Source organism: Echinococcus granulosus (genome assembly GCF_000524195.1).
Source record: "Echinococcus granulosus chromosome Unknown EG_S00014, whole genome shotgun sequence".
Classification (NCBI taxonomy): domain Eukaryota; kingdom Metazoa; phylum Platyhelminthes; class Cestoda; order Cyclophyllidea; family Taeniidae; genus Echinococcus; species Echinococcus granulosus.
Window position 1 is genome coordinate 842,289 of NW_020170394.1, and position 60,948 is coordinate 903,236.

The 60,948-nt window shown below is 41.5% G+C and overlaps 5 protein-coding genes across 5 annotated transcripts in view; 1 reads left to right on the forward strand and 4 right to left on the reverse strand. All coding sequences in view use genetic code 11, as the record gives it.

Annotated features, from left to right (window-relative positions):
- EGR_02967 (hypothetical protein) overlaps window positions 1-1,578 on the reverse strand; it is a gene marked incomplete at both ends in the record, with an annotated part of 7,616 nt that extends 6,038 nt beyond the window's left edge. The window contains one exon of the mRNA XM_024492216.1: window positions 1,511-1,578. Coding sequence (XP_024353411.1) covers window positions 1,511-1,578 — 68 coding nt within the window. The remainder of the gene's footprint in view (window positions 1-1,510) is intronic.
- Window positions 1,579-7,024: 5,446 nt separating this feature from the next.
- On the reverse strand, window positions 7,025-8,717 carry EGR_02968 (Ubiquitin-conjugating enzyme E2; the record flags this gene model as incomplete). Its single annotated transcript, XM_024492217.1, has 5 exons — window positions 7,025-7,360; window positions 7,804-7,875; window positions 7,915-8,047; window positions 8,083-8,133; window positions 8,557-8,717. The coding sequence occupies 5 exons, from the start codon at window positions 8,715-8,717 to the stop codon at window positions 7,025-7,027; spliced, it is 753 nt and encodes a 250-aa protein (XP_024353412.1).
- Window positions 8,718-10,678: 1,961 nt separating this feature from the next.
- EGR_02969 (Leucine-rich repeat and WD repeat-containing protein) lies at window positions 10,679-19,892 on the reverse strand (the record flags this gene model as incomplete). Its single annotated transcript, XM_024492218.1, has 19 exons — window positions 10,679-10,861; window positions 10,945-11,175; window positions 11,432-11,564; window positions 11,735-11,952; window positions 12,182-12,391; window positions 12,625-12,840; window positions 12,934-13,235; window positions 13,380-13,687; window positions 13,775-14,123; window positions 14,210-14,735; window positions 14,969-15,121; window positions 15,396-15,527; window positions 15,740-16,036; window positions 16,373-16,467; window positions 16,780-18,343; window positions 18,416-18,523; window positions 18,589-19,038; window positions 19,138-19,379; window positions 19,808-19,892. 19 exons carry the CDS (start codon window positions 19,890-19,892, stop codon window positions 10,679-10,681), a joined length of 5,802 nt encoding a protein of 1,933 aa, XP_024353413.1.
- A 14,464-nt stretch (window positions 19,893-34,356) lies between these two features.
- Window positions 34,357-52,085, reverse strand: EGR_02970 (Myocyte-specific enhancer factor 2C; the record flags this gene model as incomplete). Its single annotated transcript, XM_024492219.1, has 4 exons — window positions 34,357-34,541; window positions 36,953-37,817; window positions 42,992-43,669; window positions 51,828-52,085. 4 exons carry the CDS (start codon window positions 52,083-52,085, stop codon window positions 34,357-34,359), a joined length of 1,986 nt encoding a protein of 661 aa, XP_024353414.1.
- Window positions 52,086-54,035: 1,950 nt separating this feature from the next.
- Window positions 54,036-58,935, forward strand: EGR_02971 (Kinesin-like protein KIF23; the record flags this gene model as incomplete). The annotated part of the gene is made up of 13 exons (XM_024492220.1): window positions 54,036-54,173; window positions 54,211-54,316; window positions 54,350-54,486; window positions 54,517-54,782; window positions 54,823-55,048; window positions 55,114-55,216; window positions 55,285-55,505; window positions 55,569-55,682; window positions 55,856-56,275; window positions 56,849-57,109; window positions 57,389-57,772; window positions 57,992-58,083; window positions 58,629-58,935. 13 exons carry the CDS (start codon window positions 54,036-54,038, stop codon window positions 58,933-58,935), a joined length of 2,775 nt encoding a protein of 924 aa, XP_024353415.1.
- Between the last annotated feature and the right edge of the window lie 2,013 nt (window positions 58,936-60,948).

Genomic DNA, 60,948 nt, shown 5'->3' on the forward strand with positions numbered 1-60,948 from the left:
GAGTGTTAATGTGATTTAATCTATTGCCTAATTGACGACAGAAAGAATGAAAAAACAAATGCATGAATGAAGGTATGGGTGAATGAATAAACGAACGAGAGGAGAGATTGAACGAAGGAATGCAGGTATGCGTGTCCATGATTGGGAATAAACATATTTATTTGCTTATTTATTCATAATAAAATAAATAAATAATTGAATGCAGGAATAAAAATCAAGAAATGCTTGAACGAACTATTAAATGGATGAATGAAGTAATGATTTAACTAATGGATTAATAAATAATAGTAAATACAATTGAACGAATAAATGAAGTGAATGATTGATTGAATAAATGAACGATTAGATGAGTTATTCAATAAATGTGTGAATGAATACATGATTAAGCGAATGAATGTAGGGGTGATTAAACAAATTTCTAATTGAAAGAATTAACAAATAAGTGAACAGATGTATGCATGAGTGAAAGAATAAATGAGTGGCTTAATCAATGAAGGGGGAATCAATGTACAAGTAAATGAATGCATAAATAAATGGGGAACGTATAATCTAAAAGCATGAATAAGGTAATGCCTAAATAAATTATTTAGAGATAGATTAATTAATAGACGATTGGATGAATGTATTAAGGAATGACTGAATGAACCACTAATGAACAAATGAATACATCAAGGAATTAGTGAATATACGGATGATTGAATAAAATAATGATTAAGAAAATGAATTAATGAATGGAAATAAAATTAATTTATGAGTGAAAGAATGGGTGAGCAAATGCATGGAATAGTCAATTGGTTGATGAATCTGGAGTGAAAAAATTAGTCTTTGGATGGCTATTTGAATATGTAGTGGAATGAATAAATGGACGTATACATGAATGTATGAATTAAGGAATAAATTAGTTGATTGATAACTAAATGACGGAATGAATTGTTAAAAGATTGATACGTTGGGTGAAATAATGAGTGAATAAATGGGGGAGTGAATTACTTAACTAATTGGTTAATTAACTAACAAATAAGTGGGTGATTATATGAGTGAGTGCATGAAATAATTAATTAACGTAGGAATTATTTAGTCAATGAGTCGTCCGAATAAACAATGATTAAATGAGTAAATGAATAAACGATTGATTGAAGCAATAAAATAACGAATTAGTTGGTTGTCGATTACATGAATAAATGAATATACGTCACTTGTGTTTCAAGCGTGGACGAGACATACTTGAAGTGTTACAATTTCAGTCAATTTTTTGTTGGGAGCGCTGTTTGTAAAAACACCAGCCTATTTGCCATTTATCAGATACACATGGCTTATATTCCATTTTACCCTTTTCGGAGGTTAGATGAAGATGCTTTTAAGTGACTAGGCCTTGCCTGTGGAAAATACACACTCCACTTCAATGCTTATGCACTTCCATCTTCATTTTTTAATGCAATCGCAGTTCATTGCTCGGTGGTACTTATTAGAGTAAATTGTTTTTTTTTTTAGTATTTTTAATTTTGCTTACTCTCTTGCGGCATCAACTCGAACACGATGCGCAATAAGCAATTGCCATGACCGCAGACCTTGTATCATACTTCTCTTTTTCATATCGGCAGATATAAATTAGCCCAAGAGACATCATTCGTGCTTGACTTTCTCACTACTGTCTTGCTTAGTAAACACATTCAGACTCCACTCACCGCACATGATACATACTTTTCTTCTGCAGCTGCTAACTTTTACTGCTATTATCCACTGACGGAAATTATCATCGTCTCTGAAGTGGTTGCAAGATCTATGCACAGTCGTCTATTAAATTACTTTCACCTTGATTAGATACTTATCACCTGTTCCAACACATTCTGATAAAAGGGCCTTTGGGGATACACCAAATAACCTTGCATACTTCTCTGGGATTTTAAGTTTGGCTCCTTCAGCATCCATTTTGACATACCATCATTTCTATTAAGATATAGGGCGTAAAAGTTGTATTTTTGGGTTTAAAATTAGGCTAGACTTTCATCACACCTACCTATTGTGGTGTCGGTCGCACTATTAACAAGTGACAAGCATACTCTCATATTTTACCGCAGTACGACTCAGAATTGTCAAGATGCAGAAGCATGGTTAGATTACGGTGCTTACGCTCATAAGTTATGGCATCATTGTCTAGCTGAAATGTTTGAGTCTCGTAATATGAACTTTCCGAAATGCCTGTCCTCCAATACCTTTTGGCAACCGCCAGCGATGGTCCAAATGCTCGACCTAAATGGCAAAACGGTTAATTTTTAAAAATTTGTTCGGCAAGTTGCACCGTCTGTATAAATTTTGAGCCTTAGCGGTAAATCTCACCTCCGCTGTGTGACTATAACCGTAAACATTTTAGTTTGATAAATAATGGCTTCTGGCATTACTAAGGTCCTTCCTGTAGGTTCTAAATGCATATTTTATGAGTTTTTATTCTTAAATAAACTCATGATACTTAAACCTTGTGCTGTGCCTACCTGCTATAAAATTTCTTCTCAAATGTTATTCTGTTTGCTTCTGTTACGCAAACATCACATGACTAGGTGTCTTTTAGAGCGGAATACTTAAGACCGTCTCCGGATATTTAAAACTCTTTATTTTAAGATGTTCCCACCTCAAGCAACACTTATGACTTCCAAATGCTAGTTGAAGCAGTAAGAATAAATTTGGCAAATGCTCCTGGACGCTGCGCTACCTTCGGAGAGCCTGGGAGATAAAGACTGGCGGGCGCATACGTAAAAATATGCTTCCGTTTGGCTTTGATCAACCACACAGCGAACTCGGGACAATCAAGCGGCTTAGAGTGGGAACAATTTTGTAGATTTGACTCCGCTCATAATTCATCGGCGTCTCGACTATGCTTATGCCGATGAGGAGGAATGTTTAACAATAGTGGGTTTAACTAAGCGTGTTAATTCCTACTGTTTGCGTGAAATCTGCAGTTTTGGCTTTACAGATACTAGAAAAGAGCCGCATTTTGGAAAACGTTTGAAGAATAAAATGAACTTGAGCAACTTCATCGCTCTAATGTCTTTTGAGAACGTTTATGAAACAGAAGTTCTTGACGTCAAACTGTGCATTGAGTCATCTTGAGCGACTCCTTGGACGAACGCCGATAACACCAAGTGAGGTGGTTTATCTCAATCCATCTTAAGATGGATGTTGGCTGCGCTCATTACCCACAAGAAGATTCACTAGTGACTTTATAACAGATTATAGCAATTTAACATATAAATTTTGTTATCAACTTAAATCACGCAGAACGCAAGAATCTGCCTTAACAACACCAAACCGGCAAGATTAGACGTCGAAAAATGCAGCCATGCTGGCATCAATTTGCAATGTATTCTGAAAGAAGTTACTATTCATGACATTGATTGGGCTTCGTAAGCCAGAATGGGTGCAGGTGCATGCCATTCTCTTTTGGTTTTTATTATATTCTGGAATAATATGAAACATCCCAAAACCCCTCGCAGAGTCCAATTCGTCGAAAGCTCAGTGTAAAATACTCTTCTTAAACGGAGTGTTATTTACTACGTTGTAAAATTAAAGAAAAGTCTGCTCAAACGGCTTATTGTCGATTTTTCGTTCGGATTATTTTCTTTTAACTCCTGAGCATGAATGCCATTAGAAAGTAGTTCTTGTATGATTCTCCTTTTGCGCTCTTATCGTAAACTAAGGCAGGCAAAACATCTTCATTAATTAGTATATTTAAAAAGTTAAGCTTATTGAAAATGCATTTCTTTTTATATTTGCATGTTGGTGAATTAGTCAAAATACTCACATCGGAATATCGCAAATGATGTGACTATGCTTATCTGGGGTGAAGTGGCACTTTTGTCAATTTAACAGATCATTATTCCTAATCCGGCAAAAACAGCTCCTCACTACACCACATAGACGCCTCCCAAACGCGATTGTGGCGTTGTTGTGTGCTTTATTTGAAGAGTGCTGATATACGTGTTAGAGCATGATTAAGGTATGAGATAGTTATGCTCTCTTCTTCTTATATCCGTAAAATCAAGGGCAATAGCAATGCTGCTGTCCGTGTTCGGTCAACTCCCTTCGGAAATTCAAGGTCTTGAGACATTTGCTGGATATCGAATCAGAAAAATCATGGAAATGCAAATGCTTTTATGCTTTTTAACGTGTGAAATACGGAAGCAATGTAAATCAGTGCGTTTTGTTAATTATCATACACTCATAGTCATTATGGTGCACTTTAGTGCGTAGGTTTACCAGCCAAAAGTTTCCATGGTCGATGCGTATGCGAAATGACCGAAAAAGAAGTGTTTCACTTGCTACAATCGCACACCAACGGCACAGACCTATCACCGCACGGCAAACACCGTCTTTCCTTTACTCCTCTCATGTCCACTCATTTTGGTGTCATTTTACCACCCTGGCTGCGTTACAGTTAACCGCATATCCCCCCTGCGTCCTTTCGGCATACATCTAAAATCTGCAAAACTGACACGCTAAAGCTGCAATCTGCCAAATGTAGCAGCATTAATTGGAATTAAACTTTATTTGGAGAAGTCGTAGTTACACTATAACTTTAAATCCACCAGTAGCTACAACAACTGATGCATGCATACTTTGTTTTTCCTCTTTACCTGTGCCTTTTGTTTTTGCAGCACAAAGTTGTCAATGCCAAACTCAAAGCTAATTGAAGCCTGCATGACGGGGTGTGTTTTCAAATAAAGACACGGTTGTATGTAATAGTGTTTATCCAAGAAACTTTTAAAATTTCCATCACACTCAGGTATTCTAGCCTCTACAACAGTTCCCAACTTGAGATCATGAAAGTGTTCTTTCAACGCAAGTCTTTGAACCGGGGTTTCACTGACAACTACCATCTATCCATCGTCAATTCTTTCAAAAATTAGCTCTTTTTGAAGTTACAAAGTGAGTTAAAATACTATGAATTGGTTTGGGATCAGTGATCTAACTGTGCTTTAATAGCAAAGTTTAATCAAATTCTTCCTCACGCATTAGACGTAAATTCAATCGACTCTGATTCAAGTTGATGAATGTCACGGTCATTTATGGAAAGCAAACTAATTGCTAAATGTCGTTCCTACATAAACCGATCAACAGCTGATTGACAGTCCACCTCCATCCCGTACTGTTACCCTGATCGACTTGACGCGGACGCCGCTTGTAGGTAAAAGTAGCTTTACGGTGATTCCAAAAATCTTTCAAGCAGAAACAGAAGTAAAGTGAGCCAAACTCACAAAAGCAATAATGTGATTAGGGATGCATAATTATCTCCACTTTCTTTACGACTAGGGGCCTGTGTGATGTTAGTGGGGCCGTTGGGCACAGCATAAATGTTCATAGGCTTCCAATGATATCACTCTTAAAGCTTTCAAATTCTCAAATTTTTCGAGATTCGTCATTACTGTTTCTTCTCCCAGTGGTTGAAGAAGTTATGATCACCATGGGAGCAGAAAAGTGCTTCTATGGCACCCAGTGTCAATGCTGCAGTGTCTATAGGTCTGAAAATGCATTTTGATCACATTGCACTCCGTTCATACTACCACAAAAAGGGAAAGAGCTTCAATAGAGACTGCTGAATTATCACTTTGTTCAAATTTTACATCACAAAATGCACTAAGCGTTAAATTACACTTAACAATAAGCAATCTAGAAGCGGCCGAAAAATTTCGTGATACCTAGATTTCAGCACGTTCGCGGGTAATATAGGCTCACAACAGCAGACGCAGCTACGAGAAACAAAACTGTTTACGGTGCACACCTTTGTGTAAATGACCCCCACTGATTTGTCATTGATAAACTAATTTGTTTTAATGCCTACGTTTTATTGTATATCCAAGAAAGAATTTACAAAATGCACTGATTCAGTTTTAATGGTTGGCAGATGTCACTTAAACTGTTTCATTGCGTTTATATAAGCCATTATCATGGCGTCTTCACAAAAGAAAGAATAATTCCCACCATATCATATTTCACCCTCTGACTACTTCGTTAAACATGATTTTGTGAACAATGGCGACCTGAAATCGGCTCTCATCACGCGTCGACATGAGCGAACGTAACGCAAAACTTCCAGCGAGTCAGACCCGGCCCAGCATGAGCGAAACCGTCTTGACGATTCTTATCGAACGATAGTTACAACTTCGCATACTTACTGACTCCCTTATCTCTTCACAAATCAGCCTGCAAAGAAATCGTGGATGCTCTCATGCTGCCTTTTTCGAGAACAATTTGCATAGTCTTACCCAGAAATACGATAGCTGTACCGCTTTAGTTCACGTAGAAGGCAAATTGTAAGGCAAACGACTGTTTTGAATGTGGGTCAAACGACTGGTCAGTAAAAGTAAACCATGTTTAAGAAGGTGCTTAAGTAGGGCTAAATTTACTCGGCACTTCACCTATTGCAATCTAAGAAACTGATGAAATATAAGTGGGAGCCACCCAACACGCTCACTATCAGCGCGTCCTCGAGACAGATGCACCTTTCCAGTACTTAAGAATCACATCTTTATCAAAACAATGAAGCACCCGCTGCGAAACCCCCAAACCCTGCTGCATATTTCGGAGGTTAGCTTTTCTAAAGTAGGGGTGGCACTCGCTCAAGTAAGTCGTTTAAGTCCCTGGATAATGCCCTATAAGTCAAGAATCCACCGGTAATCGCAGACTGCCAGTGCATTCCTTACAACAAATCCGATTCGGAGCGACACCTCACGCCCTCGCAACTCAATAATACAACCTCCGCTTTCCTCCTGAAAAAGTACGCCGCGCATCACTCACGGGTAAATCATTTAATTTTGCGTCACTTTGCCTTCTGCAAACACCTAGTGGTTTGGTACAGATACGTGGGTAAGCTCTTGACTGCCCTCCGATACTGAGTCCAATGCTTGTCGGATCGCTCCAGCCCAGGTTGCTGTCAACAAGTTATTAATGACTATAACAAGCAACATTTTTACATACAGGAAATGTATTTCAGTTATGTACAAAGAGAATAAACAGGGCAAAATAAACGGTTTCATTGGTTTCCATTCGAAGATTCAACTGAAGGAGATGTAGAGGAACTAGTATTTTCATCGTCAACTTCGGGACTGCTTTGAGCTGCTTCAGTGTCTTGAAGGGTGTCTGAGGCATCCCCATTGACCGGACGAGAAGAGGCACCAGAGTAGTTGTAAGTGATGGCATTGGCATACTTCTTGGTCCACAGCTTTGCAGTTCTGTCGTGTTCCGAGCGATTGTTGACATACTGACTAGCAATGGAGCCCACAAGAGGGTCGGCTGGATTGCAATCCGTGAGAAGAGAACAGATAGAGAGTAGCAACTTGCTTATTGTTAGGGCAGGTGACCAATTATCCTGTAAACAAATAGCGAATATTGTACTTTGATGGGCACTCAAACTTTGGATCTAATTTACTAACATGGAAGAATGAAGAAAGCAAGACCAAGAACTTGGTCCAGTGAAATTAGCCCCTCTAGTCTGGTTTACGCAGGCCACTTAACGAACCAATGCAGTTCATTGAAGTAACTGTGTAGTTATAAGGTGCGACTGCCTTTGGAAAGAGCCAACTGAGAAAACCAACAAGAGAGGATCGCTGACGGCACTGACTGTGCGAAACTACATTCAACGTGATAAAGACACGTACTTTCAAAGCCTACTAATATTTAGATAAAAATAAAACTCCCTGTGACTGTAATGCAAAACTGCAGCTACTGCAGCCAAAATCGAAACACCGAACATGTCCGCTAACAGGCACTTAATGCAGGCACAGAGACGTTATTCGAGAACATTCTACTTACCTTCAGAATGTCCAAGCAAATAACCCCATGACTGTTTATATTGCAATGATAAATGCGAGTTTTGAAGGTTACCTAGTAAAACTATAAGGTGGTGAAAAAAGTCCACCTCACCTTTGGTGGTTTAAATGGGTAATCTAATGGAAAATGGATGTCTAGATAGAAAATACCACCCTCGTAGACAGAACCAGGGGGGCCGAGGATGGTTGAAATCCACTCATAGAGATTGTCTCCACGAGGAAAAGCACTAGCAAAATGCTTCAATAATGAATTAAAACTTACGAGCAGTTTGGGGGAGGATCATTACTTATTTCGGATAGCTCCTTTTGAATCCTAAAATTGAAAAAGAAACGGACTCTGGTTGCAAACGCACATGTAAACAGTTCTTAGTTTGACTAGGCGAGTAAATAAAAATTAATTATTGAGAAGCGGGTAGGTTGGATGGTCAAATACGACCAATTCATAAGCACATCGAATAAGGGAACAGTAAATGATACAATTTTACAATGCCAAATCATGCAACTGTATGCCTTAATCTTACCTAAGCCAAAGACAGCATTCGAAGGGAGTTGTACACATAGATTTAATGCATGAATAGGAAGATAGTGGAAATATAACCTGATTTTGCCCTCGAGGTCATTATAGAGCAGTACTTCAATTCAACCGACATGAGTGACACTAAGGTCGGGCGCGGACAATGCGCAGACCAAAAAACATTACGATTCACGAAGCACCAACAATGGCACACAAACCTACCTCTTTAGACTAGTATTCATCGACTTATTCTTCAATACAGCAGCTACGGAGGACTTATGGGAAACCTCACTGTTCGAGGACGAGCTGTCCGTGATATCTCCACCGAACGCTTGGCTATGAGATCGCTTATTTGAAGGTCGAGTGCCTTGTTGCCGAGACATTATGCAGCACAACTCCTCAATGGAAGCGAAGTCAGAGACAAACGCCGAAGGCGCAGGACTGAACCCAGACTTCAAATTCTAGCCCATTTAAACACAGGGAAAGACAGTCCATGTGCTTTATACCCAATTGGGTTATTTCATTTTTCACGGCAAAATTAAAAGGTTTACTTTAAGGCATTATCATTCATTGCGCAAATTCCGCTCTACGACAAGAATCCTTCTTTTACTCCTTGTAGTCTAATTCAATTCATGTAGCATTCGATATGACAATTAAAATCGAATGAATTGTTAAAATTCTTAATAGGATTTCTGCTCTGTTTATTATTTTAATTGGATGCCTCAGACCTTGTTGCCCCTGTCTCCTCTACACTGTATTGATATGTCTATCGTTAATTTTTTGATCTATCTGAAAGGAAAAATGGAGACCTATCAGCTTTGTCAATACGACTCCCCGCTGTTGTTCATTGGCTTGTTTACAGCATCCTTTATCGACACCCTCAACGAATTTAATAGCTAGTAGAAAGACGAAAAATGACATACTACTCAGGCAGAATGTACATATTTGATATACGGTAGAAGTTGGGACTGCCGGCGTAGCCCATGGGCCAGCCCACCCGGAGAAGGTACAATAGCCAAGACACAAAGTAGCTCTTTTTTAAAACCGCGAGTTAAACAACCACCGTATTGCACACCTCCGCTCTTCTTTTGAGTGTCGTTTCCGGCGCACCCCTTGGCTAGTCTCCCGCGTCGGCCATCACAAAGTAATTGGTGCTGTAAGGAAACTCCCACAGGTCAATTGTACCTGTCCTCGAAATTCCACGCAACTGAGGAGGTATTTGATTGCATCGTCACTGATCCCACTTGGTAATTCTACTGGATCTGGAGTTTCGTCCAATGTGGAAACTGGGTCCGGGTACGGGGGAATGTGTTGATTACCACACGTGTCCATAGCTAGTCGTAGGAGCACTGCAGAAAGGGACGAGATTAAGCATGATTCCGTGGGAGTAAAGTCTTGCGTCTATTCCTCCCTGCGACATTTTCCTCACTTCAGGGGTGTCCAACTACATTTATCTGGGCTCTATCCACCTAGTAGAGGTTTGGGAGAGGTACCGCGAGTTCGTATATTTCATATCTTCATGCAGGAACGGTGAGCATTTCCGTAACGAAACTTTTCCAGATGGTCCACGGCTAGTGCCATTTCACTTGTCAATAGCTTTCTTGTAGACCACGGGACTGGGATAGCCATCGTAAGTAGATGTCATTTTTAGACCTTCTGTAGGTGGTCGGTACTGCTTCCCCCATCTACAGCGTGTGCACTTCTGCTCCACTGAGGTACATCATCCACCAGTAGAAATTTGAACTAATATCCTTTAAGATCTCGTTAGCTTTTCGACGCCACCAATTTAGCGCCCCGAAACTTCTCTGAAGACGGAAGAAGTGATAGCACTAGGACAGAATATGCATTGCCGACGTAGAGGTCCAGAGGCCATGCTGCCCAGCGGAAGTACAATCGCGGAGGCTTAAGTGTTCGCGAAACAAAAACGAAGAACTAAATAAGTGGCCAAGGCACCGCATACATATGAATGAAGCAACACTTTTATAACCATTACCTTATTGCTCTATTGTAAATTAAACCGAATTGGGCTGAGAAATGGAGCATTCATAGATGTCATTGTGTTCCAATTATCGATGCAAACCTGAGCACTTCCACGGCCAATCTCAGATTCATTCCTGCTTTTGTCAACCAAAATTGCTTGAATCCACTTTAAGGCGACCCCACAGCCGACCTCGAAACAAACGGACAGTACCAAGGTTCCTTCCCCCCCCCCCCCCAACCATTCAAATACAACAATTCCAATCGAGCATACAGATATACATTAAATGTACTATAGCTTACAGATAATTTGCAATTTCTGCAAAAATGAGGGCATATTACAGAAGTGCGACATGGAGGTAATCAACTATCCCGAGAAGTTCCATATACAGACGAGGTTGTTATCAGTTACCGCAACTAAAAATGAACCGTCAGAGCTTATATCCGTAGCATTGACAACGGGATTCTTAAAGCCCGAGTTGATACTTTCTTTCACCTGAGGGTCCTCCTCCCGGTTTCCCCCCACACTGCATTCGGGCCATTCGAGAATCTGAAATAAACCAACGTGCACCAATTCACCCATATCTAACAGATGAAAACACAAAAAACCCGGTATTAGTGATTGCATATTACCTTGACGGGCTTGACCTTGAATTTTGTGCTGTTCTCCTCATTGACAACATGCTCTTGAAGATCATAAACCCAGATGGTGCCTTCGTTATCGCCACAAACAACAGCTCCAAGACCTGGCCTAGCTGTTACGTTGATGTATATCTCATCCGTCGTCTGCCATCGCAACTGACCCAAGACCTCAGCGGTTACCATCTTTTTCGACGAAGCTGCCCTTTTACGGCTTAAAAGAAGCTAAAAGGGAAAAAAGGGAACGCAGTTGAAGCAACGTCAGCAGGCGATTTATCCAAGTTGACCATCAAATATCAAGTTAACCCAATGTTTGCGAGTAATTTGCCTTATTACATAATTGAATACTTGACTGACACCACATGGTAGGGGTATTTCATGTTCACGAGTAGGCGTTATTAATTGATTCGATCACTGACAGCAATTCTAGATGAACCACTCAAGAACATAGCTAACTATGAATTTAAAGAATTAAACTTACCTGCGCAAAGTCAAATACGTAAATTTCTCCCTCCTCCACACACTTCACCACAACAAGGTTTTCAGACAGCCGCGCCAGACCATCAAAACAAGGTTCACGGTTTGTTGGTATCTTGATCTCCATTGTTGGTACTCTGTAAAGGAGTATATTAGGAAGTTCCACTGCGGTAAATCTGTGCTTAATCGACCCCAATGCTTCACTTTGGTTCCAAAACCTTCTATTAATAAACATTCTTAAAAAATTCTTGAACTCGTACCCTTAATTAAAAAGCAATTGGTGAATAGTTCCCAATCATATCCTCACCTGTCGTCTGCAAATCTTTGCTTCCTGAAGTCTTGAATGATCCACGCAAAGACGCCGTCTTCGCAGCCAGCTAGAAGAGTATCGTAATTTGGCATAAAAACGAGATTTAGAACGGGGTTGAGATGAGGACGAGGGCAGATGAGGCGCATCAGGAGGTGGTGTTTCGTTCTGTATTCCGGTGCCGAGGGTACACCCACATCCCACACACAGACACAGGCCTATGGGAATTAAATTAAATGTGAAAAATTCGTGTAACCCACTCATCTCAATGCAGGATGAAAAACATCACCTAGCAATTTAGCAAGTAATGTCAGTAAAATCACTGATTGGCAGGCGTTTAGCATCTATCTGGGCCCCACCATGTCCCTGGGTTGGGGTTTTCAATGTATACAGAGTTATTAGAATAAATAAAAAGTAAAGGTACTGTTACACGGGATTGTAACATACCTTAGAGTCGCCGGAGAAGAGTATTGTGGGTTTGGTGGGATGAAAAACCATGCAAGCTATCTCCTCCCTATGGCCTTTCATCTCTGCATAGCAGACCAACTGTTCCGGATGGAGAAGTCGAATCTCCTTTAACTTGCCTGCAGCTGCCAGCAAATTTGTAGGGTGTCCAGAAGCCATTTCAACCGTGGTCCAAGCAACCGCATAGAATTCCTGAGGAGGCGAATGCGTGAAGCAGACTGACAACAGTGCTTATGATAATTAAAACTGAGATTTGAAGCAGCCTAGCCAACTATCCAGCTAATCAGAATCAAAAAATAGATATAGAACCTAACTTAAAAAAGTGCTATTCACTAATAAAATAAGCACGTCAATCATTGGTAGTGTGATTTCGTCGCTCCCGAATAAAAACTATTCGGGCTCAAACGCTGAAGTAGATGGTTTACCTCTCCAACATGTTTGAAACGCTTCAGCACTTTCCCTGTCTGACAGTCAATGAGGCACACACACTCCCCACCGCAGGTTGCAACCACGGACGTGGTGCTCCTCGGGTCCGTGGGGTTTGGCTCAAAGGCGCAGCGCCAAACTTTGGTGGAACAGTCTAACGGGTCATTGTCTCGCGCATGACAACGGATAAAGTGCAGAGGGTCGTAGTCCACCACCTGAAAGATGCAATTATTGATACTTGATAAATACAACTCACACGAGGACATGAAAAGGGTAAACAAGTGAAGGAATCGGATGGAGAATCTTACCTCCCCGAGCTGAACAAGACTAGGAACAGGAGGCACACTATCAGTGTTGATGGAAGTGTCAATGAGATGGCGAATAAGTGTTTCATCTTCAAAGTCCTTGGGTGAGAAAGCATGCACATTATCTGCATCGATTGAGTTCGAGGCAGTGGGGGTGTTCGCACCAAAAGACCTAGCTCTGAGTGCCTTGAGTGTCGAGCCGGGTCTTCTGCCTCGCTTCGGCGGTGCTGGTCCAGGAGAAGCCGCGTCCTCAGTTTCCTCAGAACGCAACACACCCTCCGATTCATCGACAGTGGCAATTTCGGCTAAAAAACACGAATAAGTGTGCTTGTGTTACTGTTTCGCTTTGTCTGAGTTGGTAGGGTGGTTAGTGATAAAATTTAAGAGTCAAAATATACACTGTGACAAAACTAATGACTTTGACTTATAAAAGACCCAAAAAAACCAACCATGGACTTCGCCTTCGCTCTTTCTGAGTCCACCACTACCCCTCCTAGTAGCTTCATCTTCCCTTTCCTCTGAAAAGGGACCTTCAGCTTCTTCATCCTCTTGGGCGATGGCGGCAACCATAAGAGCCTCCTCCTGGCCGGCAAGAGCAGCAGCGGTGTCGATAGCGCCATAGGCGGAAAAACGCTTCATGCGGTTGGAGTCACGAGTGGACATGCGCAGGGTGGCGGGTGGTGGAGCATGAGGTGGGGGAATCTTCACGTTCTGCAGTAAAGCTGCGGTCTCCTTCTCCTCTTGCTGTGCAAGAGCCCTGAGATTGAAGGCAAGAAGAGGCCATCAGGTTGAATGCACACATTTTAAGGTCGCAAACCTCATACGGTTAAAGACTAGGGCAGACCTTTTTTGGGAATGCGATGCCGGTGGACGCCCACGCTTGCCAGGTTGCCAGTGGCCGGGGGTTTTCACAGGTTTGGGCGGGACTACATCCTCCTGTTCATCCAAATCACCATAAGCAGAGTAGCCATGAGCTGCTGACATATCGGCCATTGAGTACTCTTCCTCATGGCGGCGGGCAACTGTGGATGCTCGCTTATTCACCCCGCCACCCCGACCAGCGAGCATAAGACCAGGTCGACGCGAACCCAAAACAGCCCCACTTGAGGGAATAGTGCGACGATGTGCCGGCTGCCCAGTCGTGACCATAGATTGTGGAGCATTGTTCTCAGAGTCACTCTGCTCCAAGCTATCTGTAAGCATAGAAGGATACTCATTATTAATTCAATTCAGAAGAAGTGGAAATGTATGGTCAATAAGGGAACAGAAAACAACGCACCGTCGGGCTGCCTTGTTGAGTCAAGACCATTGGCGATGCTGCCACCCACAACGGGAATTATGAGATCTCCATTGGGCTGACGCGCGGCAGAGCGAATGACGGAATAGACTACAGTTTTTCCATGCTGCATTGCGGTTCCAATGATACCCGAAAGCCGGTCCAACGGTTCATCGGGTAGGAGGGTCATGTTGTGTGCGGCAGCAACGGCTTCGCGTTCAGCCTCCGCAGCTTTTCGATCCTCCTTCTTCGCACCGTCCGCATTGGTAGTGGTGGTGTTGGAGGCGGCAGCAGCGGAGGTTACAGCTGTGACTACTTGGCCCGCAGATTCCGATTCAGCTTTTGTAGGAACCTCCTCGGAAGCTCCAGTGGTAGAGGAAGGTTCCTCCATGGTGGCCGTGACCGCATCGTTTCCCACATTTTCATGAGACTCAGAGTCTGATCGCACTTGAACGTCGCCTGCATGTTCTTCCTCATCCTCATCATCCACCACCTTCGGTGCAAGGAATTCTTCCGCTATTTGACGCGCCTAAAGTGTGCGGCAACCACAGTCCTTAATGCTGAACACAAATTCAAACAATTCATATCATTCGCCTTTGTACAATACCAATGCACTCAGGCAACCTAGAAAAGGAAACTATCAACATTGAAGTCGATAGGAAAATACCCCTTCATATTGGATTTGAAATATTAAGATAAATGCCAGAGTAATGAGTCACTTCAATCCACAGTTAAAAAATAATGGAATGAACCAAATATTACCAAAACCGCCTTGCAGTGCTTAAAAGGCTCATCCACGGTAAGACTCTGATTGACAGCGTGTAAAACTAGTGTCTCAATAACACAAATGAGGTCACGGTGCGGCACACTCTTTTTGAAGAATTCCACTAAGTCATCTTCCCACTTTGAATGGACCTGAAAATAACAAAACAACTCACTAGCAGTTTGTAGCAAGTGCGCTAGCTGTCCATTTTCCAATAATCTTGCGCCCCATTAAAAATAATTCAGAATAATTGTAAATGATGTGTAAAATATCAAAAAGATGGCTAATATGCGCGGTCAAAGCGTAATATTTTACTTCACTTTGTCGACCTTAATGCGATCTTGCAATCAAACGATGGTAAGATATAACAGCCCAAAGCTTAATCTCATTTTTAATAATACATGAAATTGAAAACAAAGACCATACTAAAGCGGCCAGTTCTTGCTTTGCAGCTTGAGCAGTTTTGATAGTGTCCTCGGTGGCCTCAACGTTAAATTCTTCGCCGTTGATGGAGTTCAAAAGAGGGCAGAGATATGCTAATGATTGTGGTTTCAGCATCTAAAATGGGAGAAATTGCTAATCTTAACCCATACGAGACATTATTCAGTATATTTCAATCTATTCGACTTATATTCTACCAACTTCCACTCTGACAGCGTCTAATTTCTGTTATCAAGGCTAAATCAACGAGTAGTCGACGTACACAGAGAAGGGTCATATTGTACACTAATATGGGAAATTCCCTCTTCAGTTTTTCTACATCCACCGACCTCTTTCAGCTCGGGATCCAACTCAACAGAAATGAGTCTAGGGAATTGTTCAATCAGCGGTGGCCCGTTCTCCCTCGCGAAGCGAACCAAGAGTGGATTCTTGCTTAAGTTTAAACGTTTCAACTTAGGCAAATGTAGGCATCGAGGCAGACCATGCAAGCAATTGTTGGAGAGATTAAGTTCCACGAGATTAACGCACTGGTTCAGATGGATCGGCATTATTCCCGTGAATGAACAGTCGGGAAGGCTGGGAAGAAAATTAAATTTCGATATATACATTGGGAAATAATCTGTAGTCTTAGCGCATTGTTTACTCATCGCCATCAAAAATCACACTAAAATCCGGATACATCAAGATACTATACTGAGTGGCTTGAAAGGAAAAAAGTATTTTGTAGAATTTGACAAACAAATCTCATATTCCAAACCGTAAATTCGCACTATTGCACTTGAGTAAAATGAACCTGAGGGACTGCTTTTTATTTATAATGAAACTTTTGAAGGTTATAAATCAACAGTTCCAAGGTTGAATTATGCCAAAATCCACCCCGACAGCTAACAGTATAGAGGTACTCTATGCAAGCGTCCATAACCGTGGAGACACGGAAGTGACACCTACCTTAATATCCGAACCTTCTTCAACGTGTCCGTCCCAGTAACCGTATAAATGGCAATGTCGTCCAGGATGTTATGTTCTTCGCAGGAGAGATCCAACGACATAAGTTTATCTGAAAGGATATTAAAAACTTACTGACAGTACAAAAACTAATTAAGCAGGAGGTACGTTAACTTGCCATCCAACGAGTCTGATTCGAGACTATCGTTTAGGTCTAAACGCTCCAGCGGATCATGAAGTAACTGTTCCGCAGCCGAGAGATCAAGTTCCATAACTTGATCTACCGAAAAGTACCTAAGATTGAAAAGCATCGTTTTAGAAAGCACTGTTAGACGTAGATAAAAGGTGTTAAGTGAACAGACCTACCCTCTATCTAAGCTGGGAGCGTGTGTGAATTGACAACCGCAGTTACGTACGACCTTACGAGCCAACTCAGCAAGTTCCCTTCGGCGAGTAAGAAGTGCAGGTTGCCCAGCTGCAAGATAGGCAGCAGCTTCATTGCAGGCGGTTTCATAAGGTGTAAGGAGAGGAGAGGATCTGGCCGCCGTCGCCAGTTGAGAAGCTACAGGATAAGGAGGGCTAATTACGTTTGCTGATGGACCAGAACTGGTAGATTGAAGCGGAGTCCGTCCATAGAGCGCCGCACTTTCACGCACCGAATCAACACGAGTGGTGTCATTGACGAGCAAGCTGGCAACTGCATGTGGATCGGTGGTATCAATAGCCGATTCGGACCGCAATGCCGCCAGCTCTGTTGCCCGGTCCCATGAAGCACGCTCAATATTTGTGCAATCAGATTTGGGTTTCACCTCAAGGGTGGTGGGAAGATCTGTCAGGGCGTTTATCGCAGCTAGTCGAAGCGCTTCCATCTCCGAAGCCGAGAGCTTGTAGGTGAGATCGCGCTTAACCACTGTCATATTAGGTATGTAGTGCTGAAGAGTGCCAACACCGAGGGACTGTTTACCCTTGAGGTTCTGTCCGACGAGGGTGTTAGCATCACCAGAGGCACCCTTGGTCGTGTAGGCGAGAACAACTCCTCCTTCTGGAGAGATGGGCACCACATTTCCAGCAGAAACTGCGGCTCCAGCGTGGGACATCACAACATTTGTGCTTACTGGAACATGGTTTGGCTGAATAGCATTCAAGCCTCGTGACTCAAGCATAGCCAGCTGGCTACTAGCAACTTGCCCACTGACAACGGTGCTCTCCGGTTGCGGCGGGTGCAGCAATTGAGCTTGCTGCTGGGTTTGATGTAGCTGGTAAGTTGCCTGTGCCGCCTTAATTTCTTGTGAACAAGCTTCCGCTACACCCAGAGCCAATTGATATAGCTCCCTTTTGTGGAACAGCAAACCCGGCTTGAAGCGGCACAGCTGTGAGGCAACCTCGTTGATAACCATTTCATTAACAGTTAGCGGACGAGCCTGTGGACCACAACGGTAAATCTTGGCGTGCCCTCGAAGAGTTTCATAGCGCTCAAGTGTTTCACCCTGACTTGCTCCAACGGCGTACGTCTTCGCAAGCTCAACCATCTCTTGATAAGCTGCATATGAGCCTAATTTTCGCTGATATGGCTCAGAAGCAGCATTCGGGAATGAGAGCTCCGGTCGATTCGAGAGCCTTTCGTGAACGATAGCCTCGGAGTGACGCCGTATCGTAGTATAGAGGTCATGAGAAAGACCAACAGGACACCAGTTAGCCGCGGTTAAACCGGCCTCACTTTCATCACCACTTCCGTCATCCTGTGTTACAACAAGCACTGTCTGCACTGGTTCACCATTTTCGGATGGACCCAGAAAAACATAATCCAAAGATTGTCCATTGAGCTCAATAATTACGTGTTCGCCTATATTGCCCTGTTTCTGATCCATTATATTACCCTTATCGTCTTCTAGGACAACTGTCTGCACACTTTTTCCATCAACAGTTGCTGTTGCCTCCGTGAGCGTGTACTGCTGACCAGCAGGAATGTCACTCTCCGCTTGTTTACTCTTTTGAAAAATTACAAAAGTAATTATTAGTGAACCACTTATTTTATCGGAGCCAAATAATAAAAGGCATACCTCGCTTGCTAGCCACTGCACCTGTGAATTTTCACTAGACTCCGGGGCGTTCACGAGCTGAGAAACAGTCTGCTCCTCAGCACTCTCAACCGAAAGTAGCAATGTAGACTAAATTTCGAAAAATAAGACATTAACCAAGAGAAAATATGTCACGGAACGTCAACCTTACTTACCGTCAATGGTTCTCCAGTTTCAGTCGGACCCCGAATCTCATAAGCAAAAGCTTGCCCATGAAGTTGCATTACCACTTGAGCGCCCGTTTGACCATGCTTTTGGTCTATGACATTTCCAGCGGAATCCAGGAGAGACACCATTTGTATAGGTTGGTTATCTAACAGAGCTGATTGCTCTGTAATTGTAAACTGCTCAGCATTCTCCGCACCAGCAGAAGTGGTAGCTGGGCCAGCAGATGCAACCTCGACGTCTTCCTTAGTCGGCGCAATGTCTGGTACGACGGAATCCTCCTTCGATATGGCTTCGGTGGCTTCTTCATCGGTTTTCTTGTCAGTAGATGTTTCTGTTTCAAACGGTGGCGCAACAACGTCTTCAGATGATTTTACGTTATCTTCAGATGGAGGTGGAGCCGGCTCAGATTTACCACCTTCACCTGAACCAGCCGCCTCCTGAAAACCGAATTTAAAAAAGCAAAAATAAAGGGGACATTAACTTTTAAATGAGGTAATAATTTGAACAACACACAGTAAGCTAACATCTAAATCTACCTGCAGTCCAAACTGATCTTGTTCAACAGGGACTAAGGTGAGGACTTGTTTCCCGTCTTCGTCAATGACATTCTGAAGCGTAGCCTCACCATTCATGATTCTCTTGGCGTCTTCGGGAGAAACCAGTGCATACCCTGACGATTCGTCATTCTCGTCCATGAACAGCAGTTTCACGAGCTCATTTCCATTTTCGTCTGTGACAATTTCAAAGCCTTGTGACGCAAGATCATCCGCCATCAAGACTCAACGAAACTGAATTTGAATTTCCGAAGTAATGGAGAAAAAACCACACTCTACGGTCAATTCAGAAAGATAAAACCTCGGGTGGATGTGTGGTTGATTAAAACAAACTCTATCACAAAAGACCTAACTATCCAAAGCAGAAAACCATTATAACTAAAAAAAGACCCTATATCGGAAAATGCAAAATTCGTCCGTTCGATGCTGTATTTTCAGGCAGATAAAAGCGTCCCCCTACGTAATAAAGTGGGAAAATATAGCAAACCCAGGTTAAATAAAGAGATGCGTTTAAACAAAATCCAAAAATAACTGACATGGTTATAAAACTCATGTGATTCAAAAGTTTTGGAACAGCTGATGTGAGCATTCGGAAAATTAGTTCAACAGCAGCTTCTACTAATATTTGTAAAGTGAGCTTTTTGATACTTACCGACGTTCCCCATTAACCCGAATTGCTTTCCAACTCTACTCATGAAGTATCTGGCCACATTTTCTAAGCTATGCCTAGGCTGCATCGAAAACCGTCCATATAGGCAATGGCCCCTTGAAAGGATAAGCGACGTAATTAGCAGCTTTGGAAGTTGCTAATTAGTTGTTACATGTTGCTGTAATACCTTGACTGTTTAACTCTCGTCTGTGGAAATGTGCCACTTTGTATCTCCGCCATTGTAGCTTAAACGGGCGGGCCGTCTTCTAGCCCACGCTAGTATCTCCAGGTCCCTACTGCATGTTGAATGTGCACATATGTGGACATATTCTGCGCAAGTATTATATTTTCTCTCATCCTCAGGGAAATCTCGACCGCTACATTGCATTCACTTTCGCCCTAAGCTTGGCAAATCCATTGAAATATGATTTCCGTCTCTTGTTTAGTGAGTGTGGCTATAAAAATGCTGGCATTTTCTGTTACATACACCATCCCTCAAAATATTTCGAACGAGAGTTCTACCCGTTTGCACTTCAATAGCCAGGTATCTCTCACAAAGATAAAACACCTAGGACTGCATTTTCGCTTAGATTATTGCCCACATAAATCCCATTAAACTTTGTGTGGAATAATGCGATTGATGTGCTATTGTAGAGTTCCAAGACTTCCTTGAAGACGAAAGAAGACATAATACTTGGACAGAGTATGTTCGACATAGAGAAGGTACAATGGCCAAGTCAAAAGTGGCTCTTCACTAAAGTCAAGAGTTAAATAACCAGTGTATTACACTATTGTGGCAACGTTTTAGACATGTTATTCCAGCTACCCGTGCGTTGAAGTAATGCTTATTTTAATTACTTTAAAACAAAATTATGCGCCTGTTTTCCGGGTCAACAACTGCTATTTAAGTAGAGAAATAACAGAAAACTTGTGTAATCTAAGGATCTATATTTTGCATTTAGGGGATAAAGAACTCATCTGCAACCATAGTCAAACTCCCCCCAAATTTCCATCCTAATAAGAGGTTTTCAACTTTCCGTATTTACGGAAGCATATCAGGCTCTTTACCCCTGTGCACCGTTATCACTGTTCTAATACGTACGTTGATTCACTCCAATGAAGTGCAGCACTTTATATTCTTCTCTTAATTTAAGGAGTTTGTTATTCTGGTCTTAATTCTTTTCCTCAACAATCTCCCAAGGTGTACAAAAAGCTTTGTAAAGATCTTCGTGTATGTTGTGGGAGACTGGGTGTTCAACCCGCACGCAGGTTTCATCTGTGATTTGGCCTAAGCTCAGCGTAATCTCATCAAGCGTAAAATAAGCCCTTTTCTTCATGGGCAGTATGAAGATGGGGAGGACTTTTCAAATGTGGTTAACTTGTTCCACATATATTGGATTGTGGCGTTACCATCAATTCCACGTAACTTGTGTTGGATAGGACAACTTCACATTGTTTCCGCTTGCCTCTCCACACGCAAAATAATAAATGTGACGGAAGTGTTAATAGTCTCGAATTTGTGGCGGGCTAAAACTGTGCAGTTGTAATTAAGAATGTTGACGCAGCCACTAAGGCATTTATGGTTCAACCAATTCCACATGGGTTAGGATTTCACACCAAGTGGCCCATGAACTTCAGAAACGCATCAGGCGTGAACCCATTGAGCACAGCGTTTGATGCATCGTGTCCACACATACGCTTACGCGCTTAATACTTGAATTTATCCTCCATTTCTGCACTATTAATTGTGCAAATTGTGCCGTATTTGGCTGATACTGAAACGACGTTTGCGTTGGTATAATAAGTGAAGTGTTGGGAGTGACTAATTCCAACCAACATGGGCCGAATTAAGGAACCCAATATCTAATCTTCAAAAAGCTATGTAACTGAAGTTGAATTCTTTAATTTACTGCTTTACAGTAGCTCTTTTCGATAATAGATTCCATATGCGCTCCTCAATACTACATTACAGGCTACTCCTGCTGCATCAAAATGGCCGAGAGTTGACCTTATGGTCAAAACCTTTTTGTTGTGGTCAAAGTTGATCCAAAGATTTCTGATTATCGTCGCAGAAACTACTTAAATAAACGCTTTTTTCATGTGCATTATTTATCATGCATTATCAATCTCCAGAACAATTAGCTAAAGCACCACATTTGGCATTTATTCGATAACTTAGATAAAAGGAATGTGTCGACTTTAAGTGTGCGATCCTGAAATTTACACCATAGTATCCCAATGAGATAATCAGATCTCAGAATGGTTTTCGTTAACATGGTCTTTACTAAAACAACCACTTTTAAAGGAAGAGTGGGATGTAAAAGGTTAAAAAGTATCTCCTCATTTCTCACGTTAAAGAATATTTGATCAAATACGTCCTAGTAAGCTAGTAATGACACTTGAACTGGCAGTCCGTGGAAAATGAGACGTTGTGAATAAGTTTACTGCAACACTACTCACTCGTTCTGGCTCATTTAAGTGATTTTTTCGAAGAAGAAGTTTGTGTGAGGCTCTCCCTTCGTCTATCAATGCGTAAATGAGGACACTCACTTAAGTGACTTCGAGCCTATCACCTGCTTGTTTTATAATATGGTAAAGTTATTAGCTGACAGTAAATGCAAATCGCCATGAAATCCTAATGAAGCGGTTACATAAGGAAGAAAGTGGCTCCAACACCGTATTAAACGAAATTCACGTCAAGTTCAAATCGCGACATCTAAGTGAACGAAGATGGTTAACGCGGTTACTAAGTTTTAAAATACAAAAAAAATGTCAGCTGTAAATACAATCAAGGAAGGCTACACGGGTCATATTTTCACGCTTTTATGGATGGATGTTGGGGAAGTGAAACATTTCAAACATTTGAAGCCGTAGCCTCGATCACCATCGCAGGACCGTTATGCACGTGGCCCTCCCGAAAAAAAATTCCCCGTTAATGTGTGAAATAGAGCTTATGAAAGTAATATGTGTTGGTGAGACAATCACCATACTCACACCTGGGCCTGATTAATAAAACAGTGAAGTCCTGATTAATTCGTAGAAAATCTGCTGCTTTATACTATCCAGGAGAGACATGCAAAACGTCGGATTAGTAAACATTCAGATGAAATGAAATAATGGTTAACAACGCCTAGGGAAAACAGAACCGTAGTCGATTCGTGCATCCGCGCGAAAAGAATACACTTGCTAATATAAAAAAGAGAGTTTAAAACCGAAGCAACTGCGGCTACGGCCTGTGTGTGATGGCCTTTTTTGTGTTACCCCTGCAGACAAAGGCAAGCTGTGTGCTAGCTTTTTCCCACAAGGATAACATTCACGTGCTAGGTTGCCGCTCCTCTTCGATCGTTGGCTAGCCAGGAAAAAAAGGTGAGGAAATGGCTCGTAGCGCATGAGGTACTAATATTTCAACAGCGCCAAGTATAGTTTCCGTGCATGGGCCTTAAGTTTCACATGAACGTAAAAATACGACAGCAGTGCTCCAATACAAGTACGTGCGTCAAATCTTGGTTGACAGTCAGTGAGCCTAGGCTTTGTATTGCGGCTTCTGTGGAAATTTATTGAATGTCTTATCTCATGCGCCTTAATTTCATTGCATGGAAATAGCCGAAAAGCCACACCCATGCAGTGCTAACGCTCCCTGCTTGCCGGCGTAATTTGAATTAAGGGCTTGAAAAGATAACAAAGGCGTGTTTCTTACCATAAGTTAGATTTTGAAGAATGTTCTGTGAAAAAACCCCTTGTGACCTAAAGCACATTAAAAGCGACAACAAAATTCCACTTGTCTTTTTTGAACAGATGGTTAAAAGGATCCAAAATATTTGCCTTGAAGAAAACATTCACTAGCTCAGTGACTAGTATTTTTCCTGCCAAAAAATCTGCTTAATTTATTGACTATTTTCAAGTGTAAAAATGGGCGGATATTTCCCTGTTCGAAGGCTAACGGTTAACGTAAAACTAGGAGAATGAAATGAAAAGCACAAGAGAGCATAGTGTTATGTTTCTTAAGCGTTCCTCGACTTATCCCAAACAATTTTAATCGTTAGTATATTGCAAGGGAAGGCCATTATTAGCTTTTGGTCGTCGTAACCTTCACAGTCGACTCACTCTAACCTGGGTGATAATACTGACTGAGGCTAGGTATTTTGAAGTAAGTTGTGAAAAGTTTGGTTTTTAGCCTAGGGTGAAATTTAATTATGGGCTTTTCGATATGTTTTGATTAGCGAAGTACGTATAGCATTTCTATGTTGCAAAGCCTTGGTAGTGTTGTTTTTTTTGATTGTCAAATGCCTTCATGTATTTGCTTTTCAGAGTGAACTACACCTCACATCATCCCGCTTTCCATATTACGGGTTGTTGCGCTGGCAACCAAATTCGCTTACTTAAATCAACCCTCTTTGGTTGAATGACATGACCGAGTGGATGGAAGCCTATCTATCATATGTTTCAAAACGTCGCACGGAAGCGCAATAACATAGCACTACGTCTTTGCGGCCTTACCCGATTAAATGTTTTCGTTTTGAGCAAAAGCTGGGGCATGTCCCCGAGTGAGTGTTCGGTAATTTTGTAATCTCTCGACCAAGAAGGATGCTCTGGGGTTGTAGGTGATACAAATTGAAGCGCGAATTCGGCATGCTAAGTTTTAAACGTTCGTGCAACTGGATGCCACGCTGCACAGTGTCACTGCATGTTCCCTGCATGAATGGCATCACTGCGCCTTGGCCTCATCATCTCAAATTAGACCTGTGTTTAAACATTTGGTCAACACCGTTTCCATTCCCCTTCTATGCTTCAACTTCTTCAAATTATTTACCCACTCTTATCCAAATTATCTCTGCTTTTGTTTAAAACCAAAAAATTTTTCTTCTTAAAAAAAGGCTAGCCGTATTTTACGAACTCAATAAGAGCAACTAAGTCCACCTGACAATTTGCTCAGCTTGAAAATCTTAAATGTAGCAGACTACTCCTTCAATAATTGCAGAACTGTATTAGAGTTATGTAGGGGACATTTTAAATGCCAGTTTAGGAAGCTGACGCAACCGAGTGTTTGGGTGGGTTGCCTTGGCTTTACGCCCAGATTCTGTGTAGGCAGCAGTTGCCCAGCAACCGCGACTGAACACTAGGTAGTCAATGGAGCTACTGCTAGCCCAAAGCATCCATTCAGGAGTTTATAAGTAGGGTTTGATAGTTGAAATTGTAGGGACCTGTCTGTCTTCACGAATTGGTTTTTTCTCACTTTGCGAGAAAGGGATGATTGGTGGTTTCTCAATTTTGCCACGGGGTTATCAAAAGAAGTTTGGGGAACCTCATGAAATGTTAATAAAGTTTAAAAACCCAATTATTTTTGGCAGCGCCAAAGACCTGTGTTTGGACATGCACATCTTTAACAATCAACTAAGGATAATATGGCATTGATCTGACATAAAGTACACACATATTGTGCACGGTTATTTTTCATGACTCTTCCTTATCTTGCCTTCTAAGTTCGGAGGTTTGCTGAGGCTTTTGTAGAAGGCATACACGGTAAAATTTTAAGAAAACCGCTTTAAAATTCATCACAAAACCCAATTTAATAGCAGAGGTTAGTTACCAACCCATACGTCGAAACTTCAAACCAAGTATCAATTACTTATACACATTCAAAATATTCGAAAAAAGTCCGAAGTTGAATCTAAATTTCCTAGAAGGTTTGTATAAGTGTTTCATTTGGATCCTATTCGAGGCCTGAATTCTGCGAGCTATTAGATAATCATCTACCTTACGTTTATGATCACCTTTGATATTCTGAACATTGTGAAAGTAATGAACTATCGTATAACCTAAAATGTCTTGTAGTGGGATCAATGAATCACTGAATTCAAGGAGTGACTTGAGGCGTGAAATTTTTATTAATATTGATAACTGGCATAAATTGTCTCGATTCGTCAGGAGATATTAATGGATAGCTCGAGTTGCTTCAAATTCAAGCCCAGTCCCCTTTGGGCGTGTGGATTTGCACGTGTGTGAGAACTCGAAGATGTTGTTGTTTTTGTTGCTGTAGTGGTGGTAGGACAAGAGAGTGGGCAGTTAGATAGGTTGAGAGGGCGGGTAGATAGGCGCGCGTGTGGTTAATGATGATGGGGTAAAGAGGGTTGGGAGATTGGAGTCGCTTTGATATCCCGTCTGATGGGATAACGTAGTGCTAACTTACTCTCCTCCTCAGCATGTCCTTGCCAGGCCTCGTATCAACCGCCTAATCGGATTTTGGACAGGGGTGAACTGCTGCCATAGCCACACACACACACACGCATATAATGGCTTGATTTGTGCAGGCTGATGGTTCGCAGAATGCGGCAAAGCTACGCTTTTAAATGCTGCAGTATTTCGCCCCAGTTTATTCATTTGACCTTTTTATTATCGTAAATTGAACTTCACTTGCTACACACAAATCGACTATAAGGGAATAGATACCAGAAAACGGACATGGTAGGCAAATTTGTGTTTTTTTGTAGATTAGCCCACCATTAACGTCGTGTTTCACAAGTTCATATTGTAGATACCTTCGTGCGCTCACCTACGATACAAAACTCTGTCAGGAACGGCTTGATAGTTTGTCTCGATAGCTGCGTTACAGACATCACACAGCCTTTTGCATCAATTTCGTAACAATTTCATATTTCAAAACAGTAATAATAATGCTGCCTTGAAGTGGACCTGAATGACTTGATGATCCCTGATGGATCGGCTAAAAGTAGGGCAACACACGGGTCAGTAAATGCATGCAAATTCATTCATTAACAACACATAATATTCCAAAATACCGAAACTTTTGCACATTTCGCATAACACGCAGTTGGGTGCAATTTTTAAAGTCTTGCAATTCGGAATGGAAATGCTTCGGCATCCTACAGCTATTAAGCCCATTACAGGAGGGTGTTAACAATGTTTTAAATTAAGATCTGTTATAATCGGAAATATTATGCACTAGAGTTTAATAAAGTGAAAGTTAGAATAATTCTGGGAAACACTAAAAGGAAGATCCTCTTCCACTTCATTCCCTTTATGACTTGGAACTCTCATGCAAGTATCAATCAGATTTACAGTTGGCGAAAGGTGGACAAACCATTCCTAATCATTTTCAGAGGAGGGATCAAGAACATACGTTACACTGCATGACGAAAGTTTGGCATGAATATAGCTTGCAGTGGAATTGCACCATTGTCATCGTCGACTTGGCCTTGGTGTTGGGAAATTCACAAGTCTATTCTAGGCATTGTCACTTTTCAAACTCCTACGCAAGTGGGTGCGATTCGCTTTCAGATTATCTCACACAAATTATTCAGTTTCAGCTTTTTTGTAAGTCGGAAAAGCTCGTTTATTCATAGGAGCTTTCTGTGACCTTAAAAGTGCGTGCTCTAGGAAATACCGAAACAGTGTGTCGGATTTTGCCGTAAGCTTGGATACACGACCTGACATGCACTGAACAAGACTCGCAAATGAGCCTGTCTTCGGTGGAAAAAATACTTTGCCATTTCATCAGTAGAACGAAGTGTCTCTTTCAAATAAGCCCCCTCTAAACGGGGAGCTCGTGCCCAATAAAATCAAAAGCAAGATATGCAAAAAGCTCTCTACTCAGCAGCAGTTACTAAGGTCAATGTTTCTCTAGCTGTGATTTCTACCTTCCACTCGCCTCATTAAACTTCTTCTCACGTGATTCCACGGACGTAGTAATAGTGTTGAAGCGAATACACCAACGACACGCTGACAGACAATCAATGCCAAGACAAAAGACCCGGAAACGATTAACTTTAAAGCGGTTGATGTGAACACGAATAGGCATAGGCGATGCAATAGTGATGCTGATTTGGCCATTCTTTAGCAGCAGAATAGGATTCCATTGATGTTAAAACTCATTCGAAAGGTGTTGGTCCGCATTCAAGATGAGAGGATGCCGATTAGTTAAAAGGCCGACAAAACATTCAGAAAGGGGTCAGTTATCATGAGCAGCCTGCGTGAGCGGAGAAAATTAATAAGTCTATTAGTAGACAGAACAGTAATAGGAACCGCTGAGGTCTAGGGTTCACGCCCTTTGTACAAGCGATGCCTACATTTGCTGTTTTATTACCAGACATGTGACAGGCTGCCTCTCCCTGATGCCGCTAGAATAGAGGGGTGGTCAAGCTTTAATACTTTCTCGCTACTCTGTTGGTACGCGAATGATAATGCATGTGTGCTGCATTATGTGGCGCTTCCAAAGCTGCCACATAGCGTCAGCTAGGCAACTATACTATTTCGATTTTCAGTTGCGCTCTCTGGCACGACTTAACATTTTTGTCTCTTCTACAGCAAGGGGCCCTTTTTATGCTGGAACGTACAACCTTCTAAAAATTTAAGCGCTTTGCGGCGATGTGTGAAACACAATGGACTCAAGCACTTCATATGAGTTCTGGTAAATAAGAGTAGTTGCTTGCAAAATCAACAAAAAAACCACCCAATTGGGACCGTACTAGTCTGAATGACGAATTATCTTCTGCCTTGATCAATCACGATTGATAACTTCACGTGATTTTTGCAGCGCTGGTTTGTTTGTGTGGAACGGTTGTACATCATAACGAAATCTATTGTTACAGTGAATGCTTTCATGGACGTCGTTTTGGTAGCTACGTGCATTACCTTTGGCAGAGCGATCAAGTGGCAATAAGCCAAGGGAATTCTAATGTTATAGCAGAGAGTAACGCTTCTAGTACTGCAATCTCAATTTTCAAGGGGAAGGGAGGGCGCACTATGGTCAGGGAAATTGGCTTAACAATGCCACCTGTTCAAACAAGGGGGAGTCGCGGAGTGCCTTCTTTTATTGCCCATATAATGACAATGTGTGTGCGTGCGCGCATGAAATCATAAAGCGCCCCTTTTCTGTTTAATATACGCCCCGCGAATGGAATGAGACGTCGGCTAGTAATAGAATACGCCATTACTAAAAATAGACCGGAAGATTCTGTACATTTATGCTGTCATAAAGAATGTGCAAATTACTACCTCACAAATGTCGTTCGGTTGTTTGGTGAACTCACCGAGCTGATTCGACTTCCAACCTTCCATAAATTATCTAGTAGCCTGTACCATCGTGGTAATTTATTGGTTAAATTTAACCTAAATTCCCCACTATGAACGATATTACGTTGTTTTGTAAAGCTTCAACGGGGTTATCTAAGCATCTCATGTCAATCATCAATACAGCCAGATGATAACTCAGCACCGATCTGCTAGTGCCCCTAAAACTTGCGTTGCTGATCACTTACACTCAAAAAAATCCCTGATACACTTTCAGATAAAGTTCCCATTGACATGCTAATGAAAGTTCACTTACAGAATACTGGCAATGGTAATCCTTGATATTCTTAAATTATTGTTCTGGGTATTACACGGGGGCGGCAATCTATTTTAAATAGAATCGATGGTGAAGAGGGGAAGAAGACGTTTTCTTTGAAACAGGCATGGACCATCAAGACTTCTTGCATTTATCTCATTATTGGATTTTGTGAATAGGTCATATATGAGAGTTTATGTGAAGAGCGTAGCGTCGATGCCCCGACGGGCAGTCGGAGGTAAGCGTTGAACAAACGACAAAGGTCGCGGCAGCCGACGGCAGACAGGAGACAAAAGCCGATCAAGGCCATATGGTAGTTGTTAGGATGCACACAGTTCTCCTATCACCGCCTGACGAAATTTGTTAATGTCAAGGGGTTCTTTTGCTTTGTGTGCATGTAAACACCATCTGAATATGCTTTACTCTCGCTGGACCAAGTGTATAAAGCAATGTTCTCGACTCGACTAATTATTTCGCAGCAAAACGAGTCCGTTGCGGAAAACTGTGCTCCATTTACTCACTCTAGTTTGCGTATTGGTAATGTGAGATGTGAAGATTGCTATAGAAGTAGGTTTCAAATTACCCTGCTTATATAGGTTTTCGTCAGAAATATTGAGTCAGCGGAAAATTGCGGTGAATTTATAAGGTATGCTTTAATTGGTACTCTCCGCAATTCTTCCTATCAAACCTACGAAATGAATAGAGGCTGTTTAAGTTTTCTTTTGATGTGGCAAGCAACTCCCAACAAGTTATTATGCGTTTACGAAGGCACTCGCAAAATTTGAGGTTTTAGCACTGCTTCTAATTAGGTGTACATTAAGAAAGATTTTACTGGTAATGAATGTCTATTCATGAAGGTAACTGATCGACTTTATTCTCAAAAAGGCGAACACAAAGGACAAAAAATTACAAATGGAGAGCTGCGTTACAAGTTTTTAATAAGTCACCTTACATTTGACGATTCCTCGATTAATACGTACATATGTCACTTCTGGTAGAGCTAAAAACTAACAAATATTTATTGTTCGTTCAATGCCAGTATTACATTAACTTTACTTGCCCATGATAGTCGTTGGGAAATATCCTGCATTTTTTATTTAAGTTTCGTTCAGCTAGTAGAAATGCAGGTATTGTCTTCGACATTCGTCTTCTCTGTCATTCAAAAAATGTTTTATAGCACATTTCTATTCACAAACTGCAACTCCAACCTGCGCGTTGCTGATCACATTGGCGTTAGTAATTGGAGAGTCAATAGGACCACTTTAGACTTTAAGCAACATGTTTAAGAAGCATGCACGAACGCCACTTCAAATGGCACCACAAATACTCGACTGGAACGTGGTAAGGTAATGAGGTGGGTGTGCTGTGCAAAATGCTGTTATCAAAAGGGCTGTGACATGAATGCTGATAAGTCCTTCCCTCACTTACCGTGATGTGCTTCGTGAAATGGAAAGGAATAAAGAAATTAGTCCGACTTTTTTTCAAAGCATTTCCCATAATTAAAAACTGTGCTTTTGCAGTTGAATATCTTCATTCAATTATATTCTTTACCTCACGTGGGATAATCTGAATTATCACAACAAGTAAGAAGATCGCAAAAAAGTGGAAAAATTTCATCGTATCTAGAAAAGGAAAAGTAAGTTGAGTCATCGCCATATCCATCCAAGGTGAATGACTGCGTCTCCAGAATCAAGTACTAAGTTGCAAGTCATTGGACCATTGAATACAGTTTAAAGGTTAATTTTATAGCACCACCGGATCGGCGCGACAAGTAGTATAAATAAATAGGCTTATCAAACATCATTCCAAGCCATTTGGATGTCGTCCTTGAATTCAAAGAAAAAGTCCCACAATTAAAGGAGGGAAAAGCTGTTGTAGACGTTGCTGACGGCATCAAAACAGGTTTGGGAAAATTAGGTTTAACACGCTTTAACGCTGGCGCATCGGTCATCCACACAATCACAGTAACTTTACTTGATAAATCCTCCAATAAGTCTTTTTATTTTACTTGAAGTACAATAATTATTTACTAGTTATGAGATGACCTTTAATAGAAACAGCAAATTTAGAAGATGGCATCCCTCTTTTTAAACGTCTGTAAGAGGGAAATGCAAATAACCTGACATATTGTCGTAGTTTAGTAAGGAATTTACCCGAATGACTGAATTTTTACAGGCTATAAACACATTCAGTTTGCAGGAGTTTCATCGATGCTTTCGTTTTTCAATATATCCCAGTCGCGACGTTACGTCGGAACTACCAATTTGAGTAATTTTGCCTCAGATAATGTCGAAAAAGGACCAAAAATGTGACAACGGAAAATAAGATGGCCTTCTTCGAACAAAAGCGAACCATTTCGACTTAAAACTCACTGAGTGGTATAGTTTCGCGCTGTGTGTAATTCGTTCAGCGGCGGCTTGTCCGACATCAGAGTTGCCGCATCAGGTTTGAGTGCTGTATTCTATATTCTTGTAATTTTTGTAATTTAACTTCAGAAATCCAGATCTTAGACAATGCCATTGATCTATCAGATAACCGGTTCCCGATTTAGGCTAAATTGTAGTACGAGGTGGTTGGACGAGATTGGTGACAAGACTATGTAAATTTATCACCATTACTGGTAACTTTTGTCTATCTATTCTGATTATTCTCCAACAGAAATATCTTGTCTTCGTTTACCATCATTTGTGACGAGAAATTATGTACCTTTTCATTGTCCCTCAGGGCTCAAGCCCTTCAGCGAAATTGGCGCTCGGGTTCGATCATGCTAAGAACATCGTTATGACAGCAGTACTAAGCAAGCAATGATGCCTCCAAATTCAAGTCTTTCGAACCAATAATTATAACTAAATGGATTACAAACTTACCCAACTTTTGTGCTGACTGAAGTGAAGGGCTTGGGAACGCCTGAAAGGGGCAAATAAAATTGAGGCACGAAATTATTTTATTTTATTGGAGAGTTCAAGAAGCACTGGTATAATGGAAAGAAATTTAACACATTTCAATCAATATTATTTTAACGTAAATGAATACGGGCATTGGCATGGAAATGTTTAAGAAATCGACATGGGACCATTGTGCAAAAAAACTAATGTTAATTTACATTCACACTAAGTTACAAACATCTCACGAAGCTTTCATTGATGCCATGAACCTCGGTCTAACATCGTGGATGTTTAGCCCTAGACAATTACAGATATTTACCACATCTACGTCAATCTCAGGAATTTGCCAACCCACTCGTGAAATTACTGCCAAGGCGGGCCGAAGACAACCACATCTGGACATTTCAAAACTATCCATCTATCCTTTGGGAACGTGTAAGATACCTCTCCCCCTCTCCATGGGATTACAAAAGAGGTAATTTTTCTGATGATAAAAATAAGTTCATTAAAGTCTACCCTCAAGCCGCAGAAAGATCCTACTAGTTTTTCGGCCATCCAGAGAAGGGTGGAAAATCTTCTCCAAAACTAATCGGTCATTTGAACCGCACTCGAATAAAAGTAACTTCTGAACCTTAATTTCCTGACAAACACAGATTTGCTCCCGCATCTCAACGTCCGCCGTGACTATGATAAAAATAACTTGAACGCATGGAATACAATACAGAAAGGAACTGTTCTGAGCATGATTTTGGGCTTAACTGCCACCACTTCGTTGATTGGTCATACAAGAACGGCAAAAACGGGTAGCAATCGCGTATTCTGGCCCACTATAAAATTCAGTCATAAATACGAATGGCTAACCAAAATTTTTGTTACCAATACGACTTTTGGTATATTAACTCGAAAGACATGTCGAAGGCATCCTCAACTTGAACCTAACCCTCGCCTCGACTAGTAAAAGAAAGCTCTCAAAGTAAGTGTTCTTTTTTTTGTTCGAGAAGGATGAGCGCAGAGGGGCAGGAGGATCTCAAAAGGCAGCACATTTGACAAACCTCCGAGATAGGGCGCATTGTGGTAGTGTATGAGCAAATGCTGCGAAAGAGACAGTCGTCTTCTCAGTAGTTACAGATGTTGTTGATTTTAATATAAGATAGAGGCATATGTATTGGTAACGATAATAATATTCAGTCCCTCACAAAAAATAGTGGACATAGCGTAAGGAAGAGGAGGCGGAGGGGTACGGGTAGATGAAATCATAAATTATTAAAATTGGCGTGATCACGGGCGCAGTACTCTCTTTGGGATGCAGGCACGCGCGCACAGCTTCTTAGAAGAAATACCAACCGCGCTGTTGTGGGTGAGTGTGCGTTTTTGTGGGGAGGGAAGCGAGACGACTGGCAAGTGGGACTAATAATGCGGGGCGGAGGGTGGGAATGGGGAAATATTGCACAATTTTTACAGTGTTGACATAAATGAGATGAAGGAAAACAGTGTCGTCGTCGTCATCGTACTCTTGTTAGACTTGAAACGAAGAGAGAAGCAGAGGCATACGAAGGGCAAGAAGGGAGAAGCAAGCGGACTAGCAAGCTGTTTGGTCGCTTGAATGATTTGGAAATATGCTGAGGGGGTGGGAGCATGCACGCACGCACACTTGCATGCGTACACACTTCCTCTCCCCCACCTTCACGCGCGTGTCGGGACGTTGCGCACGTGCACAAGCAAGAGACGATCGATAAACCAGTTCAACATGCGCACAAGCCGCGCGCCGTCGTCGCGATGCCCGAGCGCGCACTATCGATTTTTGGACAGGCACGTCCGCGCGCAGATGCGCATACTGAAGAACGCACGCACACGAACGCGAATAAACATGTGTTTACAAACACCCACTCAAGAGTGGGCAAGCGGGGATTGCTCACAGACGCAGATATAGCTGATTCTAGAGGGCAGCCAAGGGGATATACAAAAATATGTTTGTTTTTCGTCTCTCAGACCGGGAGATTCGTGCACACATTCTCCTTGCACGTGCGCCTGATTACGCCGCGTGCCTGTCCAGATGAAGCCGTCGAGCCTCCTTTTTTGAAGTGCACAGGGATGCAAAAATATGCGCATGTGTATAGGAAAAGATGAAATTTCCAGTTAAGGAGATATTCTTTTTCAGTATTTTATAAAACCGTCAGTGTCAGAATAGTCGTGCGAATCGTAACTGGGTGATAGTATGATGATGACAATGACGACGACGACAACATTTAGATAGGATTACCTTCTGTTATGGTCTCAATGTTTGGTTTGAAGGAGTGAGGAGGTGGGGTGAGAAAGAGCGCGGGTTAGTGTCGTCGAAAGCGCTTCAGCGGGACGGGGAGTGAGGGGGAAGTGGAGGGGAGGCTGCCGGTAATTGAATTTACGGAGTCAATTGTAACAAAGGTGTTAAAGTTTTCGGCTGAGGGAAGACCAGTCCGTGGGGGAAAACAGCCAGCTGGCATCACACCGGGAACGCATCGTCGTGGAACACCTAAAAGGTGTGTTTGTTTGTGAAGGAAACCAAGTGGAAACTTATAACCTTGACAAAATAAAAGTGAAGGCTAGGGGCAAAAGTCCCCAATTTAAAAATAACACTCCTTACTGTTATTATTATTATTATTCTACGCACTGAAAGAAAGTAAAAGGCCCAATTTACTCCTTATTGATAGTCTAAATAAAGGATAAAAGGAAATTCGAGGTACAAAGGACACCCTAGTGTAATCAATCATATGATGGCCTTGATGATAATAGACGATTTTCAAAGTTGTTAATTGCATGACTTTCGAAAAGTAAGGTGATACCAACTGAAGTGCGATAATAAATTCAATCGTCTCTACAACGTTAACCGACGGAGGTAAGATCATGGACCAAAGTAGACTTTGCGAGGAAATTAATATGATCAGAGAATCGGAACCATAGTAACTAATGGGAAGGCGAGAAGGCAGGCTCAAGCCTAGTCAAGACAAGGACCACCTATAGCTGGGCTTAGTTTAATCAGAGTCCACTTAAAAAGCAAGTTGTGTGCATGTGTAAGCTCTAAAAAAATAAAAGCGCTCATATCCAAACACTTGTTCGATAAAGAAAAAGGCAACGGTGATGAAACAATTGTCCTTTATTCACAATGCGCGTGTGCTTCTGCACATCGCCTTCTAGTCATGCACCTAACACGCGCGCTCCTTATTTTTTTCTCCTCCCCTTTCCCTCACTCGCTCGCTCTATTCGCCCCTTCGACAGTAATCGTGAGTTTTGGCCTTCTGTGATATATTAGTCCTGCGTCAGCCACAAGAAGTACCCTCAGCAAGAACCGCGGTAGTAATAAATAAGGGAGCTTTTTAGGAGAGGAAGTCGGAAATAATATGATGATGAAGAAATGGCGCTATTGCCATTGAGGAATATGGAGTGAGCACATTTTGGTCCTCTCAGGGTGGTAGCAAAAAGTCACACCGAAGGCACCAAACCCTCCCGTAGGAATATCATTTCACGCCTCAGCTTTCCTGCTGGTCCAATTGAAGTGAATCCAAAACTGAAGCGCAATGTGAGTCCCAAAGAAACCAGTCATCATGCAAATCAACGGACTGTCGCTTTGTGAACATTCCGCGAATTTCTACTAAATCCTTAGGTCAACAGAAGACCGCCGGTACTTCAGTCATATCGTCATATTTTAAATTCCATTGCCAAATAAAAGAAGCACACACAAACAGTAATTTTCATGATGGATAAGGTGGAGACATCACTTGATCAGGAAATAAGTAAAAGTAAATTTCGAGTAGGTTAAAGAGAAATGCAAAAGTGACCCATAGCGCAAGTAAAACGCTATCTGGACATCTGCACTAAGAGCTCTACGTAGTTTCGATATAGCCTCATTATCTCGATACCTCAATTTTTCAATTCTGACGTAGTTCGGATGATGATTGGAAGCGCAGGCAGAACGAATTTCCGGACGATTTCAAATAGCAGCTACGGTTAAAGTTGGATAATTATGAATAATAGTCGAAAAACGATATGTCATAAACTTTACAGAAAATCCCCTCCGTAAGTATCTCAAAGCATCAAACTGAGGTTTAAAAATGTGTTGATTTGCTTTAAATTTCTTTTACCGGTTAAAATACTATTTATGAATATAAAAGCTAATAATATGTAGAAACAAGATTGCTATTGGTGCATTAGCAGCTTAACACAATGGCGCCTCCAGAATGGTTTAATTCAGGAGAAAATAAAACAAATCCATTTAGGTAGTAGAGGTGGTCGAGAAAAAAATTTTAGAGAAAAAAGATGGAACGCTCCAACCACGTCATCAGACAAACGAAAAAGGGGGCTAAGCATGCCTCAGCTAGGGATACCACAGTTTATTTCAAATCACAAATGCGAATTTACTCATACAGAGAGGTTTTAATGTAATCGAAGTAAGATTGCCTTGGTCTCAAATAATTAAATAAACGAATGATTAGAATAAAAGAATTCATTAATCACTCAGCAATATCGGCGAATTCAACAAGGCATCACATCACAAGGACAACAAGATAGCCCATCTAGTAATGCAGTTGGGTTGTCTGTAAATCCACAAATTTAGCACCATTATCTAATAAATGACCATACCTTAGAGAGAGTGGAATTTCCAAGCTTTCATTTAAGGTAGGATTGTCCAAACAGATTTATCGACAATATTATTCCGTCGGGCATCAGTTACACCCACTTCTTCATCATAGCAAGCTTCTACCATTTTTAACCACTAAGAGTCAGATTGTTGTCCCATATAAATTCCTCAGAAATTAAAAGTTCATTGTTTGAAGAATCAAGACTCTAAATAGCAACCGCAAGAAGCAAATTATTTTGGATGAACCTGTGCCATGCCAAGTGAACAAGTTAATGGCAAATAACAAAAGGATTTAAAAAATTGCTCACCCGGTCGCGATTGAAAGGATTCGCCAGCTCTTCCACCACAGGCCTGTACAGAATTAACATCGCTACTACCACTGGTATCTCCGACAGTGTTTCTCATGGAGAAATACATGGACGACGGTGTGTGCTGTGGAGGCTGCGAGTAGTCATCCATCACTGGAGCCAGGACACTACCCCCAGCCGAGTGCTGATCCGGCAGACTTCCACTGTCCCATGGCGTCGCATTCACCCCCTCACCACCGGCCGAATAATTCACCGTCGGAGATTTACGCAGCTGCAGCGGTCCGTCGGGATCTGAGCTCATTGAAGAAAAGAAGTCGTTGCTTGTGCTACTCGTAGGGCAAAAAAGGAGATTGGGGGGAGGTGGGGGCGGCTGGGGATGGGGTATCATCTGGTGCTGCGGCCTCGAGTGAGCAAACAGCAGGTCGTGAGCGGAGGTGGTAGGGCTGATCGATTTAATGCACAGACCCGGAGAGGAGGAGACCGAGGCAATGTGATGAGAGGTCTGTTGGAGGTCGGAGTCGGAAAGGTAGGAGCCACCCCCTCCACTACCGCCACTACCACCACCGCTGCTACCGCTGCCGACCCCATTGCCAGACGGCACCACCATTAGATTGCCACGAAGGTAGGCGGCGGAACCCGAGGCATGTCTAGTGTGAGAGTTACTGAAAGGACTGTTCGCGTAGCCCCCAGCGGCAGAAGCACAACGTGAAGACTCCTGCGCAGCGAAGGGAGTCGCTAGGTTGGGGTTGGGGCAATGCTTTGCTGCAGGCGCCTTTAGAAGACTCGAACGACTACACAGGTACGAACGGGGATCGAAATCTGAATCCACGAAGTGGCCATCAGTAATGGCAAGAGCTGACGCAGGCTGCAAGAATAGAGTATGCGTGTTTTGTAGTTGCGTACGACACTGGTGTTTGCATCGCATGCTCTGGATGATATGGCTTTCCAAAAAACATCCTTGGATGAATGTAAAAAAACAAAGCTAATACGGATGCCGATTTCCCAAGTTTGTAACTACGAAATTTTCGTTTCAATGCACGAAATGTAACGCTTTGGCGCATATGAAGAGGTCCATACTAAATGACAAACAGTAGAAAAAAAGGGGAACTATACAGCAGAATAGTGGTACTACAAAGAGTTACAGCTTTCCCGTTCAAACAAACACGAGCAATTTGCTATGACATAACTAAACGCTTTCTCCACTGCCAAAGGGGTGTAATGCCCCGTACTGGTCAACGGTAGTCACCTTTCAAAGAAGGGGAGCTTCCTAGACCGACCGTCCCCACACTGTTCGGACAATGTTAGGCGCCTTGCTGTTTAAATTAGCTTGCGCACTATAATCAAAACACTCTCATCCAAAAGGGTAATGACTTAAAAATGGGCTTACTTTACGGTATTCCGTGTAGTGGAACAATAAATTACAGTCTGGCGGCGACGAGGTCCACCAAAACCTACTCAACTCCGGTTGAGGGTTAAACTGACTCGAACGAATGTGTAAAGTTAATAAGTGATTCAAAGCGCTCGATCGACGCAACGTGGAAATCGCCTGTCTGAATTTTCCTTCAATACAAATTAAGGACCCCCAGTTTGAGATAGTGTTTGAATCCATGGCGCAGTAACAAATACATCCTCGGCTTGCGTGGATAAGGGGTATGATTATTCTTTCAAAACCGCGACGCCAGTCAAAATTTATCTCAAAGAAGAAATGTTATGCAATAAATTTAGAGCAACTCAGGCTGCTTCTCATCCGCTTTGTGGCCTCCAAAAAGTTGTAATTTCATGCTTCTACCTCTCATGTTTGAAATGAGAGGTTACCTTAACATGACGGTAAACAAGTTGCAGTGTGTTGAAATCGCAGCGTCGCAGTAAAAATACACCTGGCAAGTAAATCATGTACTGACAAGTACATACATGTTTTACAAGAAAGCTGTTTCTGTTACATGCTTAGAAGGCCGTGGTATTGTAGAATATATTTTGTGAAAATCAGCACTATAGAAAAACTATTTGGAAGATGCCTTTTCAACGTAGGCTTGAGATTAAAATACCCAACAAACGGATGCTCCTATTTGAATCAGATGAGTATGGTGTGTGTGGGTGATACCTTGAGGTATTTTTAGACTGAAATGGCGAAATCATGGGTGGAGTGCATATATAGCTTTAATACAATTATAAAGTGCCAAGATATTCAGAGGAGTTGCAAAAAAAAGCAGTCTTGGTTAAACTTTGTAAATGCTGTCGTCAATAGGCAATAAAAAACAGAGGAATGGTCTTTCAGCCATATGCAAACTTCTGATTTTGCGTATCCTCGTTGGAATCTACAGCATACTGGAAGTGCCAGATCTGCCAAAACCACAACCACTGAAAAATATATCGTCATGCATTACTGGTAAAAGGAGTCTTTTCGTTATTATGGCGGACAAAGTACTTACCTAAGAGGGATTTGCGAAAATGAACAAAATATTTATTGAAGAAAGGACTAAAGTAGAAAAACAGACCGATTAGGTGGAATTATTAATTCACCGAGTTCTCAAAACCTGAGGCGGGGTCGATATCGGAAACCGCTCAACTCTGCGATCAGCACAAAAGTTCTCGAAACATATCGAGAATGATAAGGTCTTGAACTGAAATAATACAACCATAAACTACACGCACAGTGCGTAAATAGGCTTAGAGAATTCGATGATGCAAAGAGTTGGAAGCGAAAAAGTCAATACTAGAGGGCTAAAGCGCCGGCAAGTAGCACAATAAGACACTACCACTACTCGAGCATTCAACTACCCACGTACCCTGTTGAAGTGAATGGAAAAATAGATCTAAGCAATAACCCTGAACAAGAGATGAAGAGAATGGAAAAGCAACTGATAGGCGTTAGAGGAGCGTGCAATAAACGTATGAGGGCACACAATGGGACAATTTCCTTAAGAGCTCAAGACTACAGAACGTCACCACAAGTCACACCCTTGCGCCATCAGGCAAAATTGCATATCTTGGCGCTAGTTACACGCCTGGTTAAAAAGTGAATGAGACCATTTTACTTTTTAGTCTCGGCACATTCAGTACTCTACAAAGGATGAATTCCATGGTAATGCTGGTGTTTGTTGCCCGTTACATTCATAATTATCCAATTGATTCTAGGGAAACAAATATTTAGCTCGGATTTCCAAATTCACAATTCATGCTCAGGATAAGCCATTGCTCTCAGTTATAACTTAAACAAATACAGTATCGAGGCTTTAGGTACCCAAGAAAACTATTAATGAGCACTAAATTCAGCAAATGGTTATCATATGAACTTTGAAATCACTTAAATCAGATGTGGAATCCCGCGGTTAAACACGATGTGTTTTTATCTCAATAACTCCAGAGGTCTCGGTTGAGCATTGCAATGCGCAAAACAGTGATGGGACTGAATTCAATAAAGGGGAATAAAAGTCAACCAGTGTGAAGAACAATTAAAGATGTGTCTTAATTGCTTGACGTAGTATAAACCAACTTCCAGGGCTAGCACGTTCCATCAATGCTAATAACGCACATACCTCAAGTTACTTCCTAGCTATTGCACCTAGGGTATTAGCGGACTCAAAGTCAACAGAGAAGGGGATGAAATCGAGGATATGCAGCAATTGAAAAATGCGAACAGATTCCGTGAAAGAGCCTAAGGTGAGCATAAATAAGTACACTCGAAGAAAGTGAAGTAGCTAAGCCGAAACTGTGCTTGTCAAACCGTGATTTTTTGCCTTCATGCACACAAATACTGTTCTGACAAGACTATTACTTCCACACATGAACAAAAAATTTTCGCGCGTATAGACAAACTTTAAAGGAGGGGATTTAAAAATGACCATGAGAATTATTGAGAGAATGCAACCCAGAGCATTGGAGAAGAACAGGGATTTGCGATCCCTGAGAGCACTAGTTTACGTGGTTGCAGTTGCCAAAATAGGGGAATTTTGTCAAGTACATTTTAATACGTAATAATTAAGATAGATGACTGCCACACTTGAAGTTAGGTGAAATTGACATGAATAGTGGCACTATCAATGGTATAGTGAAGTCATACAGGAGTGGTTAACACAGCGATGAATATATCCGCGAGTTTGGAAAGTGCATTGCACAATTTATGCACACTGCCAAATGTGTATTGACGCCGGAGACCAATAAAGTGCTCCACGATATCAACACACGTTGCTCGCCACATTACATTTTTCGGATTTACCGGCATCTTTAATGTATAGGCTTCAGTGCACCAAAGTACACGTACATTCTAAAACTGTTGCCTCGGTTAAAAATGGGGAAGGACTATACAACCCTATTTGCTGGTGATATAGTTTCAAGGGAGAAAGGGACAGAATTCGGAGAAACAAAATCCACGAAATAATCGCTGATCTCACGCATCCCCCAAAGTGTACGCACCCGCAACCATACACAAATGCACACATACACGATGTAGAGGCCAGACATCCCTGCCCGCACGGAAAAGAAGAGGCGCATCTGTTCGGTATGATCCACAGATGGGCGAAAGGCAGAGAAATTTATCGTAATTATTTATCTACACTCAACAGGGCATTCATACGCGCACACACCGGTGCTACTAACAAGTCAAACCATCCCAAAACATCCCTTCGACTTTCAGAAGTGTCAACAATAGTAAAACTTCAAGGATTTCGCAAAATGTAGACAAACGGTAAATTTGTCAAAGAAAAAGCTAGGCTGAAGATTTCACATTTGCTTTCTACAACGTGCTCAAGCCCTTTAAAGCAAGTATATGCAGGCTTTAGGGTGTAGTGTAATCAACGAGACATTCCGAAGGAATGGTAATAACATTGTAGCAAAGTGAAAGCTAATTGCATACTTATTCGGGATAAAGTCCTACCAATTAAAACAGACAGTAAGTTTGGAGCGAATGTGATCCCTGTGACTAAAAACACAGCTTAAAATAGTTAAGAATGAACTATGATTGAGAGGGAATTTCACCGTCCGACCTAGCATGAAAAGGAAAGTATGCCTACCAAAAAACAATGGCTACTTTTTTGGGGACTGAACAAAATACAAATACAAAGCTCATACCTTGAATCCGATTCAACGAGAAAAACATGGCAACCACAGTAATATGTTAATATCAACTTCAAGATACTCAAGGGAATACATGAATCGGTTCATTTAAATTGTCTTTCGTACACTGCATAAGTTTATTGATTAAAGGTTACACAGGAAGAGCGTTAATATATTATTGGTGTAACTTGATCCCACAATGCCACCATTTTTACAGCGAAAATATGCACCCAGGCGATTGCAGAAGCTAGCAGTTCTGATATAAAACTAGTGTTCATGCTAAGAATTAAGAAAGTGAGAATTTTTGGAAACAACTTTTCAAAAATAATAATATGAATGGTATACTGAAATAATGAAAATGGGGTGTTTGTATTTACATGAGTAACGATGAAATGGCAAATCATTGCAGGCACGACTTTTCCATGAAAAAAAAATAATCGGACGGGGAAGTAGGTGCGCCAAAGTTGCGGATGAATGCCACTTCACTTATAAATGGGTCCAGAAAAACAAAATGATTCGACATAGCCTTATCGTTCAAATCACCCAAAGTCTCCAAAGACAATTATTTATCTAGTATTCCTGTTAATAAGCAGTTATGGTAACTAGCGGTTAAAGTATATCACCGTCTATTTACAGTTCATAATACGAAAATAGGCTTTGGTTAAAATAGCCACATGTAACGCATGGCCACTAGAAGGCCTGCATTAGATGAGTTAATGGAGGTTCGATTATGCCAATTAAGGCAACGTACCCTATATCCCACGTAATAATGTTGTGGGTTCTGAAAAACGTGGAACACGGAGCATTAGAAAATGCAATTTCGTTTTTGGTATTGAGAGAGGCTTAATAACCTATTCGAGGGAATATACTCATTATTTTTACTCCCTTTGGACCAAAGTGTACAGATAGACGCGAATATTGGAATCTGGCACAAATTTTCGCGTTTATTGAGTCGCCGAGGTTTAGTGAAAGGTGTAAAACTCTTACCCTGACCATTAAAGGGGTTCCTGCGTGTTCGCTCAATCTATCAATCTCCCTGCCTCCAGCACTGGCCTGCTGGCCATCTGGATTCTTGTCCGAGCAATTGACAATGTCTTTGATCTCCTCACCCAGTCCTACCTCGTCTTGTGACTTCATCAGACAAACCTCGGGCGGAGCCACGAGGTCCGGCAGTCGAGTGTGATGTTGGTTGGGCGGAGGCAGCACGAACATTTTTGTGCCAGGCACGTAGCCCGAGGGTCCCTCCTGCTGTGGCTGACCAAATTGACCGAAAGGAAGCGCTCCTGATCCCGAGTCCACAACAGAGTAGTCGTTGGGTAGGTCGGAGGGCTGCGAAGGTGCTAGACAGTCCTCTTCATCATTTTCCTCTTCCTCCACCAGACCACCGCCCCCATCGCCGCCACTTCCAACGGTTGAAAGGGTAGTACCATTGCCGGTGGCCACTATGGGCGGACGCAGAAGACCGTCCAAAGCATCCGAACCATGGCCCGAGGAGGCTGCCCCCGTGCGGTAAGCGAAAACATTCGCAACAGCAGCCACTGCAGCACTGGGAGTCTTCTGGTGGTAGTCGAGAGTCGGTGCTGTTGGTGAACTCCCACTGGTGTCCGATAAGCCCGTAGAATTAATGGGCAGGCTATAGGATTTGTTATCCCGTTTGTTCAGCATCTACAAACATTGGTTGCCATATTTTAACTCTAAACCATTCCTAAATTTCATAAGGTGCCAGGATTCCCGTCTAACACGAGTGGTGAAAATAAAAACAGTGGTATTTGTGAAGTGTATCAATCTTGTGACAGACAATCGTATAGTTTTGAGGAAAATCGCTCAAGGACCGAATATTTTGTATTGTGTGGAAATTAACGCAATTTATTTAGCGTAGCTGTTTTATATTGCAGTTCAAACAACAAACATAAAATAGGGCTTCTCATAAGTTTGTTGGAGGATTTATCAATAGTTACACGCACAACAAAGTAGACCAAATATCTCTCCAAACGGGATTCACGAATGTATGGATGAAATAATAATAGGCACAAAAAGGAGGCTCCAAAGTGGTTCGTAAGTTTTTAATGGTACAGTTTTCAACACCACGGAACAAATGTGAATTCAGGGTATTGCGGTGCCAGTCGGTGTTAGGGATGGTTGAGCCAAAACACCCCAGATCAGAAGATTAATGTGATTTAACACCCAAACGTCGTGCGGTTTGGAACGTGTTAGGACAATTAACATAGCAATTAAACTATAGGAAAATCGTAATATTTATGCGAAGATAGTTTTGATCGGTGGCGAAGATGTGGGACCAATGGCAGACAATGAGTACTCACGTAGTCAGGGTTCGAACCGCTCTGGACAAGAAAGTATGCCACCCAAAAACGCTAGAGCAAGATAACGCCAGAAAAAAGTTCAAAGAATAGGTACTAAAACAGCCAAAATACAGATGTCACATGAGGACAAATGGGAAACCATCCGAGAAGTCCCAGTTTGTTATAAATGTTGCGAAAGGCCCACCGACCAAAAAGCTTCAAAGGCCAGTTCTCCTCCAATCAGATGAGCGTTGGATTAGAGATAAAGCGAGTCAAGGAGTTTGCAAATGTAAACAGGTTACTGCTGTGGTGAGTAGTTCCTTGGCATGTCAAATAAAGAATACTACAAACGAATATCTACGACTTTAACACTGCATCTTGCTTTGTGACATAAACACGATTTTATAGAACACGGATACTTGAGATTTTCTTTGTTTCAGCGCTATGTTTAGGTAGCCAAGATTATATTGCGCATTTTAAAGGACATACCAGGAACAAATTCGTACTATACACCAAACATTATTACGGAAAATGGATGCAGATGGCTCGAAAAATGCCATTATTGTGCAACAAAAAATCCTACAAGGTTAACGGAGCACCGTGGCTTAATTCCAAATACTCATCAATGATTCTTTCATCAGCATTTAGCAAAATCACCGACTCTTTCCAAGGTCTAAGAGCGTGAATGTAGAGGATTTTCATACCGGTAACTTGATTCCAAAAAACTCTAACCACGCAAGACATGGATGTAGGAGAACCCTATAGACAATAATCAGTCGGACAGCCCACATAATATTACAAAATGAAGTCACGCAAAAAGGGGAGGACATGGAATGCATAATAGGAGTTGTTAAATGAGAGTTTATCAGCAAAGCTATTGCAATAATTGGCTTATTTATCTGCCGCTTATCTAACGAACAGAAAGGAAAATTACTTATCATTGAGCACGGAACCTGAGTCGAGTCACATATTTAATGCCCGCGTTGGAATTTACAGTATCGTCTGTGAAAGAAGCTAGCAATAGAAATGTGCCGATCTTGCGCCGTATTTACGGAAGAAATCCAAGAACTAACGTGGCAGTTTCCGCCTGTTAGTCAAATTTTCATTTCTTGCCTAGATCTAAAGTTACATTCCTTTCTATTAAATTGCACAAGCAAAAAATACCAAAAAAAGGAAAATAACTGAGTATCAGTAAACACGTACCGAAACAGTTAACCTTTTTGATCATGTCCGTAGAAATCGTGATAAGTGGTGAATTTTATGCAGTCGATACAATAAAAACAAACTCAAGCCTCATCACATTGTTTTACAAAAGCAGATTAACAATTGCTACACTAGTTTTCAAGGTTTACTAGAGGTCAGCTCCCCAACAGAAGGGGAATGATCCCAAACTACCAAACTGACTCGATTCGATGACCAGAATTCTCCATCAAAATGCGGAAAAAGTGAAGCGAGCTGCTGATATGGTCATACATATGTCCGATTGAGGTTACAGTCATTCGAATACTAACAATCACATGGAAGACCCAGATTTTAAGGGCAGAAAGGAGTATTTTTGCGGACTTCCCACCTATATATCATCCTTAGCTGGAAAAGAAATAACAGATGCACCTGAAGTCTAGAGGTGCCTAAACAAACAAACCGTTACCAGTGTCACCTGTCCACCCACACTAGAAGAATTGAAATCTTTTTCTGCATACACACAAATGCTCGTCCCGAAAGTAAAAAAGGGTGCACATGCTGACCTCCCAGAGCCACATTTGGCAGGGCTTGCGTGAATATACGAGGTGTCAACGTGCTTCCGTTATGATTGCATGGGCGGGTGCGCACGCCTACTACCCTTTTGTCCCTACCCCCCTTCTCCCAAGGCCCCACTACGCCACATCACCCCCGCTACACCATCACGCTCCCGCTGACGTACATACGTGCACGAACAGTCCGAGGGGTCGTGCGGCCAGAAGCAGAAGAAATCAGCGGTTGGGGGCTAAGTATATTGTTATAGGTGAGAAGTGTGTAATGACTCAAACTGGGGTCTGCGTGGAAATGCACAAAAGGAATTATTTGACAAGAGACTGGTACTATTTTCACTGACCCCTGAGGTCTCATATACGTGATGAGCAGCAAAGTGTCCTATCTCATACAAAACTAAATCAGAAAATTGGCCACCCTAATTCTATTTTGTGTATAATAAACAAGCTACATAGAAAGTAACTAACTAGAACCCAATATTTGCACACTGTTTAGCGAAACTTTTTTTGAAGGGTACTTGCAGACTAGAAGTATCTCAAAATGGGAGTAATCGTGCAGCTCTTTGTAAAGAATGGCAAACTAAGGTAAATATTTAGGCTATGCATGATTTGTCGGCTGGACGTTCCAGAAAGAAGCATATTTGTGGCACGGGTCACTGTACAGCATCTGATTCAAGCAGTTGACGCGGAGGTAATGGGATAACGTTCCTGAAAATATCGCAGAAAAAGTGACTGACATTGAAAAAAGAGGATCTCTGCAATAAGCAATTTGAAGTTATTAGTGTTTTGCAGAAATTGCCCTCCTTAAGGTCATGGATACGAATAAAGCTGGTTGGACTTTGGACTTTGATTGTCGTATACTCAAACCAAATCCCATAAAATTAAGAAAATGAATATGCGATAGTTTTCTAAGGTCTTGAGGCAAGGAAACAGAGAGCGTGGGTGTTGTTTAGCCAGCCTGATAGGAAATAGGTCAATTCCCAGTGGAAATTAAGTAGCCAAATGATGAGCCGTTTCCTTGCTCTGGATACATACGCTTCTATAAACATAACAATATCACCTTCCAAAGAGAGTTAGGTTCGGTGAACTTTGGGCTTATTGCGAAATCCAAAAAAGTAAGGTTGTATAATTGAAACTAGGATGCTGAAAAGTAGGGTTAAGATCGCACAACATTGGTCCTAGATATGCTTTGGAAGTTGAGCATCACTGGGAAAAGTGTGAATAAAGTTACTAAAAAGTACAAAGTGTGCTTGAAAATATTAAGAAATTAACAAATATTTATAAACATGAATTGGTGGTAGGTTTTGCTTCACTTTTTGGTGAAACGACTGGTTAAGGGACTATTATCTAATAAATTGGTGAAAAGGTTTACGAAAAGTCGAAGAACTGGCAAGACAGAAATTAGCACAAATATCGTAGATGAATGCAAAATTGAGGGGTTTGGTAATTTAACGAGAGTTGCTTTAATGGTGGGGTGATAAGTCAAAGGTCAGAAGGTTCGTTACGGAGGTTTCCTTCAACAGTTATCCTACCGAATAAGTTTAAGAAATGTTACCGTAAAGTTTATTTCAGCCATCAACATTAAAATTTGCCCTAGGGTGTCAGTCCATGAATAGCGCCTTTGGTGTGTTCGTGTTAATGATAAACACCAGCAGGGGCGATGCTTTGCCAGGTGGCCAATTGATAAAATTTTCTTGCGAAAAAAGTCATACTTGCAAAATGAAAACACCTGCGATGACACAGGACTCCAGTAGTTTTTTAGCTTCTACAACCGAAGGCCACAAAAGCAAACCAGTTACACTTTGAGTATTTGCATTTTCTAACTTAAATAAACGCAACCGAAATGTTGAGCAATTAAGTTTAGATAATTTACTCAATAAATATTTATTGAATGCTGCATACTAACACACCGATTTCGTTATCGTTAGGCAACTAAAACAACCATGCAAATACACGAAAATCGGCAGTCTAGCTAGCATAATCATGGTTAAGATATCTTGACAAACGTCCCGTAAAAAGCATTACTGACTAAAAGCACGAAAATGGGGACAGGAAATAGCTATTTGGAGCAGGGTAGTGTCCGTTCACCAAGTGGTTATCCTCAGAGTGCAGCTAGGAGTTGGGAAGAAATGAGCATACAATGAAAGCTGGACAATGCATTGAACCACATGTTGTAATCCACGTTTAAAAATGAGTATCAGTTAGACACGAAATACTTCCGACCATGACACCGTCCATCCGCTAAGAGTAAAATACTTCAAATCAAATGGGGTAAAATTTATTGCCAGAGGCTATGTACTGATCACGTATTTCATGAGCAGTCGAAAGCCCAATGTACAATTACGGATTTTCTCCACATTCATGCGCGGCCAAGTAATAAGTTAGGGTGGATACAAAAAGACAGAAGAGTGATAAATCATGATAGCAATAATTCTAGACTTTGTGAGCGTGTGTAGCTGTGTATGCGTGCGTGCTTGCGGGTGAGGGCGTCTCAATTAAATTTAAAATATAAAAGGTTGCTCTACCCTCCCCCAGAGAGGGTGACACACAAAACCGCAAGATCATACAAAAAGCTGATAAGTATGCGAACAACAACAGCAGCAGCAGCGGCGTTGGCAGTGGTTTTATCGTGACAACTGACCCCCTAGCATGACTATTAAATTCTTTTATTCTGTTCTTCACTCAGCATTGCATACTTCCATGCATTGACTCAACGACAATTTTGCACCCGCTGAAGTGATTTGACTACTAACAAAACAAGTGGTTTTGTTTTTGATTATAGTTTCCTCGCGGTACATTACCCATGGAAAAATCATAGCCTAAATTAAACCCCTAAGGCAAAAGTTGATGCTCAGCAATCAATTATGTTCAAGAGCGCACATTAGTCAGGCCAACCAGCAGCTAGACTATCCCTCCAGACTTAGAATAGTACGATACCTATCGCATTACAACCATGGCGAATCATCAATGTACCATAAACAACTAGAGGCTGACCTGATTATGGGTTAAGACAACCCTTAAAAAATTTAGCCCACCGACAATGTAGGCCCTTATTGTAGACTCCGGGTACTGGGTACAACAGAACACCCGGCTGAAAAGCGGTGGACGAACTTTAAATTGTTTCTCGGCCATAACTGCCGATGCCCGAGACCGCATAACAGACATGGCAGTCTGACGTAGGTCAAATATGGCCATCTATTATGCCGTAATACTCTGCCAGTAAAAAAACTTTTAACACGTACAAACAGACGTAGCCAAAAAGCGTTTAACAATGCTTTCACAAATTATGGACGAGCGTAGTCACTAGTCCCTAAATACCACGAAAGGCGGGTGGGCAGAATCGATTAGTTAAAATACTTCATAAGCCATTGCAAATAAACAAACTGCTAAGCAAGGAAAGTGATAATTTTGGTGGTGTTAAAATAAAACAGTGTTAATATACTCGTTGGAAGATAATGTTTGAGCACATAGGCAATCCTTGTGCAAAGAAAGATTCGCTCGAAGCTGTTTGTCAGTCTTAAAGTCATTATTTGTAGCAATGTGCCTTCCAGTTTGGAAAAAAGACCGTCGAGAGCGGGGAATCAACTAATGCGAAATATGAAGAATAAAAAAATAAGCAAAAAATGAAGTCTATTTTACACGTTTGCCTACTTTTATAACCTAGAGAAACAACTACGCTACTGTCAGTCCTTACGGTGACTTATCAGGAGCGTAAAATCGGACAGTTTTAGCAAAGCAGTGTGCTATTACATTCCAAAGAATTAAAAATGAAAATCGAAGCTTATTCGTATGTAAATGTTGCTGACGCATGACAGTGGAACCAAAGACAATAAGGCTATGCCCACATCCGACCGATTAAGTGGTAAATGGAGAAAGTCCAAGAAAAAGAATTGAAGCGTTCATATTTTGAGATTCACTCCGACGTTCAACAACTTTGCGAACGATTGATTGTGTCGCGTTCACTAAATCCTCAAGCAGCCGTCGACACACACATACTTAAGCCCGTGCAAGTTTCTTTCACGCAATCGCATAAATTTAATGCCACCACATACACACTGGCGTGCATTTCTACTCCAAGACGGTGTGCGTCCGAGAAGTTTATAAAGTTCCTCATGAATAGGGTTTCCATTAGTGAAATACGGATAGAAACAGAGACACGGTCTGTAGAAAAGAACAAACAGAACTACGGAAGTTTTCCCTAAATAAGTACTAAGTCTGTCTAAGCACAACCAACCTCCTATCGCGATTGAAATGACTAACGACCAAAATTACTAACTAGTGTCAGCAAAGCTAACAAGAATCTATGAATTAACAGCGATTCCAATCTTATGAGGAAATGGGGTATTCAAGTAAGCAAAATGTAAGATAACGATTATCGGGTGGTGCGAAAATACGGCATTGCAAGTTGGCCTATCACCCTCCAGAAGTGAGCAATAAATTTAACTGATATGGTCCCCCATACGGATATTGAAAGGGATATTAGAATTAAACGGTAATCTTTTCAGCTGATAATAGCGATAATGCGCAAAGTGGGTCACGATAAATAAAATATATGGAGAATAGAAGCTAAGGAAGATTGATTTAGACGTAGTTCTGCAGCCGCGGATGGCATTATTTAACCGTTTCTAAAAGCTCAACACTTTCGTAACATCATCGGACTTTAGACGATAAACTGAACAAAAATATGAAAAAACTGATCCTTGGAAAGGTGAGCGTTAAAATATATGAAAGTATGATTAACAGTTGAATGGACTTTATGTAGTTCAAAAGGGAAATAAACTAGTCCAGGGGAAAAACTTGTGACAGGTTCGGGTGTTCATGCATAAGAGGAAGGATGAATTTATGAAGACGAATTTGATTTAAGGGTGAGATTCAAATTCTGGAAAGAGCTAAAGAAAGCTGACATCATTTAATCGTAGTTATGCTAAGTGGTTAGTAAGCCATTTATGCGCTTGGGGAATATTCGAAAACCATAAAGACGTTTTAAACGGCGAAAATAAGAGATTAGTGAAATGAAAAATATGCAAGAATGAAGGAAAGAGGATTCAAAGAGGGCCCATAAGGGTTGATAAAGGATGCACCGGATGTAATTCCGCAATCTTTGAGAATTATTGTGGTCGAAATAAACCCATCAAAAAAAAAATGAATGGACGACTAATACTTCCATATCCACTTAAGGCTCACGAGAGAACCTCCCACAGAAGGTGGTAATATGAACATTAGCAAAAAATGGACTATTTTAATCAACAAGACCACTTACTTCTTGGTATATAGCAAAGTCAAAACCCACCAGTTTATGTAATCATCATAAACCATTTCAGGTAAAGAAAGCACTGAACCACAATGGACGAGTGATACAGTGATATAACAACTTCAAGGCTAAGCCAAATTACTAAATACGAAATGCAATTAAGTATCTGATATTCAGGAGACGGAAATTAGGATAGTAAACAACTCTCTGACTTTGTGCGGCCCCCTAATATAGCATGGTTTGAAAAAGAAATCAAACGGACACATTAATTAAGGCTTGCGACGACAACGAACCGGCACTTTACCTGCAAAATCATTGGGCGATCGAAATTAATAGCTGCGACACACAGCATAAAAAAACACAAATGCCTAAAATAATAGCACAAACTATCCCCTCCTAAGAAAGAATCGCTGGAACAGAATAAGAGCCTACCTAAATCTGCGTGCCAAATTAACAAATACAACTACATGACTGGTACATAATGCAAAAAGAAGGCATTTTCTGAAAATGAACATGCAACTCACCTCTATGATATCCTTGTTGTTTTTCGACTCATGTGGTTCAGTATAATCTGTGTAACGAAGAAGGACATGATTAATGTCGGAGCTGGCGTATTGAAATAAACGCTTGGCACTGTTGAATATGATGAGAGCGATCTCACAGTCACAGAGTACGCTCAATTCGTAAGCTTTCTTCATGAGACCCAACTTTCTTTTCGTGAACGTCACTTGACGATTGCGCTCATCGTCGATCCGTTTGATTTCTATCTTTTTCCTTCCCATTTCAAATTTTCTTTAATATCAACTAAAACGAACGAAACAAACGAATAAGTCATGGAAACAAAAGTTGTGATGAACTGATAACTTTCAATAAGTTGTACAAAGCTATAACGAATGCCGTAGTCATACACAGACCTAAAAATGTTTAAAAACAACTACTAGGAAAAAGCCACTTTATAACCAAAAAGGATGCCAAGCTTATTGGCTAAAGTAGGGAACGTGATAGAGTATTAATATAGTTGGGAATTTAGACATATCGATACTTTCGCTAAATTCTAGTAAAGACAAGGTTGTCAAATGGATTGATGAACTGAAAACCATAATTGGGAATCTCATGATCAAACGGTTAATTACTATTTTAGAGTGGGATGGAGAGCACAAAAATCACTCAACTAAAATTCGTAAGCCTCAATTCGCCGAAAAAAGGTTATATACGTACGTGTGTGCACTAGTTATCAAGGACAACTAATGTGAATGCATGGTTGTGATACCAAGTTAAGGCAAAAATATGAGAAAAAAATGCGAGTATCCTAACGCCAACCATTAAAATAAGCAGTTCAGAAGAAGTTGCATTCTTCAAAACACAATACTGAGAGCATTGTATCAATGAGCAGGTCTTTATGCCAAGAATAAGAAAAGATCAATCCGACAAAAACTATTCATCAAGATAATACACAAGGACGTAGCTGACCCCCAATAAAATAAAGGCAAATACAAGCATACGTGCACTCACTAATGCCATTAGATAATTTAAGAGTTGTATATCCAAATAAAAGCATTTTCCAAAACAAATGAGAGTCCCGCCGATTCGCAGAACGTGAAAAAAGGGTAAGTGCAGCGAAAAAATTAAGTTTTACAAACGGTGCAAATTACTTAACACAAAGAAGGATGAACGTTTATTAACAGATTAATGGTATGTTAAAAGGGGAATTAATCAAGTATTCCAAAGGCCACTTCTAAGGAAAGAAGTCTTGGTTCATAATGGGTAACTAAGTAAACTTGGGAAGGAACCGTATCCGTAACGCTTTATAAACAAATCAACTACGACATGATAAAAATTAACATCTTATGTACTCAATTTAAATTCCATTTAAAACCTACAGACTTTCCCCACGCTTGGGCATCAAAACACGAGGAAACCCTGTCAATAGAGCCGCAAACGTAGCCCGTTTGTTTTATTGAACTCAATAGACTTAATTAGTTCAAGCAAACACAAGTATTGGTACACCATGGTCTCCACCATACCCGCGAAAATATTTGAAAAATTCCCATAGCTAGGTTCTGCAATTGATGCAGTGCAAAAGCGGCAAGAAGACATTTAGTCTAACACCAGCAAGCCTATGAAGTTTTAAGCAGTGAAGATAATACCTTATCGCTGCAATCATTCAGCAAATGCGCTCGTATGCACCAAAAAAGAGTGTATGTTATAGGTTCTTACTGCGAAGCTAGTTTGGGTCTATAGCAGAGCGATTTCAAACTTTCTTTGATAATAAACAGCATTGAACAAACATTAGATATAACAAGTTTTGCACTTTTTATTTATGTAAGCGAAAATTATTAAAAGTGCACCGATAACATACCCCTCTGTTACGTGCCCCAGATACGACTGGGCTGAAAGGCCACTTTCAAGCAGATATGAGTTAAATTTTTTAGCCGCTTCGGTTTTTTGGCTTTAATTGATTGTTTTTCTGAACTGACTGAAAATATCCAAGATATTCGTTTCTTTTAAGGCAGGCGCAATTTTGCCTCACGTTACCTTTTTAGGCTGCAAGGCTCACACAATCTGGTAAATTTTTTCTGATTAAAATGTCTTATGTTTAATAATTCTGTAAATGTGAGCACAACAGTTGAAAATATTTTTATTTAATCAGCCCACAATCTTGCGAACCTGCGGAATGCGCAATTTTCGAAATTCGTCGCTTGTCCGTTTTGGGTCGTTTTGGGTTATAGGAAATGAGTGGTGACACGCAAACTGAACGGGTTAAAGTCTTTTGTCGAATCAAACCAAATTGCGATGGTGGTGAAGAATGTATTAGTTACCTTGACGAAACTTCTTTATCCATTCAAAACATACGAGGCAAGTCTTCAAAGGTACCAGTTTTTGCGTAGCTCTAGTGAATATTTGCAGAGCATTCACGCATTTTCCCGTGTTTTCACTTCGAGCGGTTCCCAGTCGGAGATCTTCGGTGCCTGTCTTTTTCCATATGTAAAATGTGCACTCAATGGAGAGAATGGTCTGTTTTTCTGGTTTTAATAACGCTGTCTAGCTCTTTTTTTCAATTATGGCGTTACTGGAAGTGGTAAAACCTATACCATGCAAGGAACGATGAGTGATCCTGGACTTATCCCCCGTACTCTCGATACTATATTCAATTCAATTGCCTCAAATTCGACCCTGAAATATGTAGGTTTCGCGCGTGTTTTACACTTGTAGGTTGTGAAATCGGATGGACATAATGGGTTTGATCTCCAAACAGAAGCAGAAGCGATTATGGATCGTCAACGGTTTGACTACTCATCCAGACCACGAACTCCCTACAAGTCTGATTTCCCTTTATCGTGTCTAGAGGGTCGGGTGGTCGACTCTACTGTTGTTTCCCTCTCTCGAAATTACTTATATGCTGTATTTATAACATATATCGAGCTGTATAACGACACAATTTACGATCTGTTGGAAGTGTCCACTGGAGGTTGCGGAAGGTGAGTGGTTTCCTCAAATCTGATTCTTCTCTTTCTTGAGGCCTCTTACTCTCTACGAGGATGTCAATCGAAACGTTTACGTTCATGGAATTACTGAACTGGAGGTTAAGTCTGCAAATGAGGCTTTGAAAGCATATTACCAAGGTCAGAAACGTCGGCGTGTGGGTGCAACTGCACTAAATAAAGAGTCAAGTAGAAGCCATGGCATTTTCACTATTAGAGTTGTCCGCACTGGTTATGACAGTACTTACGATGAAGTTATAATGGTATGATTTCGCAAATCTCCTTTAAATGATGATGCCCTTTAATCCTCATCCTTTTTAATCGATAGGATAAGAGTTTGCTCTCTATAAACCAGCTTTGTTTAGTCGATTTGGCTGGATCAGAGAGAACTAATCGCAGTGGAACCACCGGTGGCCGACTTAAGGAGGCGGGTGAGCTTAATTTTACTACCATTTTTACGATCGGCTTGCGCATTGTTCACGGTTTCCGCTCTTAATAGCCACAATTAACAAGTCACTTCTGACGCTACGCAAATGCGTTGAAGTGTTGAGAATGAATCAGTCCGCGCGTGAGTGTCAAAATCCAACTGTACAACAACAAATCGTTCCGTACAGAGATTGCAAATTGACACGACTCTTCAAGTCCTTTTTCGATGGTTGCGGTCAAGTAGCCATTCTAGTATGTGTGCATCCAACCCTGAGTGAATATTCGGAGACTGTTGTGAGTGTCACTATCTTAGTTTTCACAGTCACTTCTCTCCGTTGATTGTCTTTATTCCCTTAGCACGTTCTTCAATTTGCGGAACACAGTCAGCAGGTCTCTACCACAATTCCTACCACACCCGCTAAAATTGACTATAATTCTACCCGAGATTCGAGGAAGTCCTCCGCTTTGTTAGTACGTTATAGATTTTACGCCAAACCTAACTAGTTTTCGTGGTAAATGCACGTTATGCACTCGGTCGGTTGACCATTTCCTATTCTATTTTAGTAATTGAAATAGTTTTGCTGAGTTCCTCAATGATTTAGAAATATCTTGCAACTTTCATCATCGGGAACGTTGTTTCCTAGGTTTCCAATGAAGAAATTATGGCGGCCATCTCGTCGATACGGGCGCTTGATACATCACTAGTGGACTCAGTATCTGTCATCACTTCATCATCCGCAGACATCTTTCCGTTGAATTTCTGTGGTTGTTTTGCTGAATCTGGCGAAGGTCGGCGGAACAGTTCGAAGCGGGCACGAAGGTCCTCTTCACGGATTTCATGGCACTCATCGAAGTGTCCCCTTTTTTCTGTTCTTCAAGCTCGTTTCAATGAACGGGACCGAATTCGTGGTCTCTTGGCTCGCTTTTCCGCGGAGATAGAATCCCACGTTAGTGACGCTGTTCATCGAGCTGAATCTAGGGATCCATGTCTCGCATTACGTGACACCTTAGACAAGTTAAGTGTTGAAAAACTGCAAATAGAGTTGAGGAATCGTTATCTGGAGGTTAGTGAGTCAATTTTTATGGATTCGTTCAACCACCTGTGCTACTTTTCACTTTCTTTAAAGTCTCGTAGTAAGTGACACTGCCAGAACATACGGAATCATTAGGAAAATGAGTATTTATAACTGTGTCAAAAAAAATCGAAATATTTTTATGTCTAAGCGAGTGTGCTGTAACTTTAGTGATTTATGCTGTGGTTTTTTGGCATAACCATGTTAACAGATTAATCGTGGTTCCGCACTGATGTATTGCCGAACGGTCCATTGCTCATGAGTAAAGTCTCTCTGCGGTTCACTTACTATTAGTATTTGCTCTATCAGTATTCTTGGTTTTGTCACTAGGACAATTTTGCAAGTAGTAACTGGTCCCACTGAGCATACCCGTATCTGTTTGTGTCAATATAATGGATGCTTTTCAGTAGGATGTTCATCCCCAGTTGCTAAGGTATTTTTAAAGTGAAATACGTAATCAAATCATGAATTCCTTGAATTCTCAAATCTACTATGCTGCCTCCTGTATTTAAGGGAGGTATGGTTGGCCGAAAAGCTTATCAATTCTTATTTCTTCACGTTCAGAATGAGGTCATAAAACAGAAGGCACTAGTCTCATTTGAGCGTACTGAACGAATGCGTGAGATGGGCGGTTTGAAGGCTCAGGCAAATAAGCTTAAGGCTCAACTTGACGCCCTCCGGACCTCACGTACTCTCCTGCGATCAAAATGGGATTGCCATGGTTTCCCCTCAGTCGCCTCCTCCATCTCTTCTGATAGTAACATCGATGAAAATACCAGTTTAAAACGTCGTCCCAAAAAGGCCGTGGCTGCCCCTGCGTCGATGGTTAGTTATGGCAGAGATCCTTTAAAAGTGGAGCAATTGGGGTTCTGTCTTTTTTCTTAAATGACTAAAATAGGAAATATATTGCGCGTAGCAAACCTACTCATTTCAACTCAGCGCTAGCGTACTGTTTTTAATTCATGGGTTGATTCGGTTTCATAAAAGTATTTTCTTTTTATGCCGATGACGGATTTGTCAAAGGATAAGGGTTATGATCCGCAGTATTTTAAGCGAGCTAAAATAGGACGTTATTCTCGCGTGACAATTTCTTGTGTGTCACAGAGTCGGGTGGCAGCTCTTTCCCATCAATGGGAGACGCGCTTGGCAGCAGAACGGCAACGACAAGAGGTAGGTATGGGTTTGCGCAGCAAGACACCCATCCCGCGCTTCCATACCGAAGTTACTCTTGACGACGTACTCAATCGTCCCCCGGCGATGAACCCACGGCATCGGCGCTCCAGGTCTATCGGCGGCGACCATAGTGTTTGGCTGGAGCACAAGGAGAGCCGTCCAGCTCCCCTGGGGACGATTTTCTCCCCCACCGGTGTTAATGTTCGTAAATCTGTCACGCGAATCGAGTTGGATGACACCCTTCAGGCGACCAATTATGTGCTACACCATCAGACTGCCACACCCGAGGGCAACGTCGAAACTAAACTCTTCAAGGTACTTTTACTAGATACTGGTGAGAACTTGCCTGAGCTTATGTCAATAGCATCTGCTTACTTGACAGTCGTTAGGTATCTGTGCTTAGTGATCGTTGGAAGCTCACTGTTCGCGTCTGTCACTTAAGTATGCTTGCAAGATATCCCAAGTCGTGTACTATTTCTCATGCCTTTGACCTACTTGACCTCCTCTTGGCTCTTTATGTCTTTATTTCAATAGGGTGCGATCATCCCAACAGCCGGTGGTGGTTCTGCAATCGTCTTTAATGACGTGGAAGAATTGCGGCAGGTTTCACCTCTTAGTACTAATCTGTGGGTCTCTGACTACCTTTTGATTTAAACTTACCTGTCACTGTCTTAGTCCTTTTCATTTACTTTACATGGTTTTAGAAAACGTTTAACTCTCCTAGACTTACCAAATGGTGTGTTGACTTATTTTAATCCAAGTAGTGCGAAGGTGTTGCCCTTTGTGAAATCTTAGAAACAAACTAATTTTACATGAAGATCAAAAAAGGCAGTTGTAGCAAATGAGCGCTTTTACTTTAGGCTGCGTTTTTTTCTCCAATGTGAGTCCCAGTACCAAAGCTAATGGAAAGCCCATCTACTATTGACCAGTATAAATTTGTGGCGATGTTTTTCTACACAGAAATTCCAAAATTTTGCCTTTTTTGTCACTGAATCTTCCCACTGTTAATTAGAGCTCTGAAGAATTTTACGTATATGTTCTGGGCTTCTGTTCCATCGAAGTCAGTGGGATATTGGAATTAAGTAGTTTAAAACTGTCAGACTTCTTTTTACATGACCTAAACAGTTTGACTTTCTTCACTCGTCTTTGTGGCGTAATCACCTTTCTGTAGGCGTCAATCAACTCGTCTCTCCAGGGATCATGAGCTCTCTGTCACCGAAGCTGACACAAAAGATAATGATGATCGGCCACAGAAGCGGCAGCAAGAATGGCATCCTGTGGGAAACCGCCGATCGACCCGCGCGCATCGGCTTTCCCTAATTTCAACCACCTCGGGAGTCTCTTCAGCCAATGTAAAGACGGAGGAGGATGAAAAAAGTCAAATTAGCTATCGGACAGTCACTCCGCCCTCCAACTCGGAGTATCCCGGTTTAGCCAGCACGGAAGGCATCTCAGGCGTGTATAACCGCGCAATTTGATCTACAAAAACGTAAGGATCCCCCGTTTTGCCTGTTAATAACCTTGGGCGATTTCATGAGGTCGTCAATTTTCCCATTGTTTTATGTATATGGTAGGAAGGGCGTTAGATAACTCATCTATGGTCATATCGAGCTCATGATTTGGACTACATTCAGATCCTTCATGGCCAACATTATGCAGGGCTATGCTGATAGAGACCTAATTTTTGGCGGTACATAAAGTATTGAATGTTAATTTTACCGAATTTCATGATAATTATTAATGAATGATAAATAGAGGCAAATTGAAGGGAGTGGGTTTACTATCTCCTACCTTTACACGGTATGAAAAAAATAATCTCAAGCGGGTTTTTTTACCAATTCAAATGATAAACTGTCAGAAGTACTATCAATTTACGTTATCTCTACTAGCTTTTTAGGTAGTCTACTCAAAATCGTGCCTCCTTTTCACAGCTTATTCTGTACTACCCCTTGATTTATTAACTGTACCTATCATTGTCCCACCACGATATCATCTTTTTCCAACTTTTTGTCTTTTTCATACCACCATTGATACTGTATTTATGACGGCGAATCCGTAAATTTAGTATTATATGTATTTTTATGCATGCAATAAGGTCTTATCAAAGAACACTGAGGCGGGATTGGGTTCGTGTATGTACAGGATGGCAGTCTGCACGTGGATAACTGAGTAGGCAAAGTTTGTTACTGACAGACCATTAGTAGCTGTAGCGCGCTTGCTGAACTAGCCTCCTCCGTCGAGTGCCCTGATCTCGCGAAGTAGTCTGCTCGTGTAGTCGATGTTGTGTGCAATTGTTTCCGAACGAGCTCTGAGATTGGTCTAAATTTAACACAAAATTAGGTTTACTTGCTAACTTACTATTCGAGGATCTGCCCTCTAGATGATTCGTTTTGTGCTTTAGGATAAAGCTAATGTGAAGTATTCGACTCAGAGTTACGTCATCACTACGTCGCCTGATGCGTTAAGGTTTGATGATCAGGTATATGGGTAGTGGCGTAACTTCAAATCGCCTCTCGGTGACGTTTTTGCTCGTGGTGAAGGACTCACCCATTGACATACTCAACTTCCCAATAAAGTGTGTAGGAGTAACAGTATGTAAACTCGTTACTTTAAAGCGAATTCTTGGTCAGGAAAAACTGGCAGTTCAAAAGAACGCGTTTATAGTTTCGTGTATCACCAGCAGCATTTCGTTCTGGATCGTATACTGAAACTACTCACTAGCGACTGCCTGATGCTAAGCGGTCTTTAAGTTTGCGTGCACCTTGAGACGAAGCTTTAGAAGGTTTGGGGTGTCACGCCAATAAAATTCCACCATCTTAAGCAGCTTCAAATCAGTTCTCAGTCAAGTTAGTATTTTTTCCACGAAAACAAATGTCTTCTTTTCCGTCCCCGTGGAGTGCCGCCGGGTCGTACAATGTGGCCATAGCATGCTCCATGATGGTGTGCATGACTTGGATAATGTTGGTGTTGGAGGTTATTCGTCCCATGGATAACTCATCCCTCTCCACGGCCACCAAACACATTGAGCAATGGTATTTCCTCCTCAAACCGCGTAGCAAGACACCCGTTTGTTGTTTGTAAGGACTGCCACTAAGTGTTTTTTGCAACGTGGAGATGCTTTATCTGCTGGGTTTTGCTAGTGAAATTTCCTAAGCTCTTACAGCTGGTTGCATTGCGCTATCAAGTCCCTTAGCTTTAGGCTTCAGATTAGAAAAATGTTTATAGTAATGCGAGTTCGCGTCACTAAGTGCATGGTAGTCGCATATTATTAATTTATAAGCTACTCATGGCAATTAACAATGTAACGCCAACAGACCCACCAACTTCTCCGCAAGTGTGGCGATTAAAGCATCAATGCGCTCAGGATCAAAGGTCCTAGCGGTGGAGACAGTACAGATCTGATTGGATTTGGGTGCGTGGAAGGTTTTCTGGAGTGACGGGGTCGAGGGGCGCCGGATGGCAGACGGCACCTCCTGCGGAGGACTCGAGGG